General features: G+C 40.6%; 1 protein-coding gene and 2 pseudogenes across 5 annotated transcripts; 2 read left to right on the top strand and 1 right to left on the bottom strand.

Moving 5' to 3' along the window:
• Window positions 1-11,515: 11,515 nt before the first annotated feature.
• Window positions 11,516-13,057, bottom strand: LOC308653749 (histone deacetylase 1-like; annotated as a pseudogene). Its single transcript has one exon. The product of its transcript is annotated as a histone deacetylase 1-like (transcript).
• Window positions 13,058-25,867: 12,810 nt separating this feature from the next.
• ILDR1 (immunoglobulin like domain containing receptor 1) lies at window positions 25,868-58,581 on the top strand (the record flags this gene model as incomplete). Of its 3 annotated transcripts, XM_081302226.1 has the most annotated exons (8): window positions 25,868-25,922; window positions 39,643-39,813; window positions 41,042-41,191; window positions 45,228-45,347; window positions 45,799-45,945; window positions 52,459-52,590; window positions 52,804-53,621; window positions 57,878-58,581. In XM_081302226.1, the coding sequence occupies 8 exons, from the start codon at window positions 25,868-25,870 to the stop codon at window positions 57,917-57,919; spliced, it is 1,635 nt and encodes a 544-aa protein (XP_081158352.1). In that variant the 3' UTR covers window positions 57,920-58,581. The 3 variants fall into 3 exon arrangements, with proteins under 3 accessions (XP_081158352.1, XP_081158353.1, XP_081158354.1); XM_081302227.1 differs by lacking the exon at window positions 52,459-52,590; XM_081302228.1 differs by lacking the exons at window positions 45,228-45,347; window positions 45,799-45,945.
• A 4,630-nt stretch (window positions 58,582-63,211) lies between these two features.
• On the top strand, window positions 63,212-64,559 carry LOC308653373 (serum response factor-binding protein 1-like; annotated as a pseudogene). The gene is made up of 3 exons: window positions 63,212-63,337; window positions 63,478-63,606; window positions 63,667-64,559. The product of its transcript is annotated as a serum response factor-binding protein 1-like (transcript).
• Window positions 64,560-71,421: the final 6,862 nt, after the last annotated feature.

Genomic DNA, 71,421 nt, shown 5'->3' with positions numbered 1-71,421 from the left:
CCAAGAGTTAATAACAAGAATAAATAAATGGGACTTACTTAAACTAAAAAGTTTTTTCTCAGCAAGAGAAACAATAAGAGAGGTAAATAGAGAGCCTACATCCTGGGAACAGATTTTTACCCCTCACACTTCAGATAGAGCCCTAATTTCCAGAATATACAAAGAACTCAAAAATTTAAACAATAAGATAACAAATAACCCAATCAACAAATGGGCCAAGGACCTGAACAGACACTTCACAGAGGAGGACATACAATCAATCAACAAGTACATGAAAAAACGCTCAACATCTCTAGCAGTCAGAGAAATGCAAATCAAAACCACCCTAAGATACCATCTCACTCCAGTAAGATTGGCAGCCATTATGAAGTCAAACAACAATAAGTGTTGGCGAGGATGTGGGGAAAAGGGTATACTTGTACACTGCTGGGGGGACTACAAATTGGTAAGGCCAATTTGGAAAGCTGTATGGAGATTCCTGGGAAAGCTGGGAATGGATCCACCATTTGACCCAGCTATCGCGCCCTTCTCGGACTGTTCCCTGAGGATCTTAAAAGAGCGTACTATAGGGATACTGCCACATCGATGTTCATAGCAGCACAATTCACAATAGCTAGACTGTGGAACCAACCTAGATGCCCTTCAATAGATGAATGGATAAAAAAAATGTGGCATCTATACACAATGGAGTACTATGCAGCACTAAAAAATGACAAAATCATAGAATTTGCAGGGAAATGGATGGCATTAGAGCAGATTATGCTAAGCGAAGCTAGCCAATCCTTAAAAAACAAATGCCAAATGTCTTCTTTGATATAAAGAGAGCAACTAAGAACTGAGCAGGGAGGAAGAGCATGAGGAAAAGATTAACATTAAACAAAGACGAGTGGGGGGGAGAGAAAGGGAGAGAGAAGGGAAAGCATATGGAAATGGTAGGAGACCTCAATGTTACACAAAATTACATAGAAGAGGTTGTGAGGGGAAAGGGGGGGAACAAGGGATTGAATTGAACAACAGCAGATGAGGTAGAAAGGGAAGATGGGAGGGGAGGGGAGGGGGGGATAGTAGAGGATAGGAAAGGTAGCAGAATACAACAGTCACTAATATGCCATTATGTAAAAATGTGAGTGTGTAACCGATGTGATTCTAAAATTTGTATTTGGGGTAAAAATGGGAGTTCATAACCCAATTGAGTCAAATGTATGAAAGATGATATATCATGAGCTTTGTAATGTTTTGAACAACCAATAAAAAAAATGTTCTTGTCAGGTCTTTGGGTCACAGCAGAAAAAAAGCTGACTAAAACACTGGCTTATATAGTGTCTCGAGGGGGCAAAATTGCGACGTATGCATTCGAGGAGAGGAATAAAGAATGTCCATGGGCTTCTGCCCCTTTCAATGCTTTATTCACTCAAATTACTCAATACAATTTCATTCTATAGGTTCTTAATCAAGAAAACAATAATCCTTAATGCTAGGCACTGCAATTGACATAATCAATTCACAGCAAACAATTCTAGATTAATTCTAAGCACTGCAAAACACATTGAATCACTTTAGGCTAATTATAGACATTCCCTTTGCATGTTAAGTTCAAAGGTCTTAAGTCTCAGGCTTTGAGTCCAACAGATACACACTCACTCAGACCGCAGTAATCAGATCCGGAATCAAGGCAGGTTTTTTCCTGGTGTGGAGTGGACGACCCATTGAGGAGAGAGTCATAGGGAGAAGTTGTGGCTCTCACCCAGGTCCAGACCAGGTGATAGAGGATCATACAGAGGATCAGGAATGATGACAAGTGATGGGATGTCAGGTCCTTATCAGGCTCTCCAGCTGAGTGCATTTTGTTTTGGCTGGCTGATCCCTGTTTATCAGCTCTATTATTTATACTAAATTTGGGGGCTTTTGACCTCCCTTTCAATCCTTACCAGTTACCACTGGATTTCTCAGTGACATCATTTACCCTGGGGTCAGAAACATCTGGTCTGGTGGTCTCCACCCTGATCTTCTCCCCTTTCCCTCTTACCAGGCGAGGACAGCCTGCCAGGGGCTTCGCTCTGTTTATCAGGGTGAGGGGAAGTAACTTGTCTGAGGCTATACTAGAGGGCTGTGTGTGTGTACCTGGTGAGACTGCAGGTTTCAAACTGGAGTTTTTAAAATGGAGTTGCTTAGGCTCAGGCCTAAGGACATCCTCATATATGGCATCTGGAAGAATCTACCCCAAGTAATGAAATATTAGAACTGTTTTTCCATATGTCAACCTGAGTCTTGCCAGATTTTATTTAAAGTTTTGCCTTGTGACTTCAGTTCTCTTCATTAGTTTTTAGTTTGTCCATGTTTTTCTTGTTGTAAGAATATGAGCAAATCTTTCTAGCTGTCTACATCTCTGAAATGAAACCAGAATTTATATAATTTTCCATATGTAAGTCCTAAAAATCAATAAAAAATAATCAGACACAGAGGTGTCTGGATATAAGATCAATCTTCAAAATCAACTGTATATCTATATAACAAGAACAAACAATATAAAATATTAAATATTAAATGTCACTAAAATAAATAATAAAAATATCTTTTCATTAATCAACATCATTAAGAGAACAAAAAGGCAAGTTTCAAGTTGGGATAGTTTAATATCTCTAACCACAAAAAAATTACTATATCCAGGATGGATAAAAAATTCTTATAAATTTAAATAATAAAACAACAGAAAACTGAATAGACAAGTAAACAAAAGAATTCAACAAAGTCCCAAAAGGGATATCTAAAAGTTCAAAAATCTAACAACTATATGAAAAAACATTCAACTTCATTAGTCATCAGGGAAATGCAAATTAAACCACAGCGCTAAAATACACCCACCAGAAGAGCTATTATTGAAAAGACTGTTGATTCCAAATGTTATCAAGTATGTTAAACAACTAAAAATCTCAAACATAACTAGTTTGAGAAAAATGTTTGGCATTTCTAAGGCTGAACATGTGCATACTATATTGGTCATGTATTGCTGCATAATGTATTATCCTAGGACTTAGTGATTGAAAACAATAAACATTTCTTTCACCATTTATGTATGTCAGAAATGTGACAGCAGTTTAGCTGGGTGGTTTTTGTCTTATGGTCTTATGAGTTTGCAGTCAAGATGTCAGCACTTCTGAATACCTGACTACAGCTAGCAAATTGGCTCTCAAGATGGTGTACCCATGTGACGATTGGCAGGAGGGCTTAGTTTTTCACAACATGGACCTCCCCACATAACTACATGGCAACTAGCTTCCTCCAGAGCATGTAAGAGAGAAGTCATCGTGCTTTTTATGACCCAGTATTGGAAGTAACACTCTGTGACTTCTGCTATTCTATTCATTAGAAGTGAGTCACTAAGCAGTTCACACATGAGGGTCATGGATTTAGCCCCCTACCTCTCCACCCCCACTTTTGAACGGAGGAGGGTTGAAGACCACACACACCATATGACCAAACAATTTCACTCTAAGCTACAGAAGCAAAAATGGGTAGGTGTGTGGCTCCCCCAAGAAGTACAAGAATGTTTGTGGCATCATTATTCATAACAGCCAAGTAGTAGAAACAAACTGAAAGTCTATCAATAACAGTGAAATGGTGTTCCACTTTACCTTTTGAATAATGCCCTTGTTTCTTATTTTAAAAGGGACATGTTTTTCTTTTCCTCTTCTTCCTCTCCCCCTCCCTAAACTTGAATTATCTGTTCTCTATAGGAAGGAGAAGTCACCCCAAGAACTAGGAAGTGACTATCTCCCAAATTAACAAGTGGATTTCAATTCACCATCAGGATGCACCTGGAACACCCCAGCCCCAGGTCAGAGCACACCTGGAATGTAGCCTTTGAATAGCTCCTTTAAAAGCCCTATGTTTTCCCTGATGGACAGAATCACAGCCTCCAGTACTGGAGTCCCCAGTGTTTCTCCTTTGCTAGCAAGGCAAACGAAACAAAACAAAACAAAACAAAAAAGCCCAAACCAATCAACCAAACAAACAAACAAAAAACCAAACCAAACAAAAAAACTTTCCTTTTTCTTAAAACCATGTCCTCATTATTAAATTATTATGAATTCATATCAGGGACAAGGACCAAGATTTTTGTAACAATAGCATGATTAAATAAATTGTAATGTATTCTTTTATTTAAGTTGTTTTATTTGTTTTAATTAGCTATACATGACAATAGAGTGCATTTAAGTACTTGGATATATCATACATCAATGGAGTACAATTTCTTATTTTTCTGATCATATATGTTGTAGAATCACATGGATCATGCAGTCATATATGTATATAAGGTAATAATGTCTGTTTCATTCTACTATCCTTCCTATTCCCATATCCCCTGCCTTCACTCTCCTCCTACCTAATCTAAAGTAAAACTATTCTTCCCTAGCACCACCCCTATATTGTGAATTAGCATCTGCATATCAGAGAAAATATTCAGCCTTTGGTTTTTTTAGGACTCACTTATTTCATTTAGCATGATATTCTCCAACTCCATTCATTTACCAGTAAATGCCATAATTTCATTCTTTAGACCTGAGTAATACTCTATTAAATATATATACACCACATTTTCTTTATCCATTCATCTATTGAAGGGCATCTAGGTTGGTTTCATAGCTTAGCTTTTGTGATTAAGCTGCTATAAACATTGACGTGGCCGCATCACTGTAGTATGCTGATTTTAAGTCCTTTGGGTACAAATCAAGGAGTGGGATTGCTGGATTAAATGGTGGCTCCATTGTGAGTTTTCTGAGGAATCTCCATATTGCTTTTCATAGTGGTTGTACCAATTTGCAGTCCCACCAGTGATGTATGAGTGTGCCTTTTCCCCCACATCCTTGTCAACATTTATTGTTGCCTATATTCTTGATGATGATTCTTGATGAGATGAAATCTTAGGGTAGTTTTGCATTTCTTTAATTGCTAGAGATGTTGAACACTTTTTCATATATTTGTTGATTGATTGTATTTCTTCTTCTGTGATGTGTCTGTTCAGTTCCTTAGCCCATTTATGGATGGGTTATTTGTGTTTTTGTTGTTGTTAAGTTTTTGAGTTCTTTATATATCCTAGAGATTAATGCTTTATTTGAGGCGCATGTGGTAAAGATTTTCTTTCAGTCTGTAGGCTCTCGCTTCATGCTATTGATAGTTCTTTTTGCTGAGAAGAAGCTTTTTAGTTTGAAACCATCTCATTTATTGATTCTTGATTTTACTTCTTGTGCTTTAGGGATCTTATTAAGGGAGTTAGATCCTAGGCCAACATGGTAGACGATTTGGGCCTATTTTTCTTCTAGTAGGCGCAAGGTCTCTGATCTAGTGCCTAAGTCTTTGATCCACTTTGAGTTGAGTTTCATGCAGGGTGAGAGATAATTAATTTCATTTTGTTACATGTAGCTTTTCATTTTTCCCAGCACCATTTGTTGAAGAGGCTATCTTTTCTACAGTGAATGTTTTTTAGCACCTTTGTCTAACTATAAGAAAACTGTATTTGTGTAGGTTCAATACTATGCTATTTTTGTTACTATAGCTCTGTAGTATAGTTTTAGGTCTGGTATTGTGATGCCTCCTGTTTCACTTTTCTTGCTAAGGATTGCTTTGCCTATTCTGGGTCTCTTGTTTTTTCAAATGAATTTCATGACTGTTTTTCTATTTCTATGAAGACTGTCATTGGGATTTTAATAGGAATTGCATTAAATCTGTATAATGCCTTTGGTAGTATGGCCATTTTGACATATTCATTCTGCCTATCCAGGAGCATGGGAGATATTTCCATCTTCCAAGGTTTTCTTCAATTTTTTTCTTTTGTGTTCTGTAAATTTCATTGTAGAGGAATTTTGACTCTTTTATTAGATTGATTCCCAAGCATTTTACTTTTTCAAGGCTATTATGAATGGAGTAGTTTTCCTAACTTCTCTTTCAGTGGTTTCATTGCTGATGTATAGGAACAGTGATTTATGGGTATTGATGTTATATCCTGCTAATTTGCTAAATTCATTTATTAGTTCTAGAAGTTTTCTGGTGGAATTTTTTGGATCTTCTAAATATAGAATCATGTCATTGGCAAATAGTGATAGTTTGAGTTCTTTACATATTTGTATCCTTTTAATTTCTTTCTTTTGTCTAATTGCTCTGGCTATAGTTTCAAGGTTGATGTTGAATAAAAGTGGTGAAGGAGGGCATCCTTGTCTTATTCCAGGTTTTAGAGGGAATGCTTTCAATTTTTCTCTGTTTAGAATTATGCTGGCCTTGGGTTTAACATATATTGCTTTTATGATGTTGAGATACGTTCCTGCTACTCCTAGTTTTTCTAGTGTTTTGAACATGAAGGGGTGCTGTATTTTGTCAAATACTTTTTCTGCATTTATTGAGATGATCATATGATTCTTGTTTTTAAGTCTATTGATATGATGAATTATGTTTATTGATTTCCATATGTTGAACCAACCCTGTATCCCTGGGAGGAACACCACTTGATCATGATGCACTATCTTTAAGTGTAATATAGTCTAATACAGTGTAATACTATTAAGAAATGAAAATAAACTACAAAAATGTCCAAAAACATGTGAATCTCACTAACATATTATTGAGCAAAAGAGACAAATCCAAAACATATGTACTAGATAATTTCTTTTATATAACTGTTTAAAGCAGGCAAAGCCTATCTATGATGTAAGAACTCAAGATGGCAGTTACATTTGAGGAAGAGAAAGGAAGGAATGATGAAGAGGGGTGGCCAGAAGGAGCTTTTGATGTGGCAATACTGGTTTTTTTTGTTGTTGTTGTTGTTTTGTTGTTGTTTTTTGTTTTTTGTTTCGTTGTTGTTGTTGTTGTTGTTGTTGTTGTTTGTTTTTTGGTACCAGGGATTGAACACAGGGGCACTCGACCACTGAGTCACATTCACATCCCCAACTCCACCCTCCCCATTTAAAATTTTATTTAGAGACAGGGTCTCACTGAGCTGCTTAGTGCCTCACTGTTGCTAAGGCTGGCTTTGAACTCACCATCCTCCTGCTTCAACTCCTGAGCTTCTGGGATTACAGGAATGTGCCAATAGTCCCAGAAACCAGCAATATTGTTTTATATCTTGCCAAAGTTTTTGCAAAGGTGTTTGTTCATTATGGTTCATTGAGCCAGTTATCTCTGATTTTTGTGTATTTCAGAACTACCTTCTACTTCAATTTTAAACTACCTTCTGTTTCAATTTTCAAAAGTCTTTGAAAGATATCAAGGAAAGTAAAAAAGCACTTTTTGGGAAAAAGAGTGTTGGATTTGGCTTGTAGATAGTCAGCTTATAATATCTGATTTAGACCAGGGGTAGTGTCTTAGTCCATTTGGGCTGCTATAAAATAACTACAATTAGACAAGGTAGCTTATATAAACAACAAAATTTGTTTCTAAAGTTTGGAGGTTAGGAAGTCCAAGATCAAGGGGTTGGCAGATTCGACACCTGTAAGGCCCACTTCCTAGTTCACAGATGGACATCTTCTTGCTGAGTCCTCACAGGACAAAAAGGGCAAGGGAGCTCTCTCTTAAAGGGATGTCATTACTTAGTTAACATTCATTGTCATTACTTAGTTAACTCCCAAAGACCTCATCTCCAGAGATAATTGCTTTAGGAATTAGGTTTCAATGTGAATTTTTGTAGGGACATAAACATTCACTCTACAGTAGCCTGTAAATATAATCTTTGGCTGCAAAGCATATGGTTATGGTGAGACTTTGGAGGTAGCATCAATCTATTCCTGTAGAATTTAGAACTACAGAACGTTGGTAAAGACCTCTGGATCATTTGATCCAGGGATTTTTTAAACCAATGCCCTTGGCAGAATGCCAGAGCTTCTCAGAACATAGTATGAAAACTACCAATCTGTTAGCTACCTGGTGTTATGAATAAAGAAACTCAGGTTTAGAGAGGCTGTGTTACTTGTTTGGCATTACATAGCTACTTGGTGGTAATGTCCTGAGATTCACTCTTATCTGGATGTACCAGGAGAATGTTAAGATGTACTGATGGAGAAGCGAGAAAGGAAAGTTACACACCTCAGTGTCACAGGAAAGCAGGGAGCTGAAATGCCAAACCTCAGTTCTTGTGTTAATATGAAAGATAATTTAAAATTAGACACCAAAAGTTATGCAAGAGAACTTATTAAAAGTAGAAGTGAGGTGAAAGTAAAGTAAAAGCAAATTGAGGCTCAAGCAGAGAGCACGCTCGAGAGAAAGAGTGGACCGTATCTGAGAACGACAAAGGAGACAATGCTGTCCCCAAATTTATTATTGTTTTATGGTTGACTTGAAAACTGGGGTCCTCCTTCAGCAAGCTTCCCCAGTCAGGTGTTCAAGTCCTGCTTCAGGTCAGGCGGTGGAGTTTTTGACTTTAGTTGGTCCTCTCCAGAACTGTCGTGGTGGCCATCCTATTTAGGGGTGCTTCATCTAAAAGTCTGGAGTTACCTTAGTGCACCTGCACTACTAAAGGAGTCTTCCTTCCCAGACAATTGGAGACACTTAAAGCCAGAAATTCTAACTTTGCATGAACCTCAGTGGATCCTATCAAAAATTAGTCCCATTAATCCTTTTCTCTTGATGTGTTTTACAAATAGCTCCCTTGCTTTTGTTTTCTACAGATTAACTGCCACCATTTGATTTCTTAAAATAGTTTGAAGAAGGACCCTTAAGTAATTTAAAGAATACTTTGTGACATTACCATGCCTTTCACTGCTTATTGATAAGCTACTACCTAACATCAGGACCATGAACTTTAGAGTACAAAGTCTCCCATTCTGCTATAGGTGGTAGCAAATCAAAGTTACCCGAGAGAAGCTGAGATAGAAAATGTGTTGGAAAGTGTTCCATTTAGGGACTGCCCTGGGAAATGCCCTGTTTGGTCACAAATGTGTGGGGCATTCTCTCCTTCAACTCACCCTTTAACTAAATTCTCAACTCTGGGTACACATTAGAACCACCTGGGAACTTTTTAAAAAATACCGTTTCCTGGGCCTCTCCATAAACCATTTGAATCAGACTTTCTGAAATGGGATAGGAGAACTGGATATTCTCTCATCAAGCATTGCTGAAATGTGCATGTAATGAGCTCTTCTCATTAGAGAAGCTCAGAGTCTAAATAGCATACTGGGCCTTTGCTTCCTCCCTCTGGGTCTGTCTGAGCTTCCAGAGTTAATTAAAGGAAACCATTGACACCAACTTATCCATGGTTGGCTTTAGTGAGTGGTGGCATGATCCAAGAGGAGAGCTTCAGATTCACTTGGCACAGCCTCTTTTGGTCAAGAAGAATATACACAGAGATGGAGAGAGGGTGGCAATTGGCAGTGGAGGAAAGGAGAGGATGCATGACTGAATGGTATTGTTTCTGTTTCATCACTGTATTGTTCATTCTCTCTCTCTCTCTTCTTTTATGAACTTCACCTGGTCAAAGGTGGGAGTGGCAACCTCCAGGCTCTCTGCCTTTGTTGCTACAACCTGAGGACTTAGAACACTTTTCTGTGGCTCTATCCATAGTGCATTAGCCTGCGTTCCATTAGTGTAACAAATGCTAGAGAAAAATTAAAAGAGGAAAGGTCATTCTGACACACAGTTTTGGAGATTTCCGTCCATGACCATTTTGGCCTCATTGCTTTGGGCCTTTGGTGGCACAGGAGCATGACAGGAGCATGTGGTAGAGCAAATTTCTCACCTCTTGGCAGGGAAGCAAAAGAGAGAAAGAGGAAAGGGCATGGTTCCACTGTCCCCTTCAAGTGCACAACAACTCAGTGACCTCCTACCAGGACCCAGCTCTGAAAGGTTCCACCACCTCCAATTCAGCCACTCTGGGCATCAATCCTTGAGCCTAGGGATAATTTAATATCCAGACTATAGCACATAGGAATGCAGTCGCCCATTTTTCCCTGATTTCTCTCCTTATAAGAAAATGTTGAGAGAATCAGATTCTTAAGTGTTGCCTGGAAAATGCAATAGAAGTATTTGGGGTTCATGCATGGTCTTTGGCAGAGCATGTAGTCTACATCTCTGCTTAGAATGTTTGGATCCTAGCAAGTATCTCTAGGGTGACCCTTAGAAATATTCTAGTTCTTTTTGCCTTCCTTCTGTCCCACCAAGGGAGCCTTATACCTTCCTAACCTGGTTCTTCTCCTCTTTGAACTGTAGAATGCTAGAGATGAAAAGGGCCAAAGAGGTTATTTCATCTAGTTCAACATCTTATAGATAAAACCATTCTTAGACAAAAGTGACTTATTCCAAAGTCACACAGTGTCAGTGGAAATGTGAGGAGACATTCTATGCTGACTCAATACCCAGTGCTCCCTCTTTTTCACCTATAAGTATTTTTTTTTCAGAGTAGAAATTAGAAGTTTATTAAAGGACAGCAGAAAAGATTTCTGCCGGAGGAAGAAGGGGACCCAAGAGGTGGAATCCGTGGAAGTGCGGATGTTTCCCCTTCTTATAGTTTTGGGGATGGAATGTAGGTTGGAAGGCCCGAGGGGTGGGACACTTCTTAGTGATGGGCTATCTTTAAGTTTGCTGGGGGCTGTTCATTAACACTTCTTTGAGGTGGACTTTGGCCTAGGGCCTTTTCAGGACTTCATTAACATTCCATGAGTCGTCCTGTGTTTTCCCTGAGTCATTCTCAGCATGGCCTCCATTTTAGATTCCCTCGGTATTAGACCCGATTTACATAACTACACTGACTACCTAACTTTAAATCTGGCTTCATTCCCCCCTCTAATTTGGGAACTCCTTACTGCTGTAAGGAAGGGGGGCGAAGAAGATCTTTCTGGCTTCTTCAGGCTGAAAAGGGACGGTGTGTGGGGCAAGCAGTTTGGAGTCCCCCTTTAAAAATCAGGTCTATCGAGTGGTCCATGATAGAAGTCTGATTGAGAAGTAATAGACTGGAAGGCCATCTGAGTGATGGGTGGTCTATAAGAGAAACAAGAATTCATTAGTACTGGAAATATATTGATGTAGCAATAAATCCCATAGCACAAGAATATGCCAATGAGTATGTTGGCAAAGACAAAGACTAACACCAAGAACCAGGAGCTAAGATATTGTTTCCATGACAAGGTTGCTGAGGACATGGCTTCTATCTGAGCATGTAAATCTTTAAGGATATTTGTCACATTACCAGAAATGTCAGGGATGTAAACACAACATTTAACTTTTAGGGTTACAGATGTCCTTTCCTTAAGATATAGTTTAATAATTTAATGTCATCTGATCTTGCAAAATCCTTTTACTAGTATGACCTCTGTGTCTAAGAGAAATCTTTAATTCTGTTACTTAGGGCTGGATAACCATACTAGCAAACATTAAGCCTACCTGTGTTGGTTAGAAATAAAGGCCTTAAGCTAAAAACTACTCTGGCAGTTCTTTTTGATAATTATCAGGCATTCCTACCTAAGAATCTCTTTTGCAGCCTCCAGTTTACTTATTTATGGAAGTTACATTTAACTATTATTATTATTATTTTTTATAGAAATGTACCATTTTATTACAAAGTCTCACAAAAATGAAAATAGTATCTTAGAAAGGAAGCTAGACTACCAACCTTCACCTGTGGAGCTGGGGGGAAGACAGGGCAGTGTGAGTTTCTTGGCTCTATTGAGGCCAGTGGGAAGGTAAGAAAACAACCAATGGCTGATGTTAGGAGTCTGAAAAGTACAGGGGGTCCCTGAAGACCCACCCATCCCTTCTAGAACAGTTGGTAAGGGCACCTTTCCAAAGCTACTAAACAGACCCTTGTCATTTTAGGATTTTTCTTATGGTTACATCCTTTCCACCCAGATCTGCACTGTAGATGGTTCAAAAGACTTAAAGAGGGATGGGGAACAAGGCAACTACTGGAAGTTTCCTCCACACAGCTGCCTTGGGATCAGGGCCCTGGTTCCTATCTAGTCCCTGGGGACATTTATATTTAATATATTTTATATAAATACACAGAGAAATAGAAAATATAAAAATCTGAGGGATTGGAGGAAAAAGGTGGGGAACTTGGCCAGAAGCCAAAGCTGGAGAAGTCTGCTCAGGCCAACTTGACCTCCTCTTTGACCCCTTTGGCTTCTGGCTTCTCCTCCTTGGATTTCTCCTCTTCTGTGACTTCTTTCTTCTCCTCTGGGTCTTTCTCTTTTTCATCCTCTGTTTTGACTCTCTTGGCTTTTTTGAAGTTGGAAGAGTTTTTGCGGCCACCCTCTCCTTCCTCATCCGAGTCAGAGAATTCTTCCTCACAGGCAATTCGTTTGTCAGAGGAACAGATCGAGATTCGCTTGTCAGGGTCTTCTTCGTCCTCATCACCACTCTCCTCTGGGATGGCATCCTCGGGAATGGCCTGCATTTGGACCCCAGGTGCATGGGGCAGCATTCTCAGGTTCTCAAAGAGCCGCTGTTTTATCTTCTCCAGGTACTCATTCGTGTTCTGGTTAGTCATGTTGGAAGGACTGATGTGAAGCTTGAAATCAATGTCAAATCAATGTCAATATACAGCACCCTCTGGTGATACTTTAGCAGTTCCAGGATGGCCAAGACGATATCATTGACGTAACAGAAGCCTGATGCCTCGGACTTCTTTGCATGGTGCAGGCCCCCAGCCCAATTCACAGCGATGTCCATCTGCTGCTTATTAAGTTTCACGGCACTTGCGACAGAGCCACCAGTAGACAACTGACAGAACTCAAACAGGCCATCGAATACTGGACAGTCCTCACCAACATTGAATCTCTGCATCTGCTTGCTATACTCAGACATGTTATCTGGACGAATGGAGCGCAAGAATTTGATGTAGTCATCACTGTGGTACTTGGTCATCTCCTCAGCATTGGCTTTGTGAGGGCGATAAATTTCCATTTTTTGGTAGAGACCATAGTTGAGCAGCAAATTGTGAGTCATGCGGATTCAGTGAGGCTTCATTGGGTGGCCTTGTCCATAATAGTAATTTCCAACATCCCCGTTGTAGTAGTAACAGACTTTCCTCCTGGTGCCCTGAGTCTGCGCCATCTTGCTGCCTCCTGTCCCTCCTGTCAGTCAGTCCCTAACTATTATTATTAAAATGTCCAGGAATAGCTGTGTTTTGGCTTTGTCTGTCTTTGCTAAGTGTTTAAGATGAAGCAAGTCAAACTTTGTTTCTATCTATTGTTAACAGTCAGCTGAGTTACCCTGGGAATCCTCGGGAACTTCACAGCAGCTTCTCAGTTCTGCTAGTGCCATTTGCGCTAGGATGGGTCCAGGCCTTGCTTGACCATGTGGCTTCCCTCGGAAGCATCAGGGATGTCTCCCTTTTCTGATGACCCTCCTCTTCACAGCAAATGCACTGATTGGCTTTCTGTCCTCCACTAGTCTCATTAATCTCCCTGATCAGGAGGTTATGTGGCCTAGAGTTGCAGAGCCCTTTGAAGAAGCCCCCTATTCCCTGATTCAGACTGACTCAGAGGGCAAGAGTCAAATTTTTAATTTTAAAACTTAATCTTAAACATCTAGCAAATAAGTTAACAGCCTTATATTAAGAGCACTGAGCTTTAATGTCTATCTCTCTATCCTGTAGGTGATAACTTCTTGTCTTAAATTAACCCAGGTTGTGTGTTCTTAAATCAGTACCTCTGCAAAACATTAACAGGCAATCCTTAGTCCATCTAAAAGCAAACTGTTGGGAAAAGTATAAACGGCAGCCGTACCCCAGAGAAAAAACCCCAACATGGCATGCCTAAGGACTTCTCCTTCCTACCTTCTTCTTCTCTGCAGTGGCGCGAAAAGTTCCCGCCCTTGTGAACTCTCCCGCGCCAATTTCAAACCTCGATGGCGGGGAACCTTAGCCCCAATGAGAACTAATGCCTGGGCGCGGGAACTGATATCTGGAAGAACCTGCCAATAAACGGGTGGCCTGCCATTTATCTAAGCCCTACCATCTCCCCTTTAGTTCTATATAAGCACACAGCTTTTTGCAATAAAATTGGAATTCTCCCGGCGAAGTGTCTTTGCGTGGGGAATTCTTTCACAAACTACAAAACAAAACTAACTAGGGTAAAAACATATTTAGTTTATGTAATAGCTACCTTGAATTCTGGCAGAGTTATACATTATAATCCCCTGTTTGAGATCCTGGCAATCATGACAAAAACCAACTTTTGGGCACAACCTTAAATGTACTGAAATCTGGCCTACTTCTTTCATAGTCACTTTCACATGTAGTGAGATGGGACATAGAGCCTTATCTCAAGTGAGGCGGGGCTCATAAATCTTAAATACTGTAGTTCTGAAACTGATCTTTGTCTTTTTAAACATCATTTTACAAAGCCTACATAAATTGTTGCTCAAGTTCACATGAATATTAGCTAACACAACATAATATCACATTTAAAACATGAATTAAAGAAAGGCTGAAAGATTTTAACCTTTTGTAGAAAAGTAGCAAAGTACCTTTGTGTTTTGCAATAAAACCTTTACATAGATTAGGCTCTCATTAACTTAAAAATACATTTAAATTGTATCTCAGTGTAAAAAGTAACATGGAACTTTACATAACTTATTGATAACAAGTCCAGTTATAGAACACAAATGATATAAATAAATCTCCAACATGTTTTTCTTTTAAGCCTAAAATTACCATACAATTTTAGAACACCAACTTGATATAATGCTCTTTCTAAAGCTTCTACTTTACAGACTTGTATACCTGGAAGATATGAACACATTAATGGCACCAATTACATTGATGTTTTTATATTAACCAAGTTTAGCTTTTAAAGAAATAACATAGCACAATTTTCTAAAACAACAGCACTTGTTTAACCAGCTGTTTAATTTCTTTAAGATTACTTGCTCAAAAACTTACACAGACCTTCTTTATATCATTTACTTAACCCTCTTAATTACTTAATCATATAGACTCTTATCCAGAAACACATTTTCCCTCTATTAAATCCATACCTAGAACCTTCTAGTTTCTCTTTTTCATCTGTTAACCTCCTTCTGTTCACATTTTGAAACAATACTTGTAAACTTTTGAATTTAAGCAGATTATTTCATAGACATCAACATTTTATTAGGGCCTTTTTGAACACCTAGAAAAACTTAAGCTTAATTTAAGACCTCTTTTTTATATATTTACCAAATTTAAATTGAGCCATTTGAATCACGTGAATCAAAGATATTTGGGTCCATTTTTAATTTTTCATGAGCGCTCCTCATCTGTCAATTGTCATATCACTGCAGGATATATGGACATACACACACACATACCGACATACAACACGTAACACAAGTGTAACACATAACACAATAGTAAAAGCCTTGTAGCTTTCTCAGGTGAAATCTCATTGCAATGTTTAAAAAAACTCCAGATGATCAAAAATAGAACTTATCAGAAAAACATTAACTTGTCTGTAGGATAAAAATCATGAGCTCAAAAAAAAAAAAAAAAATACAGAATCTAAGAAAAGGCAAAAGTCCTAGAAAAAATTGACCGGCCAGTAATTAGTAAATGCCATACAATTTACTCTTTGGTTTAATCTAGTTTGAGTTCAGGTAAAAGACACCTTTACTTTTTTTTCCTTGGGCCTCAGATCTGTCTCCTACTGAGTGCTCCAGGCTTCTTCAATTTGCATATCAACCTAAGTCCTGGCTGAGGTCTGGAAGGAACTGGGAAAACTGGAATTCTGAGCAGAAACTTCATGTCTAAGGCATTTTAACCAAAGTTTAAGATACAATTTACAAAATTTCATCTTTATATTTTTCTACACTAGAAAAACTTGCTCACACAAAACTGAAAATAGGATCTTTCTTGATAATTTAAAAGCCACCATCAGAAGAAGTTCCTTCAGGATCATTAAGCTACTTTCTTTGTTCTGAAGTTCCTAAAGTAGTATTAAGTTACATTAAATCGCCTGAAAAATTTTAAAAGAGAACCACACACTACCATGTATATCCAAAATTAAGCTTTTAAAAATTTCCAAGACTGTTGCTATTTAATGTCATTTTAATAAGTCAGACCAACGTTTTAATTCAACACTTTTTCCTAAATCTTACACAGAGAGAAACAGATACCAAATCATAATTTACTATCCTTGCCCAAATCAATGCACTATATACCTAGTGAAATCTCCTTAGGCTACCCAGTTCAAAAATTGATGAAAAAATAAAACTGAATGATTAGGAGTTACTTGCCAACTTGGAAGTAGAGTTCTTTTAATTTTCTATCCTAAGTATTTAAGTTCTACGGCATGAATTATCTGAAATCACAAACTAAACAATTACCTAACCCCAACTTTTAACTGCAAGATTATGCAATGCTTCAAACTCATTTAGATACCAGATGTTACAATGAAACATCTTTTAGACACACATTTAGCCTAGATTATCCCCAAGAAACAATCTATAATAACCTTTAAAACAGACCAGATAAGAAAAAAATCTCTCCAGGTTTTGAACTTCCATTTAATTATGACTCCTATCAGTGGCACCTTAGATTTCCCATGAGTGGACCAGATGTTCTCACATAGGGGCAACTATAGGTGTAAAATCAAGGGTCTCAGTGTGACTGACTTTACTGCATTCAGGTGGATTAATCCTTACAGTGCAGGGAAAGAATGAGGAAATTTCCCCAAAGTGAAAATGGCTTTGGCAGCTGCTGGGAATTCCTCAGTTTCCCCTTTCACTTACAGGATTAGCTTCTTTGGATAGATCCTATCCCAGGCAATCTGGCATATCTCCTAACTTTCCAGTAGAGTCAGTTTTTATCTGCCTTAGGTCTTGAAGGGGGAAGGGAGTATGTACTTTGATCGGCCCAAATTTTTCTCTTGATTCTTTTTCCTTAGTGAGTCCAAGATTTTCTCTCTTCATGGCAGATATCATAGCTAAGTCTACTTTACACTGTTGGCATAATTTAGGACTTTCCTTTAGAGCAAAGAAAATCTGAACATACAGCACCTCACACCATTTCCTTTTTTGTAAATTTTATCAAACTGTAAAATTGTATTAAAATTGATATTTTCCTCTGGTGGCCAGTTTTCTCCAGAGAGTTTGTATTGAGGCCAGGCCAAGAAAATGAGGCGCTTTTTCTTGAGCATCTGAGGTTCAAATCTATCCCAATTTTTCAATACGCAGGCTAGTGGTCCACCTGGCGTATTGGAGAGAGAGAAGCTCCCGTCTGAGTGAGAAGAAAACAGGACTCAGGCGCCCACGCCACGCCAGAGAAAACTGTTCTCATTAGGGACGTCTCCCTAAGTTTGAGCTTCCTAAACGGTCCAGAAAACCCGTCTCTCACCTTGCTTTTGCCAAGGGGTTTCGGGTCCCCTTTAGCAAATTGCTAGGGTCTCAGTTTGCCCTGTGCCAGAGACCCTGGGAGGATTCAGACTTAAGGGCCTTACTGCTTTCCTCCCGACCACTAAAAACCCATTGCAAAAGAAAATCATGCACTTTCTGTTGCCTTTGCTCTGTAGACTAGCAGATTACTGGAGGAGTCGATTCTAAAAATGTCTCTCTTAGCAGCTTAAGGAACACAGCTCATTTTAAACATTGGGGCGGTAAAACAGACTAGTAAAAGTTACCTATGCATCTTAGGGAACCTGGGCAGATTTTACCAATTATCTCATGCCTTTCTCAGTCCTGCAACCTGAATTGCTAACATTTCTGACCTGCGAAGGAAGGGAAGCATCCAGGAGGAATGGATGCGGGGTTGGGAGTGTTGCGTAGCCCATACGGAGGCAAATGTGATTGGGGCTTTCCCTCAGTGCCATTCATCTACCGATCACCCTAGATACCCATGAGGGCTGTCGGAAGGGGGCTCAAGAGAAAGGAACCTTAAGAATCGTCTGAGAGTAGCCCAGACCAGAATTCCGCAGTTGTTCCAAACTCCTTCCTCCACCTCCACGCATCCCAGGCAGATCGGGATTAGGGACACTGTGTACTCGCGCCAATTGCTCTCCGGGCCCAGACAGAAAAGTTGGAAGCGGCTTTGGCAGAACCCAACATGCCTGCTCTGTATTGAACAGGTGATTGAGAGCTGCCTAGGCCGGGAAACCTCTCACCCGAGTCTTGAAGAGTGGCGGCTGCACTAATTGCGTTTAAGTAGCCGTCGGGTGACCACCTTATCCTCCAGAAAGAAAGAGAAAGATGCACCTCAAACAGACATGGGGTGCGTGCACTTACCTCGGTGTAGAATCTCGGTATGGGACCTCCAATATGATACCGCTGTTGACCGGTGACGAGTCCTTGCTTCCCCGATGTTGAAGAATAACACCAAAGAAGCACGCCGAGGCAAGGTCAGAGTAGAAATTAAAAGTTTATTAAAGGACAGCAGAAAAGACTTCTCCCGGAGGAAGAAGGGGACCCAAGAGGTGGAATCCACCTGTAAGTATTTTTAATGATAAAATATGCCAAATATACAGGATAGTACACAAAATATTATCATCAGTGCCATGTATTTGATACTGATTACATTTTTAGTGTATTTGTTTCATATATATATATATATATATATATATATATATATATATTCATATATGTTTCATATATGTTAAAATCTTTAACATTTTATTCATAAAAGACATTCAAAATATTCCCCAATCCATTTCCTTTACTCCCTCCTTCAGAAGTAACAACATTCTAAGATTGGTGAGTCACATTCTCCTGAATGTTCTTACACACACACACACACACACACACACACACATGCATGTATCAATACTTCATGATATTGTTTTGTGTCTTAACAGTTGTCTTTTGTAGCTTTTTAATTCATAAAAATATTTTAATATTCATCCACGTTGTCTCTCTTGATAATTCATTTTAACAACTGTGTACTATTTCATTGCATGAATGAATGACACACTATTTATTTATTATGCCTCCAGTGGAAAGTTGTTTCCAAGTTGTGCACAAATTGCTTTGCAACTAACATCGCTTGTATACGTGTCTGTGTGCACAAGAACATGAGTTTCTATGCAGTGGATGCCTAGAGGGGAAATCATGAGGTCCTAGGATATGTACGCCTTCTGATGTACAAGCTGTTGTCAAATGGTTCTTCAAAGTGGTTGAACTCATTCACCCTTTTCACACCTTTTCCAACACTTGATTGGCTCAAATTTTTACATTTTAACCATTTTGATGTGTGTGAAAATCATGGATTGTTTTAATTTTCTTTTTTTTTAGATTTTTTAAAATTTTTATTATTGGTTGTTCAAAACATTACAAAGCTCTTGATATATCATATTTCATACATTTGATTCAAGTGGGTTATGAACTTCCATTTTTACCCCGTATACAGATTGCAGAATGGTGGTCCAAGTTAGTGGTCCAAGTTGAGCATCTTTTAATGTTTCACAGTGAATCAAATTACCTCTTAGGTGAATTGCCTGTTCATCTGCCTTGCGTTTGGGCTGTTTCCTACTGAATTTTAAAGAGTTCTTATATATTCTAGGTTTTGCAGGGGTTTTTTTTAGCCTTTTAATGCACAATAGATATCTTTTCCTAGTTTGTGGTTTATTTTTTTTCATTTTGTTTTGTTGCTTTTATTTTACAGAACTTTTTAATTTAATATAGTCCCCTTATACTCTCATGCAATAATTCACTTCTGACTCCAGATATGGCTAATTTCCATCCACAACATAATTCTTTATTTCTCTGAGAACACAGACCCTACAATTTAGCTCAATTCTGACACTGTGTACCTGGTTATAGGGGACAGAGTCAGATCCCATAGGTTAAAGTCTCTGTCTTCCAAGACTGTGCTCCCCAATTTCAAATGTCAATTGCAAGTGGAAATTGTCACCTGTGATTCTGATTGTCTGGCTATGTTCCCACAACTCCAGTCCATGGTTCCCACAACTCCTTCCTTGGGTTCAATAATTTGCTGCAATGGTTTATGGAATTCAGGAAAACAGTTTATTTACTAGATTACTAGTTTATTTTAAAGGATACAACTCAGACATAGACAAGTGGAAGAGATGCACAAGGCAAGGTAAAGGAGAAAGGGTATGGAGCTTCCATGTTTTCTCTGAGCACATCACTCTCCCAGTACCTCCACCCAGAAGCTCTCCAGAGCTCATCCTTTTCAGGTTTTATGGGGGCTTCATTACATAAAGCTACTATTGATTAAATCATTGGCCACTGATGATTGAACTCAAACTCCAGTTCCTCTCCTCTCTGGAAGCTGGGAAGTGAAGCTTAAAGTTCCAACGCTCTACTCACATGGTTAGTTCCTACATGAGTCAGCTTTGCACCACTATAATGAAATACCCAAGATGGGCTACTTACATAGTAAAAAGAGGCTTGTTTTGATTCGTTGTTCTAGAGGTTAAAGTCAAAGATTGGGCAGCCCAATTGGTTTGGGCCTCTTGTGAGGGTGGCACATTCAAAGCAGGAGCCATGTGTGGAAGTGAGTTACTCACATCATGAGCCATGTGAGTACTCATATCATGAAAGATGAATGGGATGCCACAGCCCCTTTTGACCACACATCTTTAATGACCTAAGGACATCCCACTAGGTCTTACCACTCAAAAATCCAGAGAACCTATCAAATGATATCACCCTGAGGGCAAACCCACACATGGGCATTTGAGGGACACCCATCCAAACCATAGCAGTTCCCTTGGCAACCACCTCCTACCAAGGAGCCTTCTACCTTCAGTCATCTCATTAGCTTACAAGAACACTTATTACCTCAGAGATTCCAAGTCTTTAGGAGCTATATTCCAGCGGTGGGGGTTGGGGGTATGGGTGGAGAAGACCAAATAGCATTTCTTATTGTGTTGACAGTCTTACGTATGTCTTTTAAAATGAATTACGTTTTAAAATTTCTATTTAAATGTCATTCTTTTCTTCAAAGTCATATGGATATTCCACCATATTTATTCTAAAACCTTAAAATTTTTGCTTTTAACATTTGGAGTATAAGAAGTTTGAAATTTTTGCATGCAGTATGAAGAAATGATACATATTTTACCTTTTAACATACAAAAAAGACATTTGTCTCAGCTTTGCTTGTTAAATAGTTTATGGTTGTCCCACTGGAATATGCCACCTCTGTTACATATGAAGTCTCCATCACTCATAAGGGTGTGTACTTCTTGAATCTCTTTTATGTTTCACTTGTCTGTCTGTCTGTCTCCAAGGATGCAAACACCACACTGTTTTCCTTGCTCTAGCTTTCTAGTTTTGAAGTCTGTTAGAGCAAATTCCCCCACTTCCTTCTTCAAAATTGTGTTGACAACTTACCCCCCTATAATTTCTATTCAATTTTAGGAACAGTTTGTAAAAAATTCTGGGGAAACTTTTCAGATTTTTGTGAGCAATATATAGAATTTATTAATTTTGGAAGAATTATCATCCTTAAAGGTATTGAGTATTCTCTCCAAGAACATGATCTATCTTTAGATTTATTTAGGTCTTTAAAAACATGTTTTCAGTAACTATTTATGATTTTCTTAAGATATTCTATATATTTCATTAAATTTATTTTTTGTTACTTTTCAGGTTTATTGTTATTGTAAGTGTGTATTTTAAACTCATAATCTTTCAAATGTATCTTGCTGGCATATTCAAATGTCAGTGACATTAATATATTGACCTTGTTTCCAGCAACCTCATTTGCTAGTCCTCATATGCAATGCATAGATTCCCTTTGATATGCTGTGTAGATAATAGTCATAATATTGTAAATAACAACATCTTTATTCTTCAGTTCCAACCTTTTGATTCTTTTTTTTTTTCTTATTGTGCTGATTATCCAGTAAAATGTTGAAAAGGATTGGTAATTACGGAACACACTTTTTTCAAAACTTCTTTCACTAGATTTTACCACTCTCTGACTTTAGCCCAACTTCAAAATGAACTGTTTCCTTATATCCTACTAAGCAAAAATAGGTCTCCCAGCCCCTACTGACCCAGACTTCCCCACACAGTGATGAACTCATTCACCCAAACTCATTCAGCCACTTCCACTTAAGAAAATTGTCCCAGCCATCCATAGGACTTTTATTTGGATGATTCACTATTCTCTCTGGTGTAATGTGTCTGAAGTGATTCAAAAACCTGCTCTTCTCTCTGTGTATCTATATTCTTTACATGCAGGACCATTCATCCAAGGTCAACAGACAGAAACTTATATTCTTCCCCCAATCACCACTAATGATTGGTTTGGGCCCCCAGTATCTTCCACATTAATTATAGTTACAATTCCTTCATTAGTCTCCCACTTTTGATTTCATTTCCCACCTACCATTTTTCTCACTGCTGCCAAGTTTATCTTTCTACAGTGCACTTCTGCCTCACCCAACTTAAAAATGCTTCGTTGGCTCCTCATTGTCTATTGTATGAAGCCTTAGTTCTCCAGCTGGTCAGACAGGCCTTTTATTCACCTTAGCTAGATCTCTATCATACTAGTCTAGCAAAACTGAAGCACTTATAGTTCAGCTGTGCTGTTCCTTGGTGCCGTGATTTTTTTTTTTTTTTTTTGCATGCTGATCTCTCTCTTCTTGGATTGCTTACAAAATAAGACTCATTTTCAAACCCAGATCAGATGCTACTTCCTCTAGGAACTATTAATAAAGAGCTAAACAAATATTTATTGAGTGTTATTTATTATGTCAGGTACTATACAAATGCAGGGCATATAAAAATACATAAGACATAGTCCAAGTCTGCTAGCATTAGTTAACTATTCTCATTTCTTGCCTTCCATTAGTCTTAAGTGCCTGGTGCATGATTTTAACTTACATGATTCTTCACTTTCTTGTGGGTCTAACAAATAATTTCCATTTTTGCTCAATACACTCAGAAATGAGTGAATATTACATTCTTTAAATACAGAGGCATATGCCCAGTACTCAGAAAAAAACACACAGTATTCAGCAACATTCATGGATTAAGTTTCCACTAAGAAGTATAATAATAAATAATGAGATCACAGCACAGTACTGGTAGTCAGTCCCTGACTCAGTCAAAATACAGAAGCATGGTATAGACAGGGTGGTGATTAAGGGTACCTCAGCCCACAGACTGCCTAAGTTTGTATCTCAGCTCTGCTGCCAATAAACTTAGGAAATTTGGATAAGTTACTAAAACTTTGTGCCTAAGTTTCTCCTTTTTAAAATAAGGACAATGATACCTCACTGCCTAACAGTGTTGTTGAGAGGATTCATACCAAAAAATGGTTGTTATTATTACTAATTTGTATATGAGAATAGTTATCTCTCTGATAGTGAGCTGATAGTGCTGGTCAAGCAATTTTTTTTTTTTTACTTCTATGTCTAGCAATGAGACAACTGTCTGTTGTTCTGAGCCAAATAAATACTCTTACTTAATGTTGATTGAACTAATAGCAATGTTGGAAGAATAACTGGCTCAATAGAGTTTAAGGCTTGGAATTGAGATTTCCTTTATGTAGAGCTGAATGATACAAGTGGAAAAACCTATATTAACATACACTGATAGAGTTGGCCAGCTATGAACACAGATTGAGACACACAGAGGTAAGGGTTGATGGTATGATAGCTAAGCTGGAATCAGACTGTCTCACCTAGACTCAGTACTCCACCTCTGACTAGCTTTGTGATCTTGGGCAAGTTACCTCTTTGTCATCTCCGTTTTCACATCTATAATAACAGCCCTTTCAGCATACAGTTCTATTGTGGGAATTTGATGAGCTAATGCATGCAAAGCTCTAAGCATACTGCATGGCACATGGTATGTGAAGAACAAAGATGCACATAGTAGACAGAGAACAGATTGAAATAAAATTAACCTAAGTGTTCACCAAGAAAAGCCACAGAGGTATTAATTCAACTGAGTAATTCCTAAGAGAAAAATAAGGCAATTCTAGTTCTTTATTAAAGTCATTTTGTTTGTTTCTACCTAATTTTCCAACTTATCTCAATTATGTTTGGTTTAGAACACCAGGATTTCACAAAATGTGTTCTATAGAACATCTGCCCTAAAATATCTGTAAGAAAAGGGTTTTGAGTGATGCTGCATGCCATATTCCCTTGGAGATTCAAACATTCAGTAACACTCCAAGGGTTTAGTAAGTCCTGAAATTTTGATTCATTTAGTTTAATCCAGCTTTTCTCAAATTGATTTGATCTTAAAACACTTTTTAAAGTAAACTCTTAAAAATTCCATGAAATTACCATTCCATGGAACAAACATGGAGAAATAATTGCTTGATGGGTATCATAGTGGCATTTATATCAAAGCAGGGACTGAAGGGTATGGGAAGTAAGTGGGAGAAGGAGAAGGCTCAACATCACAGACACCCAAACATATACAATGTTCCTGGGTTTATGTGCAGAATCCCCCCCAAGGGGTTAAACCAGCCCTCCCCCCCACTGCCCTCCTCCTGCTGCTGCTGTGCTGGGATCCTATCCTGGCAGATCTAAAGTCTCTTACACATACTTGACCATCTGCTTTTGGCCACACACTTCCTGAATTTACTTCCTATTTTCTGGGAGAGACTACAAGAAAAACATTTAAAGTGAAGAGGCCTATTGTGGGAACCAGAGGCCAGACCCAGGAGTGGGGGTGGGGGAGGAGGGGTGAGTTGAGACTTTCAATCAGATCCAGGACAAGCATGTCCCTCTGAATGGAGCTGAGATGAAAGACACCAGCAGCACCAGTAAAGAGGACCCTTCACAGCAGAGCAGGGCAGGAAATGTGCTTAGGAGAAGTAATAGTGATTTCTAAAATAGTGACCAGAGAGGAGCCTCCTGAAACTCTGTTTAACATATTTTTATAATTCTATTCTTAAAAAAAAAAAAGGTTATGGGAGTGGTTGTGTTTGTTACAAAGGGGGAGCAGAGTCAATGAGAAAGCACTGATAAGAGATAGGTATTTAAAATGCTTGCTCTCTACTTACATCAACCAGAGTTATCTGTGATTTTGCAAGTTAATGTTGTTTGGTTGGTTCCCAAAGGCAAGTGTGCCTTTCTCCCCTTTGCCCTTCCTATGGGTCCCTACTAGGAAGAGAGACTGAGATTCCATCCAAGGTGGCCTGCGGTAAAGAGACCTAGTTGTCTTTGTTAAGTTCAACAGTCAAAACCTTGACCTTGGGAGAGCAGCCAGAGCAAGGAAGGATGCGGGCGGGGGCGGGGCGGGGGCACCTTAGTGATGTCTACCTATGGATGGTGGGAGAGGGCTGTTTTATTAAACTTTCATTACATTTTTTTTCTACTTTTTCTATAATGAGCTTCTGTTAATTTTACAATCGTGGAAAATTGTTTATGTCTGTGGTTCACACCTCACTTTCTAAGATCTTTAGTTTCCAGAAAACTTGAATATACATCTCACAAAAATTTCATTAGTGTTTGTGTCGCGGGGAGAAAGTTTTCTAAGCTTAGAGGAGGGGACGGAAATATAACACAGGAAACACACCCTAGAAAGTTTTATCCACATAATTCTAGAAATCGACAGGGGAGAAATTTGCAAGATGTGAGATTGCCCATGAACGTATGGAGGAAAATGGCAACGTTCTGCAAGGCGGGCGGGGCGAGTGGCAGGAGAAGTGTTTCGGTGGGAAGGACGGTCACCATGCAGCCTGCGCCGCCGGAGGTGTGTGGGTGGGGGCGCCAGGTAGGGCAGGTGCCCGAGGTCCTCCGGGAGCCGGGGGCGGAGCAGGAAACCGCTGCCTGGCCAGGTGCAGGGCGGAGCCTCCGGGAACGCCGCAGGTGCGGATGAGCGGGTGTCACCTGCCGGGTGACCAGAGCCTGCCCTCCCACCGAGCCGCGCCGGGTGAGGGGAAACCCGAGGGGATTCTTTGGAGATGAGCGTCCTGGGCGGCGGCTGATGAAGAAAGACCCAGGAGTCCTGAAACCCCTGAGCTGAAAGGGGCCAGAAAGGGGTCAGCATGGGCTCAGAGCTGCCTCCGTCTTGGCTGCTACTCTTCACCTGGCTCCCAGCAGGTGAGCCGTGGAAAAATGGGACCCACTCTGGGCCCAGGGAGACAGGAAGCCATTGCTTGGCCTTGCAGAGCTGGCCGCCGGCAAGGCAGTGGAGGCCTGGGCTGCACTCTGGCGGAGCTCGGACTGGATCGAGTTTCTGCCTGTAGCAACCTGTTGTTTTCCTCTTTTATTAGCCCAGGTCCTTCGAAATCCGGAGCATTTGGACTTTCCCTCCAGATCTATTCTTGATCTTTAAAGCTGAAGCGATAGAAGGAAAAAAAAAAAAAAAAAAGCACCATTCCTAATTACTTTCCCCGTTCATCGGATACTTGCTTTTTGGTTATAGATATACTAGCGACCATATTGGCCCAGAAGTGCATTTCTTTCATTTCTGAGAAGTTATAGTGTATCATCAGCATATGAAGGAATGTTTGACAGAATCCTGAGTCTATTTTATAGACCCCAACATGTGCCTTTTTGCTAACAGTGTTCAGTGCCACTTTCCTACTTTGTAACCACTCACTTCCTTAACTTTACCCCTGCTTGTTAACTCTCCTTCAGGTACCCAGCCACCTACTGTCTCAGCTTCAGCCTCCACACTAACTCCCTCTCTACTTTGGAAAGCATGATTTTGAGTGTCTGGGTATGGCTCTGGAAATAGAATTGAAGCATGCACCAGGTAGGAAAGGGTAGCTGGGTGACAGAATGTGCAGGCTTTTCTCGTCTTTTTCAAATTTAGGTGTAGGTGTGACTTTGCAAACAAGAATTATAAGTTCCCTTGGAAGTTCCACCCTGTTTTATATCATTTTACCTTTTTCCCCTACCAGTAGCTACCCACTTATCTTTAAGTTGTCAGTGGAAGTTTAGCTCAGAATTTGCTCACAGACCAATATGAGTATGGTATGTTTTTTGAGGGGAAAGAAAGACGTAATATGGCCATGTAGGCAGAATTTCCTTTTTATAGGATTGATAGGACAGAAGCTGTTCTCAGGAGTAACCAAATCTCACCCAGACAGGATTCTACAATAACTTAAGCTTAATGCTAAGAATAAAAGCAAGGGAGGATTGCGAGAGGGTAAGAAAAACAGATAGTTAGTATTGCCAAGGCCCTCTGGCTTACAAGATTTTCTGGAGAATATAGTTCTTATAAATTGTCTGATACTCCCTAGACAAGATATTGGACACCCACAGTGCATAAGAAAATGGGCTAAACCTCACCTAAATTTAAGTACCCCAAATTCCACTAGAGCAGTCACCAGCTTAGACTGTGAATGCAAATTCAGAAAAATCCACAGTTCACAGTCTTTTCTCAGTGCTCTGCATGTTCATCTCAAACTCCACAAATCTGGGGTCTTCAGAAGTTATCTGGGCTCTCTTTTCAGAGAAATAGAGGTCTGCTCTCACCTTCCACTGGGAATCTCATTCTCACAGTTAGGATTTTAGAAACAGCAGTTACCTGGGTCAATAAAACAAGAAAAGAAGTCTTACAGATGAAAATCCCTGTAGGGTATTAACCCAGTCCTTAAATCATCAGCATAATGTTTTAAAAAGCTATCTAACTCTAATGAACAATATTGAACACTGAACATTTTTCAAATACAGTGAATATAACCAAAGAGTATATTCTTAGAGTAAGCAGCTTGCTAAATGGTCAGGGACTTAAAATCTCTGTGCACCTGCCACAAGGTATTAGTAGCTCAGACACTGAAGTAGTACAATTACACAGACTGCTTATTTGCCTGATGTGCCTTAAAAGGAAGCCTGTCTGCATGATATGTTTTAGAAAAAGAGAGTGCCAAAAGAAAGAAAGTCCTAAAATGAACATCTAAGTCCACTTTCATTTCATACGTGAGAATTTAAGATTTCAACTTTAACTCCAACACTTTGAAGGGAAATAGCTATTTTAGCAGATATTTTCCCTGAAAAAAAAATATATATGAATGTAAATAAAATTGCACTCATCTATTTAATGTGGTTTTCCATCAGTAATGTTTATGTGACTCTCTAGGCAATTTATGAAATTGTTCAAGGTTCCAGTAAATAGTGATGACAATAGTACATGAAAGGTTTTTGAGATGTGTAATTAAAATGAAATTTTAAGGCACTTTGTTCAGTTCCTACACAAAGCAAGAATAATAAATATCAGCCTGGTGATAATAGTAGACTCGATTTAGGACCAAGTAGGATTGTTTAAATATAATGTTAAAGAAATTAACTCCCCCTTCCCCTGTGGCTAAGAAACTGAACAGAGAGATGACTGTTTTTCAGCTTTTCATCACTGTTACAAAATAACTGAGATTATCAACTTAAAAAATAGGAAAGACTAAGCACAGTGGTGCATGCCTGCCTGTAATCCCAGTGGCTTGGGAGGCTGAGGCAGGAGGATTGCAAGTTCAAAGCCAGCCTCAGCCACTTAGTGAGATCCTAAAGCAAGTGAGACCCTGTTTCTAAATAAAATACAAAAAAAAAAAAAAAAGGCTGGGAATATGGCTCAGTAGTTAAACACCACTGGGTTCAATCCCTGGTACCAAAAAAAAAAAAAAAAAAAAAAAAGGAAAGTTTCATTTTGGTTCATAGTTTTGTAGGTTTCAGTCATGGTTGGCCCCATTGCTTTGGAGCCTGTGATGAGGCAACACACCATGGTAGGAATGCTTGGTGAAAGAAGCTGCTCACCACATGCAGTCAGGAGCAAAGAGAGAAAGAGAAAGAGATCTGGGTCCCAATAACCCCTTCAGGGGCATGCCCCAAGTGACCTAAGACCTCCCACTAGGCCCTACCTCTTAAAAGTTCCATCACCTCCCAATGGCACCAAGCTGGGACAAAGCCTTTAATATCTAGGCCTTTGGTGACACTGCAGATCCAAATTGTAGCAATGATTATCAGGTTAGAACTCAGAATCTACCTCATGTTAACTGCGACTTAGGTAAATTAATTAAACTCCCTTTATCTGGAAAACAGATAAATCTCTACTAAGTAGTCCCCTGCAAACCCAATAAGGCCACCTCTTATCAGGTGGATTAAGATCAAGCACAGCATCTATAGCATGGTCATCACTCAAGAAATATTAGGAATGAGTCCATTCCTTCTGTTCTCATCTCTTTCTTTACTTTTAAAGCAAACCTCCCCAAATGTCTCTTGAGATCAAACTGAAAATCAAGCTTCCTTTCTTTCTTTTCATATGTTTTTCACTATTCCCAGCTAAATACAGTTTACAACGGACATATATGCTCATAGGCAAGGTTTATAAAAAAGAAACAAAAGGGTCACAAAAGTCTTGTTACCGTGTCAGATAAAATCATAATATCAAATATTTAAATTCATATAAATTAATCCTGACATTAAAACTATTAAATAGAAAAATCCAGTAAGTTCATTTCCAGTAAATATGTATTTTGGAAAATCCTATACTAGAGTGTGTTCATTGTGGTCCATCACCTGTTCTCTTCTGTTTTCAAAGAAGAGTCATCCCAGCTCTCTGATTAGCATTCAGATTCCCACAACTGCAAAGTATAGGCCACTAGTATAATGGTGTCTGGTTTAGGTACTCATTGGTTAGTGTGGCTTGGGGCCCTGATGGAGGTTCTGAGGTCAGGGAGTCTTGTGAAGTTACCACAGTCCTCATACTCTGAGCTACGGAAAAATTAGCTGACAGAGGTGGGTGGGTTTTGTTTTATTTTTTTTAATTCTTTGAATTTTTTTTCTTTAGAAATACATTTTTATCACTCAAATGATGCCTGGATACCTGCTCGTTAGTGCAAAATATTAAGATAAGGTGAAAGTACCTGTAGCTCTTTTGCATTATTTGCTAATATCTCTGGTTGCCTTCACCCAACCTCAAAGTTTATTCTTGGAATGAAAGTTTATTCCTGTCCCCTACCTCCAAATTCTAAAAGGGTGTGCGTCATTTGTGCTTTTGTGAAAACTTTTTAACATTGTAGAGTGGTGTTACCTTACAGAACCACCAGTTATCAACTTGTAATGTTTTGGGAAATCAGAAAATGTATCCCTAAGGTATCTTTAGATGCCTTGGAAAGAGAATATCCAGACTAGTACTCTCTCCTGAATGGTGGGGAAGAGGAGTGGATTATTCCACAGACTTCATGAAATCTGATGTGATAGATAGCAGAGCTTCTCTGTGATAGACAAAGAGACTGCCCACTCAGCTTCTCCTTGCCCCCTTGGAGGCTCCTGAAGTACCTCCCCAGAATCCCAGTGCTCTGTGGACACAGGCAGAACTCTCATCCTCTGTCTTCCCCTCTCAGCCAGTTGTACAGATAGGGAAATCTTGTGTCTTGGACTGGGACAGGGGAATGTTTGAGAGCTGGGACAAGAGCTCTGGCACTCTCTAATCCTTTGCTCTTTGCCCTATCTCATACGGTGGAGCAGGTTTGTTTTGTTTGGTTGAATCCTGGTATACAGAAATAGAACCAAGTTTGTCTGACTAAATGCCAATTATTAAACCCCTGGCCCCACCCACAGTACAGTGGAGAGAGATGTTGGGTAATTAATGGACTGTCGACCTGGGTTTCTTTTAGCATAATAATTTGTTTCATTATTTGAAGTCCTAGGGAGAAAATAAAATTGCATGTTTTAAGAACTGGGAAGATTCTCACATCTTATCTTTCTGTAGTTCTTATTTCTAGATCTCCTGGTTTGCACATGTTAGAGGATACCAGTGTGATACTTTTCTTCATTTCCCATCTTCAATTAATCCCCCAATTGGGTTGCTCAGTCCCACGATCTGATGCTGCTTTACTGTTGTAGGCGGCAGTACTCTCAGTAGCCTCCGTTGAGCACTTTAACTCTGTCCTCCCCTCTAGGTCTGCTGCCTCTCTATCCACTTCCAACTGTCCTCTACTCAGATGATAGGTTAACCTACCTGGATTAATTTTTCCCATCTTCACTTGAATCGTGAACCTCCCTATAGCTTATAAGCTTTTTGTTTGGAATTCAAGGCTCACTATCTTGGGCAGCCTTGTTCCCACTGATATGGGCATGGTTTAGTGTACCCCATGTCCCTCTAAAACACACAGTTCTTCCTTGCTTTTAGTCTGGCTATTCTAAAAATAGTTAAGTTTAACCATTTGTTCTATGAACTTTTAGAGCACTTAAAATTTGTTTCAAACCTATCTTGCATACATTCATTCTTTCATTCAGCCAGTGCTTAACGCAAGCTATGTGCAAGGCATTGTGCTGGCAAACAAAAGCAGTCATGGCCCTCACTGCCATGATACTCACTGTCAAGAAGGGATACAAAGAAATGTACAAAGGCAACTGTGAAAGAGGCATATGGTACTACAAGAACGCGTAATGGATGGATTTTGTTCAATCAGGAGGCCCTCCCTGAAGACACAATGCTTGAATTGATAGCTGAGGAATGATCATTCTAAGCCAAAGGAATAGCATGTGCAAGATCACTGGATGGGAGCTCAGTGAGTATGAGAGATGGGAAGAATGCCAGTGTGACTATGGGGAGGCAGCTCCTGGGAGTGTGGTAGAGACAAAGCCAGAACCGCGGGTAGGACCAGGTATGCTTGTTTTCATGGGCCATAGTAAGAGGTTTAGTGTTTGTCTTAAGAGCAATGGACAAGCTATTGGAGGTAAGAGTTAGGGGATGAACAGCACTATGGAATCCATATAGAGAGAATTGGAGGGTGTGCATGAATGAGGGCAGATAAGGCAGAGTGCAGACTGGAGGTTATGGCAGGTTGTACTAGGATGGTTGTGAAGGTGGAAAGAGATTCCAGAAATATTTAGAAGATAAATAAACCCAACGTGTTTACAGATTGCATATGAAGAGTGGGGGAGACAGAGAGATCAAGGATGATTTCTAGTTTTTGATCTTGTCCATTCACTAATAAACATGTAAGAGACCCAGGTTTGTATGGAAGGATGGTGATTTATGCTTGATTCAGAATATGAAACAATCAAGAAGAAGCATCAGGAGCATTGGATTCATGTATCTGTGTAGTGCCTTTTTGTACAGAGATAGGATTTAATATTCAAAGCTCTAGTAGTTTCTGAGCCATACTGTAAGACTTATCCATAACAAAGTATTTTGTTTATGTGTTTATACTTGTTTATTGTTGACTCTCTCAGTGAATATAATTCATAAGAGTAGACCAACCTTGTCTCTTTTATTTGCTGTTGTATCCCTATCATCTAGAATAGTGCTTGGCTCAGAATAGGTACTCAAAAATTGATGAATATGTGCATTCTCATGGGGCCCAAATTTGCATGTGCTCTGAGATTAGTATGTGGGGACATGAGTCACTAATCTGGGTGAATGGCTTTGGGAAACCCCGAGTGTCTGCCCTTCAGCCAGATCTTATTCTTTACCCCTAGTAACCAAAGGAATGTCAAATTCAAATCACCTGAGTGGATTTTTTTTAACCTAATAGTTTATCAAAATTTTTTTGAAGATTGAAATTTTCCCCTTTTGGAAAGATTGTGGTGAAGCATGGATCTCTTATTCATTGTTCACAACATTTTTTCCCTAAAATATCTATTAAAATTTAGAAGACTTTGACCCAGCAAGCTCACACTGAGATACATATTCTACTGAAATAAAAGTATGCATGTAAAGATATACTTATATAAAAATATTCATTTCAGCCCAGCATGGTAGCATACCTTGTAATCCCAGTGACTGGGGAGGCTGAGGCAGGAGGATTAGAAATTCAAAGCCAGCCCCAGCAATTTGGTGAGGCTTTAAGCAACTTAGCAAGACCCTGTCTCTGGATAAAAAAATTAAAAAGGGACTGGGGATGTGATTCAGTGGTTAAGTACTCCTGTATTCAATCCCCAAGACCAAAAAAAAAAAAATTTATTTCAGCAATTCTTGTCAACATTGTTCGTAATAGTGAAAAATCAGAAGCAACTTAGATTCCCACTATTAGAAAAATGTGTAAATGAATTACACTTCATCCATGGAGTAAATTTTCATATAGTCACTAATAAAAATGAGATCTGAATGTACTAATATAGAATATGCTATTCATTTGAGGAAAAAGTTGCAAACCAATGTGTATAATATGATTAATAGTTTTTAAAAATAATATAGGAAAAAGTATAGAGGGTTATACACCAAATTATCAACAATAGTACTTCTAGAGAGTAAAATTCATGGCAAGCAAGGAGGAACTTTCTATTTTACCCTTCTCTATTGTTTATTTTATATTAATCAACAGAAAGAAAGATGTGATTCTTTTCTTCCCCCCGCCCCTTCGGTATTAGGGATTGAATCCAGGGGCACTTTACCACTAAGCAATATCCTTAGTTTTTAAAAATTTTTATTTTAAGACAGGGTTTTTCTAAGTTGTTAAGGCTAGCCTTGAACTTGTGATCCTCCTGTCTCAGCATTCCAAGTCACTAGAATTACAGGTATGCACCACTGCATCCAGCTGAAATAGTGTTTCTGTACAAAATGATGGAAGTACATTTGCGAACATCCCTTACATTTATGAAGTCTCCTCAAAGGGTCAAATCTTATTTAGAAAACTTATCTAAAAGACAGGTGGCACATTAGAAACAGCATAGGCTCTGTGGCCTTAAGTAAGTTAATGTATCATGGGTGATTTTCTTCACCCATGATATTGAGGGGGGGAAAAAGCCCACATATCTCCTGTTTTGTTGGAGTTTTTCTTTTGTAAATATTAAATGAGATAAGATAATGTATAACTAAGAACTCAATATCACGTCTACCAAGAAAGTAAGTGCTCAGTGTCCATCACTGTCCTCCTCGGCATAGCCACATGCTTAGCTCCCTGCCCCTCTAGCCTAGCACTGTTCAACTAGACCTTGTCAAACGCACGATACCTGGACAAAATTCCTCCCTCCTATCTCACTGTCCTCACCCCATTTCTCCTGTCTCAATACTCTCTCCCTTCTTGTCCATTATTCATTGCCAATCTCTTTCCTCCTTGATTCTTCTGGTATTTACACTGTTATCTAAGGAAATGTAATAAGTATTGATGGTAAATATACTTGGGGAGATAGCTTGCTCAGACGTAAACTCTGATAGGATTGAACGTGTGTACTTTTTGTTAACCTGCTGAATAGAGCTGAGGAACCTGTGTTTTTGAGAAACACACAGAACCCAGAACCCCCATCTGTGTCTGCATCAGGCTGCAACCATTACCAGGCATGACTATACTCTGTGGCCTTGCCTACTACCCTGTATTAGTTAGCTTTACAAAACTATAACAAAATACCTGAGACATCAACTTGGAAGAAAGGATGATTTTGATTCACAGTTTTAGAGGTTTCTGTCCATGGTTCATGGCCCAGTTGCTGTTGAGCCTAAGATGAGGCAATGCATCATGGCAGAAGCACATGTAGAGTAGAGCAGCTCATTTCATGGAAGCCGGAAAGCAAAGAAAGAGCTGAAGAGACCAGCATTCCACAATTCCCTTTGAGGCCCGATGACTAAAAACTTCCCATTAGGCTCCACCTCTTAAAGGCTCCACCTCCTTCCGAGAGTGTCTAGCTGGGTTGTAAGCCTTTAGCACATGGGCCTTTGGAAGACATTCCAGATATAAACTATAGCACTCCTTCTACCAAGCCAGACCCCTTTGTATAGAACAGAGGAGGAAACACCATGTAGTCCCCTCAAAGCACTCTTTAATTTAAAATATTTTATTTTGCACCTATATTCCTATACTATGTAGATGATATCATCTATAAACTGGAACATCTTCTTCAATTTGATACAACATAAGAGAGACAGACTGAATTAAAAGATGTACACAGATAAACCTGTGTTTGGGAATATAGGTATTTAGCTGCCAAATACTTGGCTTTTATAGGTCTATTTTGCTTTTACTTTACCCTAGGATGGTAGTGTCCCCTTGGCATAGCACCATGGTCTTGGAAAGTACCTTGTGACGGGAAACAGAGAATCCCCTTTCCCATCCGTCCTTCCCATAACTCTAACATCTTATTCTAAAGTTTCCTTTTCTACCCTTCAATGACAGGTCTCCCTCTCTTCCTCTTTCACAGATGAGGCAAACCAAATGGGCTCACTGGTATACAGAGCTACAGAGTTTTTAATATATTAATTCATTTACTGCAAAGAAAAGACTATAATGATAGTTTTCATTTGTATAATTTTAATTCTTTCAAAATTATTTTTTTTTTACATGCTGGCCTCTAATTTAGTCTCCTAAATTAGACAAGATCAGTACAAATGGTACAAATGAGGTCTGACGTGTATTGAATGTCTACCATGTGCCCGGCTCTTTGCTAAGCGGGGAACATTTATTATCCTTTAACCCTAGGAGGCATGTATTGACATCACATATAATTTTGCATATAACGAGAAGGTGTTGTTTGGAAATAACTTACCAGGCCTTTAGGGTGAGGAGTGAAGGCAGGGTCTGAACAGAGGGAGTCAGGCTCCAAACTTAAAATTTTCAAGAGCAAATGATAACAGACAGTTAGGTGGTGATGGATCTGGAAGAAGGAAATGCCCTTAAATCAAGGGAATTTAAGAATTTGGAAACTTTGGGTGCTAAGTTTGAAAGAACAGGATGCCACCAAGATGTTTATTTTGAAATACCCAAGGGGCTATTTCTCTTTTTGAAGCTGCACATATTTTCAACACAGATTCTGCTTGTTTTTGGTCTCTTCTTCGAAACCCTACCTACTTACTGCTTAGTGTGGATGCCCAGTGTGGTTCTTTGTACAGAAAAGCAAGAGACTAAGGGTAAAGAGAGATGGGAGATTTTGGCCTTTGACATAGGCTTTTGCTACTTACTTTTTTTCCTTCCCAATCTGGAAAATTGATATTTTTAACAGTCCAGTGTCTGACTTCCACCTTGGAAGATTACACTTGCCTACTTCGGAAAAAATTGAGTTTTATGTGTCATTAGGACTTAAATTAAAATCTTGGTGCTGATATGTATTAGGTTAGGTGTGTGTTGGTGTGTACATGGGGGCTTGGCTAATATCCTCTGACTTTTGTCCACATAGGTGAGCAGAGCTGATCCTGCTCTAAGGGGGTTTTGAGAGGATTAGAGACAAAGAACATATATTATCTGGTGGACAATAGATGCTGAGGGCCAGCAGTAGCCACTGAGAAGGAAGAAGTTTGCTGGGTTGTTAAGACCTCTTCTCTGGGGACTCTTCCATGTGTGTGGGCGTGGGTGTGGCAGGGCAGAGGGTGAAGGTGTGAGATCTGTGCAAGATGATGTGAGGCTGGCATTCCCCTGGAGGGAGGGTGAGTGAGCTCAATATGCTCAGAACATGTGGGGACCTCACATATGTTAAGCCTCAAAATTCATGTGTGTGGGGGGGTGAAGTTGTAGAGAGAATAAAGAGCACCAGGCAGTAGGGCCAGCACTGACTCTGGCAAAGGTGAGCTGCGTTCCCCAGACGTGCCTTGCCCATAATAAGGGCATTCACATAAGGAGATCTAGTGTGTATTTGGTGATCAAGGTGATCGCCCTTGTCCTCATTTCCCTCCCTCAAAGGGATCAGATTCACCAATCTTCAAAGCTTCTGGAGCTAGCCAAATTTTTTTTTTTTCTGACCCTCAGCAAGCCTGCCCTCTCCTCTCCCAAATGCTCCATCTCTGTACAAGTAATGTTGACTAGAGTCTTTGAATAGACTATATCAAATTACCCTTCCACCAAATAAAGAACGGGTAGGTTATTAATCGCCATGCTAGAGTGGCAATTAATAACCTGGCCCCAACTGCCAATTTGCAAACTTTGAATACTAATTATTCTTCTTTTTGTAAGAAATAGCCAGGCAGAGGGGCAAGAACACTGCTCTGGGACAGAATGTTGCCTCTGACTCCCTTAGAAAAACATAGATGGAGACAATTCACTTAACTTTTCCAAGCCTCAGATGTGTTGCATATGAAGTGAGCACAGCTTGTCTCCTTCCAGGATCATGTTAATGTGTAAATATATATATATATATATATATATATATATTTTTTTTTTTTTTGGAAGGTGCTATGTGAATCTAAGGTTTTGTTTTTCTTCAGTCAGTATGTTTTACTGAATAAAACATGCCCTTGTTGACAGTGGCAGTCTCCACTCATTACCAGAATCTTATCTGTAGTGCTTCTATTGTTCAGTGAAATCTGTGATGGCTGAAAGCTGCAAGGTCTATTTCAGGACAATTCTGGAAGAACGAACAAACAGCAAAGGGGTTGGTGAGGGAGGAGCAAGAATAAAAGAATCAGACTGTGAAATAATCCATGACAGACTTAAGGTACGCACAGGGGCCTTCCATTCTGATTGGCCTGAGTTCTAAGAATCCTATGGTTGGTAGAAGTAGCAGCTATTTTCCCCCAAACTCCTGAAGGTTTATTCTGAAAACAATGCTCTTTTCCATTCGTAGCTGAATAAGGAAGTCATCTTTCTTCTACTTTGATGCTTTAGAAAAACATACAGAAATCACCTGTGAATTGGAAATAGGCAGTGGATTGTGATTTAGACTCCCCACCATACCCCAGCCTCCCCCCCCCCTCCCAAGGCTGCCATCAGTCCCCCTTGTTTATTCCCCCACCTCCCTGGCAGCCAGAGGCACCAGCTTGAGTGGATTCCTCTAGGCTCCCTAAGTAACTGCCCCTTCCTGATGAAAGTCTTTGCTTACTCTTTTTCTTCTTTCCTCAGTGAGTTTCCCTGCCCTTTCCCTATTTGCCTGCATAATCCTAATCCCACCTGAGCCTTAGGGTCCAGTTTAAATCCCTTTATTCTGTGCAGTCTTCCTGCCCACGTCTCCCCTGCCGCGCAGCAGAGCCCTCTTCCTCACATCTGTCATGGGAGCAGGGTGGTGGGGAGGAGCATCTTCAGCACAGCCTAGTCTAGGGGACCTGACAGGTCATTTCTGAGGGCCAGAGCCTGCCCTGAGCCGCATTCCACTGTCCCTTCTAGACATGAGAAAATCAGGTGACAGTCCTTCAGAGGATGGTCTCATGAGGGCTGTGGCCAGAGATGAAGCAGGACCCAGAATCACAAGGCTTTCGCTATCAAGACAGGCCCACGACAGGCCCACTGAGCTGCTTTGCAAATGGGGACACTCCACCAAAATGAAGGTGGCTCCCCCTGAAAACTCTCTGGAAGAAAATGCTAGAATCCCCTTCTCCTTGGCTCTCATAAGGGAAAAGAGGGAAGACACTCAGACACAAACACAGCAGTGTACATGTAGGTTCTGATCCAGGCATAAAAGTGAATTAGTTCATTCATTCTTGCCAGGACCTGATGAGGTTAATGCAGGTTAATGATAATCTCTTTCTGGAGATGCTTGGACCCAGAAGTGTTTTAGATTTTTGAGTTTTTCAAATTTTGGAATATTTGCATAGATTTTACCTGTTGAGCATCCCTAATCTGAAAATATGAAGTCTGATATGGTCTAATCAGAAACTTTTGGGGTATCATATTAGCATTCAAAAAAGTTTTGGATTTTGGAACATTTCAGATTTTTGGATTTTCAGATTAGGGGTGCTCAACCTATAGTATTATCACTATTTCCACTTGGAGCTGAGTAAATAGATGCTTAGACAATAAATAGCTTGTCCCATGTCAATGAAAAAAAATTGATTTGAACCAAGTTATAACTGAATCCAAAGCCTGTGGGTTGATTTTTTTTTTTTTATCTACTCTAGACCAGTGGTTCTCAAGTATGGTCCCTAGAGTAGTAGTATCAACATCTCCTGAAAGTTTATTAGAAATATAAGTCCTTGGGCCTCACCCAAGTTCTATTGAATCAGAAATTCCTGGCACAGGGTCCAGCAATCTGGGATGTCTCCAGTCCTGCTGGTGATGCACACTCAAGTTTGAGTGCTGCTAATCTATACTAACTCTCCCCCAACTAGAGGTCCCCTGGTAACTCGGCCTAGAAACCATGCTAACATAGGAACATGCCAAGACATGGTTACTGATTGACCCCTGACTGTGCCAAGCCCCACCTGGTACTTCTGTGCCACCTGGCTCCTCCTCAAGTTACGCTTGGAACTTTAAGGATGCCTACAGGTTTGGAGGGTTGTGTGAAGGAATTTTTTTAAAGAAACAATTTCTCCCAAGTCTTTCTTAATATGGTTTGTCACCATCTGACCATTTATGTTTGATTTGCTCTGTGATTATGTTGACTGGCTGTCAGATTTTCACTGGTTACTGTGTCCTTGGTCATTTATTCCATCATATATTCAACAAATATTTATGGAGTGCCCTGTAAATGACAGGCATGGTATGAAGTGTTTGTGTTTGAGGAACGAGCTAGAGACAAACCTGCCAGCTGTCCCAGAACCTCCAGGGAGCAGACCACCACCAAGAAGTGGGAAAGGTGCTGCCTGATGTAGGCAAGGTTCTCTAGAGTTCTTAGGAGTTAGACTTCTTTTTTCCTGTCCCTGCCCAGGGTGCTGAGGGCATTCTCCAGCCTCTGTTCTGCCCAGTAAGAAGCCAGGCTCTGCCTATGAGCTCCCAGCCAGCCAGGCAAGAGAACAGGCAGTGAATTTTGCTCATTTGCATTGCTTTTATTACTTCAAGAATAAAAGTATACCGATTGCTGTATCACATCAGTTACACTTCCGTTGATTTACATATTGCAAATATGATATATTAAGAACTTTGTAATGTTTTGAACGACCAACAATAAATTAAAAAAAAAGAACATACATAGAATGTATCAGAACTTGAATAATTTAATAAAGTCAAAATTAGACTACTCTGGAAAAAAAAAAGAATAAAAGTAGATCACCTCCCACATTGTCCCCTGCTCTTGCCTTCAGGGTGCCTGTCCTTGCTGGTGACGGTCCAACACACAGAGCGTTATGTCACTCTGTTTGCCTCTGTCGTCCTCAAATGTGACTATACGACCTCTGCCCAGCTCCAGGATGTGGTGGTGACATGGCGCTTCAAGTCCTTCTGCAAGGACCCCATCTTTGACTACTTCTCTGCTTGTAAGTGTCCTCCCCCTTCTTATTCTCTCCACGTCCCCAGCACCTCTGTGATGTTCTGTGTCTGGGATCTAGAAATTATTTAGGATCACAAATCCTCATAGTAAGAAGAAGCCACAAAGATGCAGTCCCTTCATTTCATAGATAAACTGTGCATAGGCTGACAAAATAACTTGTTCTAGGTCACATATAAGTTTATTTAAAATTTTTGTTTCACCTTGTTCTGAAAAGATTTAGGACGGCTCAGACATTAAGCAAAAGCAGAGCTAGTCCTGCTTCCTGGTCCACTCTTGGGTCAAGCCAGCCTACTAAGCTGATGATGCCGACCTGTCTCCCATCACCCCAGGGCCTTAGAATGCAGATGAGAAAATTCCAACACCACTCAGGATGCAGGGCCTTAATGGTCATTTGTGAAGCCTCCTGCCCTTCCTCAGCCAGCCCTCCTGGCGAATGGCCATTCCTCAATGGTCTACACACTTGCAGTGGTGAACAGCTTGCTTCCCCTGGCTGCCCCTTTGCAGTTGCCCCTCTTGGTACGACACAGCCCCTCCTTATGTTCAGCCAAATCCTACCTCTCAGTAACAGTGGCCTCACTCATCAGCTCTGCTGCCTGGAATCAGAATCCAGAGCCCCATAATCAACCTGAGACAATGAATCTTTTGGAAATGTTGAGAATAGAAGTAGATGCCCTGTTTGGAGGAAGGAAATGCACTTTCTGAGATGAGGCAGAAGGAGCAGGAGGCATCAGCTTGCCATTTTTAGCCCTGGGGTATTTGAGTAGAACCACAAAATCTGACTGTTTGAGCCACTTACCAAACCAAAGCCACTTATCACCCCCAAAGACTCCTCTCTAAATTGAGGCTATTTCCTGGGGTTACTTTTAAAATGCTTGGGTTAAGTGGGGAGGAAGGGGACTAGCATAGCTAGCAGATTTAATAGCTCTCAAAGCTCCTAATGGAAGGGCAGGTGGAGGAACACCAGGATCAGAGACTGGGGAAACTCTGTAAATGAGACAAGGGAAGTTGGGCTGGGAGATGAAGGATACAGCCAGGACTTGGAAATAATGACCTGTAAGGGGGCTGGAGGCTCCTTGCTGAAAGTGGGGTTCTGCTATCACCTGTGGTTGAGTAATATCACCTGAGAATTTACTGGGTATCAAAAGCTCAGATCCTATTCCAGACCTGCAGAATCAGAACTTTCTGTGTGACTTGAGTGTGTCTTCTCTCCTCAGCATACCAAGCAGCTTTATCCCTGGGCCAGGACCCCTCCAATGACTGCAACGATAATCAGAGGGAAGTTCGCATCGTGGCCCAGAGACGGGGACAGAATGAGCCAGTGCTGGGGGTGGATTATCGGCAGCGCAAGATTACCATCCAAAACCGTGAGTGTGGGGGAGGTGCAAAGAAACTGGGGGTGGCGGGAGGAGCAGACTTGGGTCTGGCAGGCTGAGTCAGCGTGGGATTTCCCAGTTACTTCTGCTCCTGGGCTCCTTGTTCACTCTCATTGAGGAAAATGTCAGATTCTTAGAATGTGCTGCATGGACGAAGGTTTCTTTCCTGGAACGTGTGGACTAGATGTTCAACAGTCTTGGCTAAAGGTTTGGATGGAATGAGTTTCCTTGCTTTCCTGAGATTCAGGGCTAAAGTGTGGATCCAGTTCTTTTGATCCTTTCCACAAATTATTCTCAGGGTCTACACAAACCCCAGATCCTTGAGTTCCTCTCGGGTCATTCTTGTTGCCCATCCAAAGAAAACAGGGACTTGCAAGTAGGTGGCCACTTCGAGACCACTGTCCTCCAGTGAGAGAGGAAAGAGCACGGGACTCAGATACAAACCCCTGGTGAGAATCTCACTGCTTCTGCTCATTAGCTCAGTGACCAGCGACAGGTCAGTTATTTTCCCTGGCTTCTTCCTTCATCAGAGAGTTGGGCATAATGTAATGGCTTTGTCTCCCCACATGTGATGTATAGGAGCTGGGTCTACAGCAGTTTTATTCTCAAAGCCCGGTGCGGGGAGCACAGCCAGATACAGCCATGGCTGCCAATTCCGCACTTGGAAGGCACGTGAACTTGGGCAAGCCCCTCTAAAATTTTAACCTCAATTTCTATATAATGGGACTTGCCATAGTACCTATCTCAGAGATTTCTGAGGACTACGTGAGATTTTGTGTAAGCATCACTTAATATACACTGATTGTACAGTGAACATCAGTTATTCATCAGTACATTTTGTATGAATGGGTGCGTTAGCTCCCCATGCTCCTAACCTATGATCCAGAATTGCTGCAATGAGTTATCAGCACGGTATTCAGAGCCAATTTCAATGAGTGTTATGTGCTGTAGTAATTTTTTTCCTGGTTAACAAAAGGGAAAATATACCCCGCAGGCCGCTCGAGATGCCCATAGTTATATCCTGAGGAATCAGTGAATATTCAATGACCACTCAAAGGTAGATCATTTAAAGGTCAGTTTGACCATTGCTTCCAATTTTCTCTATAATTCTGAAATCTTATCCTTTTACATTCAACCTCTGATTTGCTCAAACCAGCCCTTGAGTTCTTAGCTTTAGGGAACCTTTGTCCTTCTTCCAGTCTCCAAGTGCATCCTCAAAGATTCAAGGTGGCTTTACTTTCTCCAGAGTCCCAGCAGAATTAGTTCTGATCCAACCCCAAGTTTAAATCCTCTTTCATTAGCAACCCCCCTTTATAGTTTCCAAAGGACACAAGTCCCCTTGGATGATCATCCTTACTCTTTTGTCATGTTCTAAGTCAGAGCAGTACCTTCTGCACCTCCACTTCCTCACACTGCCTCTTCCTCATTCCTACAGGAAAGCAGTCTTTCCCCTGGGTTTTATTTCTGCATCTGGGCTCATTGAGACTTCCTGGAGCCTTTGCTTTCTGATACTTTCATGGCTGTGTTTGTATCATTTGAGATGCCCTTGTCAAATCAGTTCTTGGGTCATCTAAAATATTAACCTATCTGAATGCCCTTATTATACTGACATCCCTTAAAAAAATCTCTTTCTCACTCCAATAAAAAGATGGAGCAGATTTACAATACTTATCAAGCTTAAGGGGGGCTTTCTCTTAAAGCACTTTCACTGTTCTTCCAAGTCTAGGGTGAGCTTGTTTATGGGAAAGGCAGTGGGTTTGGAAAATTGTGGGTAGGAAAAATATCACACGCACTGACGTAAAAGAGAAGGAAACAGAAGTCAAAGTTTGCTCCAGTGTTGCATGACCTTGTGTTTTTGTTTCATTTCCTCAATAAATATCTCTTGACAAACAGACAATAAAGAATTGCAGATGTGACCACCAACTAGGCAAGAGCAAATCTACAATGCTAAGTTCTTTGAGACTAGCCAATGTCCTTTTGACGGAGGGGGTAACAGCAGGTACTGCCATCATTCAGGGATGTGGAGGCTGCCCTGCTACCTCTGACTGGCTTTTAAACCCTTCCAGGACAGAGAAGTCCTTGTTCCTCTTCAGATCTCCCACAGTGCCTGACGTGGTGTTGGGCCCAGGAAAGGTCTTTAGTGAATATTTGTCCAATTTGCTGAACTTCAACGTGTATGTTAATATTTATTGTCACGGGGGGGGGGGGGCAGAGTATTCAGTGCTCATGAGAACTTCAATTCTTTTCTTGGGTAACAAACTCTTAAAATATTGGCATTTCATTCATACTACTTCAAGTTCATCTCATAATCAGTCCCTTCAAGATCCAGAGATACTTGCTCATCTCTAATGAGGAGTCCAGGCCGGAGAGTTTTTTATCTGATTTGGAGAGGCCAGTAGAACTGTGTTTGGGAGCACTAGATTTGAGGGCGGAGAGACATGGGTTTGAACCCATCTCTGCTAAGCACCTTCTGCACATTATTTGGCCAACTCCCTGACCTATTTATGTTTCATTTTCTCATCTTAAAATGCAGTGAAATTCCTACACATCAGGTAGGATTAGATTGAAAGTAAGCAAAAGCCCAAAATATTAGTGACTTAAGGAATGAAGAAGTTTGTTTCTCTCTGATGTACAAAATCAGAAGTATATAGCCCAGGCCTAATGTGGCCTTGTTCCATTAAGTCCTCAGGGACACAAGTTCCTTCCAGCTCAGCAAGAAGGTCATCTTCTTCCTCCTAGCCCAAGATGGAGCTGTAAACACTTGTTCTTCAGATGTATTAGTCTATTTATCTATTGCTATAACAAAATGCTAAAGCTGGGTAATTTGTAAAGAAAATAGTTTTATTTATTTAACTCCTCATTTTGGAGGCTGAAAGTTCAGGATCAAGATCGATGGTTCTGTCAGTTTGGCCTTGGCAAGGGCCGCCTTGGCTGGATGGAGGATGACCTCATGGTAGGAGTGTGTGTGTTAGAGGCAGAGATCACGTGGTGAAATAGGAAACCAGAAAGCCAAGGGAGCCAGGCTTGCTCTTTTATAACAGTCCACTGTCTTGGGAACTAACTGAGGTCCTACAAAAATGACTTTAATCTCCTCCCAGATTAACATTGCAATAAGCTCACCTCTTATAGGTTCCACTATCTTCCAACATCGCTATACAGAGGACCATGCTTCCAACACAAGAAACTTGGGGGACACCCTCAAACCCTATCCAAACCATAGCACCAGATAACAGAGTAGAGAGGAAAAGATAAATGGGAAAAGGGGGAAAAAAGTGTTCTCAAGCTGTTTGAAGCCATTATGTGACACTTCTGATTGCATTTTATTGGCCATAACTGAATCACTTCTGCACGTCCATCTGTAAGAAAGAATGGAAAACACTTACCTTATTTTGGATACCCCCTGTTTTGTGCTGCTATATCAGAACACCTGAAACTGATTAATCTATAATAAGTAGAAATGTATTGGTTTACAGTTCTGAAGGCTGAGAAATCTGGTGATGGTCTTTTTGCTGTATCATCACATAGCAGAAGGTGAGAGTGTGAGAGGGTCCCAGACTTACCCCTTTGTAATCCCACCCATGAGGGTGGAGCCCTCGTGGCTCAGTCACTTTTTAAAGGCCCTACCTCTTACTACTGTTTTACAAGGCAATTGAGTTGTGGCATGAGTTCTGAAGGGCCAGACACTCAAATCACATGGCAAAAATTCAATTCTATGAAGGGAAGCATATATGCTGGGAGTCAAGGGGTAATTTCTGCCTCACCCACTTACAGGGTCTCAGTGGGAATTGAGTGAGGCCATGTATGCAGAATCCTTGTGACGTGCCTCGTGGTAGGCTCAGTGGTAATAAACTCCATTATTATTATACTGTTTGGAGAAGGAGGAAGGAGGAAGGTCTCAGAGGAAGGAACTGATACCTATTTACCAGGGCTCCTGAGGATGTGGAAGGATACTGCTGGGGTCTTGAAGCTACCGTGGGTCTGAAACCAGTGCCTGTCTACTGGCACTTTCTCCTTCTTTCCCATGTAGGAGCTGATCTTGTGATTAACGAAGTGATGTGGTGGGATCATGGAGTGTATTATTGCACCATTGAGGCCCCAGGGGACACATCAGGAGATCCTGATAAGGAGGTGAAGCTCATCGTCCTTCGTAAGTACTGCTAGAATTTTCTGCTTGACTAACCCACCAACTGTGACACTTTTACACAGGGGAAAACAAAAACAACAACAAAAACAGAAACGAACCTGTTATTGTCATTGGATTATGAACCTCTGAAGTTCCCTTATCAAAGCTAAACCTAGGGGCTGGGGCTGTAGCTCAGTGGCAAAGCACTTGCCTAGCATATGTGAGGCACTGGTTCAATCCTCAGCACCATATAAAGAATAAATTAATAAGCAAAGATATTGTGTGTCCATCTACAACTAAAAAATAGTTTTAAAAATTAATTAAAAAAAAAACCCAGCTAAACCTATGTTTCCAGCATAGTGCTCTACTTTACCATGTGGGTCAAGAGCTGTGTTTGCTTAGACCTCTAGAGTGTTAGAACAGGTGGCATTCTGCTGAATATCCAGTACACTGCTGCTCGTCTTCTCCCCTGCAGACTGGCTGACAGTGATCTTCATCATTCTGGGAGCACTGGTCCTCTTCATGCTGATTGGAGTGTGCTGGTGCCAGTGCTGTCCTCAGTATTGCTGCTGCTACATCCGTTGTCCCTGCTGTCCTACCCATTGCTGCTGTCCTGAGGAAGGTGAGAGGGGAAAGACCAGCAGTGAGATGGGGGTGGGATGCTCAGCACTCCAAGTAGATGGGCTTCCCATGCCAAGGTCAAGGCCCTGGGATCTTCCTGTTCCCCTCTCTGCATTCTCCCTCACAGGCCCAGAGGACATGAGCCTCAGCCTTGTAAATGATGCTTAGGGAAGCTGTAGAGCCCTTGCAGAAGGTGGCTGATAAGAGGATTTCTGCCTGTCCACCTCTTACTCTGCCTAAAGCCCCTTTCATATATCTCTGCGTACCGGTGGCATTTCCTTAGTGTCCCTGACTATCCTGTGCTACAGGCTTTGCTCTCAGCACTGACCTTGCTTGGGCACGAGGCATCTAGAGCCAGCGGTGTGAGAGAAGGCTACCTGTAAAGGAAAAAACAAAAACCACTTAGCACACTTCTGATGCCAGATGTGGAACGTGGTTCCTTCCCCCCATACCACGCAGTTCTCCAGCAGACACCAATTTAACTCCCTTCTGACTCTGTCTCCCTGGAGGTAGCAAATATCCCCAGGTTAAGAGTTCAGTCCTACAACTGCTCCCCAGGTCTGATGGCAGTTGCAAGTAATAGGATGTCACCTATTCTTCTGACCAGCTGACTATAAATTGGGATTTCCCCCACCCACCTCCTTGGGTTCTATTCATTTGCTAGAGTGGCTTGCATAACCCAGGGAAACACTTCATTTACATTTACCCATTTATTACAAAGCATATTTAATGAACAGCCAAAGAAAATGAACAACGAAAGAAAGAGACACATAGCGCAAGGATTGTGGAAGGGGACATAGAGCTTCCACACTGTTTCCAGGTGCACCAAGTATATTCTAAACAATTCAGTTTACCCAGCAGCTTCCTGGACCCAGTCCTTGGGGGTTTTTAATGGAGGCTTTATTATAGATGCTTGATTGGTTAAATCACTGGCCACTGGTGATCAACTCAACATTCAGCTCTTCTCCCCTCCCAGGAGGTTGGAGTTGGGTAGAGCTGAAAGTTCAACCCTCTGATCATGCATTGGTCTAAAGCTATCAAGAGGCCCCTGGCCACCAGTCATCTCACTGACATACAGAACCTCACTACTCTGGAAGTTCCAAGGATTTTAGGAGCTTATGTCAGAAACCAGAGGCAGAGTTCAAATATATATTTCTTATTCTATTATAGTCTCATGGTGCTCCTTCAAGATGATTGAAAAAACAGGAGAAAGGTCTTAAGAGCAGTGATTCTCAAACAAGCTCACATTAGAATGGAGTGGAGGTTTCTTCACAGTGAACTGCTGGCCCCACCCCCAGAGTTTCTGACCCAGTGGATCTGGAGTAAGGCTCAAGAATTTGTATTTCTCAAAAGTTCCTGGGTGATATAAGGCTGCTGATCTGGGAATCATATCTTTCCCTCCATGTGTTAGGGGCAGGGAAGAGGGAGCAAAATATCTTGTTCTTACTTTGGTCTTTCTTAGGACTAAAATTTGATTCTTTAAAACAACTACAACATGCCCTCAAAAATTTGGCTGCAGAATACTTGGTAAAGGTGAAAGAATAAAAAGTTATAATGTGAAGATCTTTTCTTAGTGAATGAAAGGAGTAGAATCAACTGCTTTAAATGAAAAGAATTATTTGAAAATGATATTTCCTGTTCCTGATCATGTAAATAAAGTACCACATTGTGGAGTATTTGGGAAATTCAGGAAAATATAGACTAATCTGAGCACCCAGAGATAGCCACTTTTATCATTTTAGTTCATTTGAAAGTAAAGGTTTTAAAGGCAAATACAGAATTGCCCAGTAAGATAGAAACAAAACCTAACCTGCAAGGTCAAAAAGGTCGTTGGTCATTGTTTCAGGCCTGTGCTCCAAAGTTACTGTCTTACAGGAAAAGAGAACTAACTTTTGTTGGGCGACTATAATGCATATGTCCTTTGTATATATTTCCTCCCAACAACCCTAGAATTCAGATGTCATCACTGTTTAACAGATGAGGGGACTGAAAGTCAGAGAATTCTCACAGCTAGCAAGTGGCAGTGGCAGTGCAGTGTTCAATCCATGTGCATCTGACCGTGAGTGTCTGTGTGTCCCACAACAGGGGCTGCCTCTGCCTCTGTGGGTATGTCACCCTGGGACGGGCTGAGACAACATGAACTCCTTAAAGGGGAGCTTCAGGGAGAGAGCCCATGGAGAAGTCACAGTTGCTGCATAGCATTATGTGAGATGGGAGGAGAAAAGCTCTCTCAGGTTGCCTTCCTAGAATCCCTAAGCCTGTGGGGCATTAAAAACAGGCAGAACTGGGGACAAAGCGAGCACAGATGATAAATGCATCCAACCAGTGAACTGATTAAACAGAGGTTCCGGCAGAGAATAGTTTCTCTAAGTGGTTGGAGTTCATTGAAAAGGACTGGTAAAAGGAAGAAATGCAGGCCACAAATAAAGATCCCTGGGCTTGAGCAGATGAGGTCACTTCCAGAGTACGTCACTAGGGCACACTGTCCTGAGAACTTTGATGACAAGAGTAGAATTGCGTGGAGGGGAAGGAATTGTTCACGAAGGCTCTCTGATGGGGGAAGTGGGTATAGACTAAGGTCACTCTAAGCATGTTTGTAAGTAAAGAACCAAGACCAACAGCAAGGAAGGGAGAGATCACTGAGGGTGATGGCGCTAGGGTAGCAGGGGTGGGGGCGGGGAGTGGTGGCAGGCCTATAGGGAAAGAACTCGCCTTAGAAAGGGAAGGAGGGAGGCATCCTGACCTCTGAAGAGCAGAGGAAGTCATTAAATGTCGAGGCTGACTCGGTATGAGGGAGGAAGCTGACCCAGCTCGTGTCAGCCTGTCTTGATTTCCCCAAGTCAAAGCACTACACACAGAAGGGACTTCGGGAAGGATGCCCGTGTCCTGGAACTTCTCTAACCACAGTCTGGCTTCCCAAAATGTGAACCACCTTCCTGTGAGAGGTAAAAGTAGAGAGGAGAACAATGAAAGCGACATCCAATTTTAATAGCCTATGATAATCTACTGAGGGTTGTTTACCGTGCTCAGTGGATGAAAGTTCTTGAAATTGAGTCATTTATTTATTTATTTATTTATTTTCCCATGAGAACTGGAGAAACAGCTTCTCAGTCCCTAGGACGGTTACTAGCCCTGTTGCACAGAGAACCTCCAGGCACACCCCAGTGCAGGGCTAGTTCCTTGTCCTCAACAGCCATGATGTCACCAGCTGAAAGTTCATGGGGGAGGGGAAGCCCTGAGCAGTGGGGGATGTTGAGGGTGCTGCTGGAGAGGAGGGAATGCTTGCGTGGTAGACAGATAACCTAGGAAAACCCAGTTGGGAGGAGGGCCATCTGAGGCAGTGGCCCGATTGGGTACAAGGAGCATGGCTGGTGGTTCCCCAAGGCTAAAATGACAAGAGTTCAGGGGGCCTAGGGATTCCAGGAAGCTCTTGAGAATGTCGCTGAGAAGACTGGCTGGTCAAAGTAGGGGAGACTGGTAGTTTGGAAAAAAAAAAGGACTGAGTCCCCATGATTAAAAGGAAGACAAAGAAAGGGGATGGTAAGGACTGGTAACCAGTTTACGGGGAAAGTGAAGTTAGGGGTCTCAAGGGCACGAGTTTACATGGTGATGCATACTGAGGACACCTGCTGGAGGGGAGGGAACGTGCTGGTCTCTGTAGGAGGGTGAGGTGTTGAGTGTCACTTCTGCTACATAGGGGATGTCTTAAAGAATGTGCCCTGAGCCTGGTGTGGTGGTTCAGGCTGTCATTCCAGCTACATGGGAGACTGAGGCAGGAGGATTGCAAGTTCAAGGCCAGCCTTGGCAATTTAGCAACAAGACTCTGTCTTAAAATGAAAAAAGGACTGGGGATGTAGCTCAATGGCAGAATGCCCTGGGTTTAATCCCCAGTACTGAGAACTGAGATTTTTAAAAGAAAGAAAAATAGAAAGGAAGAGGGAAAAAAAGGGAAAAGAGTACAACTTAGCTTTTCCTCAGAGATAAAGATTAATATGCCTTTGGTGGTTTAGTCTCCTGTGAGTTCTATGGCAAAAGAAGCAGTTTATTGCCAGATGTGGAGGCGCACACCTGTAATCCCAGCAGCTCAGGAGGCTGAGGCAGGAGGATCATGAGTCCAAAGCCAGCCTCAGAAAAAGCAAGGTGCTAAGCAACTCAGAGAGACCCTGTCTCTAAATAAAATACAAAACAGGGCTGGGGATGTGGTTCAGGGATCGAGTGCTCCTGAGTTCAATCCCCAGCACCTCCCCCTCAAAAGAAGCAGTTTATTATAACAATTTATTATAACAATGAGAGCCCCTGTCTATTGACCATCTGTCTTCTGTGTTATGCATTTGATGTGTATTGCCTCATTTAACCTCAACAACCTTGTGAACGATTATCACCTCCAGCTCACAGATGAAGAGAGTGAGCACACAGACTGGAAACTCACTCAAAGTCCCACAGTTAGTACATGCTCAGAGGCAAATTGAAGTCCATGAGACCCTCAAAGCCTATATTTAAGGAAACCTATCCCTGAGGGTCCTTCTCTCCAAGTGTAGTTGAGGCTCCTCAGCAGTCACCTCTAAGGTGACTCCCAGCGTTTGTTTGTTGAAAACACATGCTTTCTTGCCTTCTGTTAGACTAACTGAAGGAGTGGGACCCAAGGAAGTTGCCAAATTCGGGAACATCTGAAAGAAGCCAAGATTCAGTTAAAGCAGTGGCAGTAGGCAGGGCTGTTCCCAAGGGAATCAATCAGATGTCCCCAGGCCTTAGGGGCAGAAGCTAGTTGAACTACGTCTTTAAAGTTGTGGAGTTGAGTTAGAGAGTTGTAAACTGAAGAGGTTCTCCTGGGGAAGGTTTATTGGTTTCATCATAGAAAATAAAAGAGCCTAGGGACACTGTGGTGCAGCAATAAATAGGCTTGAGCATCTGAGAGTCACAGGTTCACACCCTGATTCTGCTGGTCACTGTGGGACCTTGGACTGGGAAGGCCTCCTCTCCCAGCCCAACTTCCTTGTCTGAGTCCCACATTAAGAGATTTCTCAGAGGATTAGCTAGTTTATGTAAAATGGCCAGGTGCGGTGAGCAAAAAGCATTGTGCTTGTCCATGGTGGCCAGTAGAGGGAGCCAGGGGGAAGGCACCTGTTAGCAAGAGACAAAGTGCTTACTTTGTGGACTTCTCCTCTGCCAGGGTGGAGGGCTGTCAGTTGGCATAAAGGCGTGGCAGCTGAATGAGCTACTTTAAGTTTGCATCCTATTTCCTTCAGGCTGGGCCGTAACTCACCATCAGGGCTGGAGCTGCAGACACTTGTGGGGGCTCTGCTGCCACCACTTCCTGTTGTGTTGGAAGTTTGCTTCTCACTGGAGCCTCCAGGTGGCCCTCCAGATGGCCCCTTGGCCACTGGCCTCAGCAGACCTCCTACTCTGTGTAGCGTGGTCTAGAGTGCCTGCCTTCTGCTCCCTCCTGCTGTTCTGTGAGGAAGGCTCAGGCAGAGCCGTGCTATTCTCAGGGTGGTCCCAAGGTCTGGTGAATTGAGCAGGCGTTGAGAGTACCAGGCTACGGGATCTGTCATGGTTCATAGGCCAAGTGTAACATGCAAGTATGTGTTCATGCGTGAATAGGCAGAGACTTTAGGAGTCATGCAGTGCTCAGCTACACTACCTCAAAATAGAAATTTGTGAACAAAACAAACAAATACTTTTATTTTTAACTTGTACTCATTGTAGGTTGTGTGCTTCAGACCAGCTGCATGTGGAGGACTTTTCTATGGACCCCTTGGGCTGCTTTTTTACACTCTTTTCTTTGCCCTGAAAAGGAGTGGTATTTCCCTTCCCCCTTCCTAGCCCCACTCTATCCCTTAGAGATTTCCCCTAATTAGGGGAAACCCCAATACTTCATAAAGTGAGGAGAAGAGTAGAAAAGAATTGCTGGAATCTACTTCAGTTTTTGCATGCTAGGGCCTTTCTCCCATGGCGCTCACCCATGGCACTCTCTCACCCAGAGCTGGTGTTCCTGCAAGAAACACCTCTGGGCGTCATGCCCTTCCCTTTGCTCCCATCAATGGACAGCCCTAAGCTTGCCTAGCTGGCAGACCTAAGGAGCCCCCAAGCCCTGACTTACAGCTTCCTCTAAGACCTTTGCATCTGTACCTTTTATTTCTGGCCTGTGGCTTCTGGTTTTGCTGCCTGTGATCTGAGATGTGATTGTGAGCTAGTATCTGTGTATATATCTATGCACTTCAGGTGGTCTGGGAGTGGGCAGGATGAGGAAGTATTTTTGAGGCTAGGAAGTTGAGTTTGAAGAGTACACTTTCCTGGGGTGCAGAGATTATAGTCTTGTCTACAGGAAATTTATTCCCAGCTCCTTGCCAGAAACATGGGTGACTTGCCCTTAACTCCCATGCAAGATGGTGAGAATGGACATTGGAGGAGAGAAGCTGGCCTCGTGGCAAGACTATTAGGTGGACAGAAGTGAAGTGGTAGGTGTGGGGCCTTCCCTGGCTGAGGGTCTGCATTTCTCCTTCTTCCCCTGCAGCCCTGGCCCGCCACCGCTACATGAAGCAGGCTCAGGTCCTAGGTCCTCAGATGTTGGAAAAACCCCTGTACTGGGGGGCGGACAGGAGCTCCCAGGTTTCATCTTATGCAGTGAACCCGCTGCTGCAGAGAGGTAAACCTTGCCAGAGTCTTGGGAGGGGGAGGACAGAGGGTAAGGGTAGGACCATGGGTGCATCTGGGCCTCCATGACCAACATGGGTGGTGTGTATGATTGAGGATGGGAAGGAGTGGAATCAAGCTAAATAATGTGACTTTTGATATCCTGGTTTCAAGGTGTTTATTTTGAGCCAGTAGTTCTGCATGTTCTGTCCTTGTTTCCATTCAGATTTGTCCTTACCGTCCAGCCTCCCACAGATGCCAATGACCCAGACCACCACTCACCCTCCTATCACCAATGGTGTCCTGGAATATTTGGAAAAAGAGCTACGGAACCTCAACCCAGCCCAACCTCTGCCTACTAACCTCAAAGCCAGGTCTGGCCATCCCTGCAGCATGCTGTCCTCCCTGGGTTCCGAGGTTGTGGAACGCAGGATCATTCACCTGCCCCCACTGATCAGAGACCCATCCTCCATGGGGAGGACCAGCGACTCCTCACACCAGCTGTGGCACACCCCAATTTCCTCCAGACCCTGGGATCTGAGGGAGGGGAGAAGGCAGCACCATTACTCTGATTTCCACCAGGAGCTCCAGGACTGGGGTCCAAAACCCTGGGCCCTGGGGAGAAGAGAGCTGGACCACCCAGGGAGTGGAAGGCGCCACCATTCCAGGCGGAATGGGTCACCCACGCCGCCCTGGTCAGACAGGGACAGCCTGAGCGATGGCTTCTCGTCCAGTGAAGCCCGCTGGCAGCCCAGCCACCCGCCTCCCAGGAGCCACTGGGAGAGGCCAAGCAGGCGCAGGCCCCGGGAGAGTGTCCCTAGACGCGGGAGACGCAGGGCCAGCAGCTGCTCCCCGCCACCGCCCTCTGGACTCAGCTCTTGGAGCTCGGAGGAGGAGAAGGAGAGGCCACCCCGCAGCTGGGGAACCCGCCGCCACCGCTCGCAGTCCCCGAATTGGCCAGAGGAGAAGCCGCCCAGCTACCGCTCGCTGGATGTCACTCCAGGCAAGAATGGCAGGAAAAAAGGGAGTGTGGAGAGGCGCTCGGTGAGCCTGGGGCATCCTGCTGAGGGTTGGGCGTGGGCAGAGGACCCCTCCAGCTAGGACTGGCTGAGGCTGGCACGGGCGCCTCCTGCTGGTGAGCCGCCTGTCAGTGCGGGGTGCAGGGGAGGCTCCCAGCTTGCAAGGGCTTCTGGGCCCCATCACTCCCGCTCACCTGGTCCTGTGAGGCAGGTACAGTAGGGTCCTCCTGTTTCTCAGGTGAGGAAATGAGGCTGAAATGATTTGCAGCTTGCGGGTGGGGATGCAGGCCTAGGCCTTCGCCCTAAGCCTTTACCTTCTTTTTTTTTTTTTTTCTTCAAGGTTTTGCCTCCTGTCACAGCTGCCTGGCTTTGCTTAGAACCCTTATTTTCATACCCCAAATTAGAACATGCAGGGGGCTTGAGGATGTTTGTCGATTCAGCATGCAAAGCCCATGTATATGTGAGGATGAGGCCTCTCATATACCCCTGGAAGGTGTCGTTAAACTGATACACAAATCCTGGTGTCCCAAATATGGCTCAAAACTTTAGGGTATGTGAACAGACAAGGTGTCAGATGGTCTTCACCCTAAAAAGGGAACATAGGAAGACACAGGCTTTTGGGGTCTCCAAATATAGATCTTCTTTTTAAAAAGATCATTATATGATTAATACACGAAAATGACAGTCTCCCTTTAACGCTGCTAATTGTCGCCATCACTCAAAACAATTAATGAACTTCTGAGAAACAACTTTCAGGCTACCATGAAAATCTTTTTTTTTCTATTCAACAAGATCATTTTCTCTTTTGCTTCTGTTGAGCTAGTCAAAGGGAACTGTAGACAGCTCTAAGGAAGTTCCCAAAGAGTAGAGGGATATTATCAGAAAAGTATTGTCTCTTGTGGGCTTTGAAGGATACGTCTTTCATTTGGAAATGTTTTTGTTTTTGTTTTTTTAAATCCATCATACATAGTGTGTGCCAAGGAGCAGGCCCACTTTCTAGAGCAAATCTTGGTTAGAGAGCAATTTTTGAGGCAAGAATAAAGACCAATAGGCATTTCTGAAATAATAGAAGTTGTGACATATTCTCCCCAAGTAGCCCATGAGAGACAAAGATCAGCAAGCGTGGAAATAGCTGGGGTACGCAACTGTGAACATCTTATGCAACACTTCCTTGCATCCACACAGCAATCTGAGTTCAAGCAAGACTACGATTTTCTGATAATTACTCTGCTCTGGGAACTTCTCTCATAATCCTTTGGCTAGCATAACAGAAGCAAAAGAGAGTAGTGTTTGCACAGTGATCCTCACTTGCAGGTGGCACAACTATTCTTCCATGTTAGCATTAAGAAAATTAAATCCTGAAAGAAAGTACAGAATTAGTCAAAGCTGGGACAACTATAGTTACTTTCTTCATACAGTAACTAAATATGTCTTTTCATTTTAACAGAAAAAAATGTAACTTTTTAAAAGTTTTGGCCCAAGATCGGAACTCTACTTTCTCCTAAGTTAAATCTTTAAGTTAAATTATGTGACTTGTAAGTGAGAGAAGTGTTCCAAACACTGGAGTAAATCCTTTCCAAGTCCTATTTCATTTAATCCTCACAACAACCATGTGGGGCTCAGAGAAGTCGAGTAACATGCCCAAAGCCAAAGAGCCAATAAGAGTGAAGCCAAAGTTTAACACCCCTCTGACTCTCAAGCCTGTGCCTTTTTCAGTAACTCATACTGCCTCCTTAGAAAAAGGATCACTTAGAACAGTATGTTATAGGACAGATCCCTCCCCCAAGAGGATTGCTCCTTTGCACACCATGTATGATGGATCGTTTTTTTTTTGTTTGTTTGTTTGGTTTTTTTTAGTCACAATAGAACACACACTTCCAAATGAAAGGCATACCCTTCAGAGCGCACAAGAGGCTAACTTTCTTAAAATATCCCTCTACTCTGGGAACTTCCCTAAAAGCCGTTCACAGTTCCCTTTGACTATCTCAATAAAAGTCAATGAGAAAAAAGGTTTTGGTCAAATAGAAAAAAAGATTGGGAAAGGTTGGGAAGAATGACATTTTCTAGTGACGTTATTTCTTCCTAATTTTCTGGAAGTATCACAGCTTCCTTTATCCTCAAGACATATACAGCAATAATTTTACCACGAGTCAACCAAATTTTCAACCATAAAGTCATTTTTGAGAGGCAAAGTGTTTTTTCCAAGGTCATTTTAAAAGTTCCATTGTTTGGGGTGTCTTTGAATTTGTTTCCCAAAGAGTTACCACTTGACCACATTCAACATATTCTGACAGTCCCCAGAGGCGGAGAGACAAAGCTGGATTGGTGGATTGATTATTTTGAAGGGCCCAGTGTTTGTGTTATTTATAGCTTGAATTTAGAATGCCTTTAGTGGGGCCAAAAGTCTTCAGGTCAAAGTCTTTCTCTCCCCCTCTTTCCTTGGTGGGTCTGGGTGCTCCCCACAAAGGTTATCTTCCCAGCTTAGCAGCTTGCAGCTAAATTCAGACATGATAGTACTGTTAGGCCACTAGATGGTGATCTTTGATCATGTGTCACCTGAAATTTGCTTATTTATAGAATTAATAGTATGTATCACTATTTTCTTAAGTCAGACTTTAGCTCTTACAGCATTACCATAACTTCAACAAAACATTGATTAAAAATTCTTTAAGTCTTCATAGAAATAGCAATTAAACTAAATATTTTTGGCTTACATGGAACTTTCTCTTTCAAGAGTAATGTTTAAGAAACAGAAACCTGGCTATTGGACATGTAATCTCATTGTACCTGAAATACATGAGAACTGTTCTCTGCACAGTACCCAGGAGAAGATGGATCTCCTACCCCACTACAGTTAAGATATCACGTCCACCAAAACTACACTCTCTGAAGTAGAAAAAGCAGAAACTTTAAGCTTTTTACTCTAGAGATTACAGACTGAATGGTCCCTGTGTTCTGGCCTCCTTAAAATTGATGATATTTCTCTTCACTCTTACCCTAATAGAAAGGGTTTCCAAAGGAATTTTGGGGTTGTTCCAAACTTGACTCACACACATCTGTTCTAATACCAAGAGAAAACTACCATGTTTTTCTCTCTGGGTTAACCTCATATTTTCTGTAAACAATCCCAGCTTTTTTTCTTTTTGTCTTTGACTTTTTGATTTAATAAAATATTACATTAGAATTTTTATAGCTTAAATCTACTTTAAATAAAATATCTACTCCTTCAACTTTCTAGGTCTTCCTTTAACAGGTTCCTTTTGCCCCATTTCATTGTTTTCCTCTCAGAGAATATTTATCCCAGAAGATTTTGATTTAAAAGCATGTCCCCTAAAATTCACTTTCCTAATAAATTGGAAACAGGCTTTTTACAGCAACACGAATGTCATACATATATGATACCTTTACAATAGTGTATTACAGGACAGATCCCTTATCTCCCTATTTCAAATAAGATCAAGACTTACATGCTCACGGATTATAACTATAGATGTTTGAAAATGATCTCTACAATACATAATTAGAGAAATATATTAGAGAAATTTGAGGAACATAAACCATAGTTCCTCCTCTCATTCAACACGTAGAAAAAGCTCCAAGACCAAGTGGAATAACTTTTGAAGAAAAGACACTGAGAGCTGGGGTTGTGGCTCAGTGGCAGAGCGCTGGCCTAGCATGTGTGAGGCACTGGGTTCGATTTTCAGCACCACATATAAAGAAATAAAATAAAGGTCCATTGACAACTAAAAATATATTTAAAAAAAAAAGAAAAGAAAAGCCACAGAGTTTGGTCAGGAAGAGGTAGTGATTTTTGAAAAATAACTCCAGAAAAATACTAAGGTATGAAGCTAAACATTTTAGAAAAGGGTGGAAGAAATGATTCAGGAGATACACATAGGAAGAGGAGACTACCTCCAGAATGAGTGGGAGAGAGATATTGATGAATGGAACAGGGTATCTTTTTCTTTTTTTTTTTTTTAAGTCTATAAGAGACTTGAAAATGTTTGAAAAACAGTAAGCAGGAGGCAGAGTGAATAAGACTCAGAACTTTTCAGAAATAAACATTGTTTGAGGGAGACTATAATGAAGGAGGAAAACAGAGAAGGTTAAGCCTGGGGAAGGAGACTGACTCCATGAAGAGTCAACAGTTTTCTTCAGGTTCAGATCTGCAGTACCAGCAGCCAACACTCACTCGGGTGTGAACCAGCGCACCGTGTATGTTGTTTGCACAGATAGTGGATTACAGCTGACTGGATTGCTTTGTGTTCTTCTCTTCCTCAGGAGAAAGACAGCTCCCATAGTGGAAGGAGTGTGATCATTTAATCCCCAGGCACGGCACCACTTCTGTGGCTCCATCTCTGCTCCTGTGTATCATCAGTATCACCCAGGTTCCCAGCTGAATTGGGGGCAGGGGACACTGCAAGTCTGCCACCAACAGCTTTGGCTTAGATTCTGAGAATCAAATAGAGGAATTTTAAAAACAAGAATTTGAGGAATCAATAACTAGTTTTAGCCTTGGTCTATGCTCTCTGCATAATTTGTACCGTCTTTGATCCGTAGCGGACCCTAGCTGGGATGTGAACCCTCAGGAACATAGTAGCCTGAGTCTTCAAGTAGGTTACAGTGCTAAGGACTGGGGCCCTTCTCAAACTGAGATCTCAGGAATCTTTAAGAAGAGATTAAAAGTGCTTTAGGAACAGGAAATCCAGAGTATTGGGGGGAAATTCCCATGGGAACTTGTCTCCCTCTATTGTAGATCTTGGATATCTTGGATATTGTAGACCTTCCATGTTTGGAGTCTGGCCTCCTGCTCCCATCTCCACTCCTGAGGACTCCTGAATTTTCACTCCAAAATAGTCCAGAGATTCTATAGTTGTGAGTCCTTTCTCAGCCTGTTTATTGACACGTAGAAAAATCACAAGGAGCAGTTTTGCACAAACCTTATTCCTGTCTCCTTTTCTTGCTCATTCCCCCTCTACATCTAATTTATATTTTCTTATATATTATGTATCCATTAAAATCACTTTAAGTGTTTCTTTGTAACCACACAGTCTAAATAAATAAGTAAAGTGTACCGGGCTGAGGATTTTGCCTCTTATAAATATCTGCTTTTATACTTTGGTATCCTTAATTACAGTAGCTCATTCTTTTCCCTGAATCTAATGGAGTCATTGATAACCTCAGGCAAGGGGACCCTTTGGGAGTCCTTCCAAACAACCATGGGATGCCCTCTCCTTCCCTCCTGGACCTGAGACTCCTTTTCTCCTGAGGTGAGATTCTAAAGTGAGTCTGAGGAGCCAATAAGAGAGGCCCAGGTAAAGAAGGTGACTCAATCAGGGAAGCTGAACTGTTTCCTGAGGCCCAAGGCTCTTCTTCCTTGCCCAGAGACAGTAGGGCTGACTGGTAGAACCAGGAAAAGAAACCTGTCACAGCTAGCAACCTAGTCCTAGAAGCTGTTTTGTGGAACCAAGACTCTCCTCCCTGGCCCAGAGAAAGCCAGGTAGCAAGACCCTCCCACATTCCTACCTCACCAACAGATATCTGAGACCCTGTCAGGGGGTATTCCTCCTTTCACAGAGCACCAGCAGAGACTAGTGGGGCCCACGCAGCACCAAATGAACCAACCAAGCCAAAATAACACTACAAGGGCTTTGGAAATTGAACTTCCATTGGACAGTAGGCAAAGACCTGGATGCAAACAAAAACAGAGTGATTCCCTATAAAACAAAATAATAAATAGGACCCAGAGTCACCTAACATAACAGACAAAATGTTCAGAATATACATCAAGAACCAAGAAATCAACTTCATTGAAAATGGAAATCAACTGATGCTGCCACTTGATCAATCAGATGTTAGAATTATCTGATGAGAATTTTAAAAGAAACATAATTACTGTGCAGATTGACTACAAATTCTCTTGAAACAAATGAAAAAAAATTAAAAATCTCAAAAAAATTAATAAAAAGTGGAAATTATAGAACTGAAGAATACAACAACAAATTCAAAACTTGCAAGGTGGGCTCATCAGCAGAGATGACGGAGGATAGAATTCATGAGCTTGTGGGCTGAGCAAGAGAGACAAAATAGACTGGGTTCTGTGGACAATAACAAATACACAACATTCATGTCACTAGAGTCCCAGAAAGTAAAGAGAAAGAGGGTGGGGGTGATTGAATATTTGAAGAAATAATAGCTGAAAACTTCCCAAATTTAATGGAAGTCTCCAACATAGGGATCCAAAAAGCCAAGTCAATCCCAAACAAGACACACCCAAAGAAATCCATGCCAACACATGTCATAATTAAACTTTGAAAAATAAAGTCAAAACTTCATTTAAGCAGCCAAAAAGAAATAGTGTACTACATGCAGAGGAATAGTAGAGGATTTTTCAACTGAACCACAAAAAAGGAAATGTTCAAATACTTCTTAAGTGCTGGATGAAAAAAACGTCCGTCAACCTACAATTCTATTTCTGATGAAACTACCTTTCATGGGTGAAGGAAAGATAAAAACATTCACAGATGAGTGAAAAACAAAAGATTTTGTGACTAGGAGACCTATCCTTAAAATGCTGTTGAATAGGAGTTCTTCCAACAGGAAATGGTAAAAGAAGAAAACTTGGAAGAAGAAACAACAAAAAGAGCAGAAATATGGGTTCATACAATCTCTTTTAGGAGTTTGATGATTGAAACAAACTTCAATGTTGTCTGATATTCAAAACAATGATATTTAAGGATGAGAAAGTCAAAGGGTCTTAAATGGACTTGAGCTTCCATATGTCATTTAAAATAGCAAATGTTGATACTTATACAATTTTAAAAATAACGTGTAACACCCAGGGCAACCAGTGTGACTTTTTGTGTGAAGAAGCAAACCCAAAACTACTATAAATAAATCAAAATGGAATCTTAAAGAATATTTTCAAATAAACTGCAAAAAGATAAGAAACAGAAAAAGATTAATGAGAACCAGTGAAAACATAAAATAAATAATAGAATAGCAGATTAAAATGCTAGCATAACAATGATTACCTTGGATGCAAATGTTCTAAATATACCAATCAAAAGATGAAGATAGGGAGAGTGAATTAAAAATAACCTACATGTATTAATCTCCTACTACATATGAGAAACTCCAAATTCAAACACAGGTAAACTGAAAATAAAAAGTAAAAAAAGATATACCATGTACACATTAATCAGAAAAAGAAAGAGAACAGTAGTAGCAATAACAAAGATTTCAAAGCAAAGAAAATTACCAGAGACAAAATGGGATATTATATAACAATAAAAGGATCAATCCACCCAGGAAGCACAACATACTAAAAGCTAAGCCACAGATAAAGCTAAAACTGATAAAACTGAAGTGAAAATTAGAATAACCTACAAATACCATTCAAAACTTCAACACCACCCCCACTCCAGTAACTGATAGAGTAACTGATAGAGTTATGAGGCAGAAAATCACAAAAACATGGGAAATCTAAACAGTGCAGTCAATCAAGAGGATCTAATTAACATATCAAATATACGAGCCACATCAACAGAATACATTTTTCTCATTTGCCCATTGAACACTGACAAAATATACATAAACAAACAAGGTATACTCTAAAACAAAACTTGATGGCCAGGCATGGTGGCATATGCCTGTAATCCCAGTGACTAGTGAGGCTGAGGCAGGAGAATCAGAAGTTCCTGGCCAGCCTGGGCACTAAAAGGGTTGGGGTTACAGCTCAGTGATAGAGGACTTGGATTACAGGTGTGTGCCACCTTCTCCAGCTTAGTAAACTTCTAAAGGGGAATTAACACCTACTTTACACACTGTCCTCCAAGAAATGGAAGAGGAGGTAAAATTTCTCCTCATTCAGTACAAAACCAAAGAAGGACATTACATGAAAAGAAAACCACAAACATCTATCCTAAATTTAGAAACAAATTCTTAAATAGAATATTAGCAAACCTTTTGGCACATAAGAATGATTATATGCCAAGAACAATTGGGATTTATTCCAGGTTAGTGAGGTTTAAGGATTTGCATCTAAATCTTGGAGAGATGTTTGTTTATAGTTATCTGCTTTTGAGAAATAGGGATCTAATTTCATTCTTCTTTTCACCAATGTATGTTCCTGGCACCCTTGTCAAGAATCAGATGACTGTTGCTGTGTGGGTTTGTCTCTGTGTCCTTTGGCTATTTCATTGGTCTACATATCTGTTTTAATGCCAGTACTATTATTTTGTTTTGTTTTTTACTATGGATCTGTAATATAATTTGTGTCTCCAGCTTTGCTCTTTTTGCTCAGGATCACTTTGGCTATTCTAAGTCTTATTGTTCGATACCAATTTTAGGATGCCAATGTCTTTTTCTAGTTCTGTGAAGTATGTCATTGCTATTTTGATGTCTCTTGCATTGACTTTGTAGACTGCTTTCAGTAATATGCTCATTCTAATTATATTAATTCTGCCTATCCATGAACATGGTATGTCTTTTCATCTGCTAGCATCTTTTTCAATTTCTTTTTTAAATGTCTTATAATTTCCTTGTAAAAGTCTTTCTCTTCCTTAGTTAGATTTTTTTCCCTAAGTGTTTTTTTGACTATTGTGATTGTTTTCCTAATTTCTTTCTGAGCAGAAAAATCAAATTTTTTTAAGATGGAAAGATTTGAATAAAAATTTCACCAAAGAATATATGAAAGTTCCTAATTAGCACATAAAAAAATGATCCATGTCATTAGTCATTAGGAAAATGCAAATTAAAACCAGAATTAAATGCCATTGCACTGCCACTAGAATTGTGTGCTAGTTTTCTATGTGTTAGTTTGCCTCTAGACTGGTGTTTTCCATGACAAAATGCCATAGATGGGTGTCTTAAACAAAAGTAATTTATTTCTCACAGTTCTGAAGACTGTAAATCCAAGATCAAAATTACAGCAGGTTTAGGTTTTTCTGAGGTTTTTCTCCTTGGCACATAGATGGCTGCCTTCTCTACATGTCCTAATCTCTTTATATAAGGACATCAATTGGATTGGATTAGGACACCCCATAAACAGACTGATTTTAAGTTAATTGCCTCTTTAAAGCTTTATCTCCAAAAACAGTCACATTCTGTTGTACTGGTGGTAGGACTTCAACATATGAATGGGGGTAGAGCACAACTCAGTCATCCCGTGGATACTCATACATAGGATTCTGTCTACAATAGAAAGGAACACTTTACCAACACATACTATGAAATGGATGAGTTTCAAAAACATTATGCTAAAGGAAAAGAAACCAGATGCAAAGACCTCATATTGCATGATTCAATATATATGAAATATCCAGAAAAGACAAACCTATAGAGACAGAAAGTATATTAGTGGTTGCTTGGAACTGGGTTGAGCAAGAGATGATGGCTGGATAAAAATGCTCTTACTGGGATGATGTGAATGTTCTGAAGTTGGGTTGTGGTGGTAAGACAGAGTTCACACACAGGGAGCTGGGGATTCTCCACCTGGACCTACCACATTACAGCCAGGATCTCTGAACCTCACAATGAGACCTTTTGGAAGTCAATGGTACCCTACAGATATCAGAGAACAGATAGCAGACTGGAATTGTGTGGCATGCAGACATGGAGATGGTTGTGAAGATGAGAAAAGAAGTGAAGAGAAACCAAGTTTTGGTCATTATGAAAACTTGTCAGACTGAAGTCCAAAAAGGGCACTAAAAATATGCTATTAAAAAACCAAAGATGGATGTGCTGGAGATGTGGCTCAAGCGGTGGCGCACTCGCCTGGCATGCACGGGGCACTAGGTTCAATCCTCAACACCACATAAAAATAAAATAGAGATATTATGACCACCTAAAACTAAAAAATAAATATTAAAAAAACAAAGATGGATACAGTGGTTACTTGAAGAAATTGCCATGAAGGAATTAAAACTTAATACAGTAACTAAATCTACTCTTGATGATGATATTGACTTTGAAAAAATCTGAAAAAAGAAGACTTATCAACTATTAGTGTAGGATGACTTTTCCTCACTGAGTTTCAGTAGCATCACTGAAAAGGATTTTGAAGCCAGATTCTACTCCACTGATAGAGCAATTGCCAGGTTAGCAGTACACTCTCTTTTGAAGAAAAAAAAATAGATGGCTAAAAGCTTCTGCCCAAGCCTTTAAAGATGCAAGACAAAATGCTACTAAAGTTGACTTTTCAAAAAATACTTCAGAAGAAAGTCATTTTAAAGATACCCTTATGTTCAAATGATGATACAAGGAAATCACAGCATGAAGAAACTATCACCAGTGATCAAAAAGTGAAAGAAGCCAAAATACTGGCCAAGAAACCAATAAATAATTCAGAAGAAAAAAACAACCAAGGCGGAACATGGATCCACTACAGATTCTCTGTCAAAGCCTTTGGGAAAGGATTCTGTAGTTCTTTGAGAACCTGAGCGGACACCTGCTGAAACAAATATAAAAACACTAAGTCAAACAAAAAAAAAAAAGAAGAAGAAGAAGAAGAAGAAGAAAGAAAAGAAAGGGTCTGGTAGCTCAGTTAGCAGTAACAGTGATAATTAAGAACAATTATATGAAGAGAAAAAGGAGTATTTTGATGCAGCACAGAAGAAAGCTTCTACAAACAGTCTTCCAGTCCGAGGATAGTGACAGTGGTGATGACTTCCTCATTGGGAAAGCCAGGTGGACACCAAGGAAGGAAAGTACTTTCCATTCTTCAGCTAAGGAACAAAAGCCCCTCCAACAAGTGTTACCCAAGGATGATACACATGAAGCCCATTGGAATATAAGAAGTGACAAAAAAATACCGAGTACAGAAGCCAGAAAGTTAGAATCAGTGTTTCTCCACTCTTTATCTGGATCTAAAATCTCTAGAAGGGATTATAGACAACAAGCTCCAAAGAACAAAACCCCAGATTTTCTGGAAAACAAACCTCAGATTGAGATTCAGTTTTAAAAGAGGTGTAAAGAACAGCCATCCAAGAGGATATACAATCAATCAACAAACACACGAAAAAATGCTCACCATCTCTAGCAATCTGAGAAATGCAAATTAAAACTACTCTAAGATACCATCTCACTCCAGTAAGAATGGCAGCCATTATGAAGTCAAACAACAACAAGTGCTGGTGAGGATGCTGTTGAAAAAGGTACACTCATACATTGCTGGTGGGACTGCAAATTGGTGCAGCCAATTTGGAAAGCAGTATGGAGATTCCTTGGAAAACTGGGAATGGAACAACCATTTGACCCAGCTATTCCTCTTCTCGGACTATACTCAAAAGACCTAAAAACAGCATACTACAGGGACACCGCCTCATCAATGTTTATAGCAGCACAATTCACAATAGCTAGACTGTGGAGCCAACCTAGAAGTCCTTCAAAGGATGAATGGATAAAAAAATGTGGCATTTATACACAATGGAATATTACTCAGCACTAAAAAATAACAAGATCATGGCATTTGCAGGGAAATGGATGACGTTAGAGCAGATTATGCTAAGTGAAGTTAGCCAATCCCCAAAAAACAAATGCCAAATGTCTTCTCTGATATAAGGGAGGTGACTCAAAATGGGGTAGGGAGGAAGAGCATGAGAAGAAAATTACCTCTAGATAGGAAGTGAGGTGGGAGGGAAAAGGAGGGAGAAGGGGAATTGCATGGAAGAGGGAAGGAGACCCCCTTCATTATACAGAATTCAGGTATGAAGATGTGAGGGGAAGAAAAAGAATTGTGTCACATTAGATTGGGTAGACAGAAGTGATGGGAGGGGAGGGGAGGGGAAGGGGGGAATGGAAGGACAGCAGAATAAAATAGACATTATTATTGCTGTGGGTGTATACGTGACTGCATGACCATGTGATTCTGCAGCCTGTACACTCAGAAAAATGAGAAATTATATCCCATCTGATTCAAATGTATGATATGTCAAGATCATTGTACTGGCATGTGTAACTAAGTAAAACAAAAAAGAACAGCCATCTAAAATTGCTGTGTTTCAGGGGGGGGATTACATTTGATAAATTAGTGCTTCCTTTTGGACAAGGATTTCCATCTAAAGTTATTTTCCTGTTCCCCCAGTCCCTGCGGGATATTCTTTTTTAACTAGATTTTTATTGTACCTAATATCTGAATGTTATTGATATAAATTATAGAAGGTTAAGTGAGAGTTTAAGTTGTGTTTATAAGTGTCTTTCAGAATCAAGTACATACTTACACTCATTTTTTATAGTCCTCCTTGGATTATTTCTTCCATAAAAATTTGGGAATTATAGCAATCTTAGGATTTCTCATTTGTTCATATCATTTCACTGGTTCAACTTTTTTTATTTGTTATGAAAATAAATGTCCAGGTGTATTTAAAATATCAATAGAAAAATTTGAGGAACTCATTTAAAAATAGATTACCTTTGTTAGAAGTTATTCTTTTTTTCTTGTCTCTCTTTTTTTTTAATTTGCTCTAATTAGTTATACATAACAATAGAATACACTTTGACATCTGATATAAATGGAGTATAATTTCTTATCCTTCTGGTTGTACATGATGTAGAATCACACCAGTCACGTAGCCATATATGTACATAGGGTAATAATGTCTGATTCATTCTACTATCCTTCCTCCCCCCATAAGAAGTTATTCTTTTGAGCAAAACAAAAACAGTTGCTTTAATATGGTTGTACAGAAAATAAATTACATAAATAAATATTGATTTTTATTATAGTCCTAAAAGAGTTTGACTGTGGTGATGGTGAATAGCTTTGTAAATTTATAAAGTTATTAATCCATACATTCATAACAGATGAATATCCTGTATATTATACCTCAATAAAAACTTTAAATATAGTTAGATGAACATCATTCCAAGAATGTTTTCCTCTGCATGTATAAAATGTAAACAATAGATATCCTTTTAAAGTGTACTTACATGAATGCTGTTTTTAGATTTAAAAAAAAAACTGGCTTGACTTTAACAGAAGAAAAGGAAACTGAAGTGAAACTGGAGGAATTTTTAAACTTCAATCTTTCATTTTGAGGTATATTACTTCTTACAGGAACTCTCCCAGATTATGAAATAAAAACAAAGGAAAAATTTGAGCAACCCTAGTCATTGTGCTTTAAAACCTCAGGGTTCAAATGGACTTCCTGGTATAAAATCATAAATGTTACCACTCATACTTCCTTTAATATTACAATCCCTTGCCTCCCAGCTTAGCTTTATTTGTAAAATTAAACAAAACTCCTAGTTTATGTTTATTTTAGAAAATCTTAAAAATATCATTTTTATTCAAGGTTTTTTTCCAACTTCTGCCGGAAAAAAAAAAAAAAAAGAATTCTGCTAGTCATCTTTTAAAAAATCAAAAGCTTGGAAATGAAGGGAGACCCTCATTGCTATACAAAATTACATATAAGAGGTTGTGAGGGGAATGGGAAAATAAACAAGGAGAGAAATGAATTACAGTAGATGGGGTAGAGAGAGAAAATGGAAGGGGAGGGGAGGGGGGATAGTAGGGGATAGGAAAGGTAGCAGAATACAACAATTACTAATAGGGCATTATGTAAAATTGTGGATGTGTAACCGACGTGATTCTGCAATCTGCATTTGGGGTAAAATTGGGGGTTCATAACCCACTTCAATCTAATGTATGAAATATGATATGTCAAGAGCTTTGTAATGTTGTGAACAACCAATAATAAAATAAAATGTAATTATGATACGAAAAAAAAAATAAATAAATAAAAAGAAAAAAAATCAAAAGCTTTTCTGGTCTTTTACAAGTCTGTAGAAACAAAGTTACACTTTTTGGGGGGAGGAATTTCCCGGAGAACAGAGGTCATAGGCCTCCTTACAAGTTTAGGTACATCAAAATATGAACTGGCCAACCCTTTGGACTTTTGAAATGAGCTCAAATATTGCACAATTCTTAACAAACAAAATGGCTTACATTTCAGATAAGTCTTTAGATAGCATGGGGTATGTGAATCTTAATTTCTTTACCATGAATGAAAGGAAAGCAAATAGAGAAATAATGGGTAAAGACAGAGGATAGTCAAGTTTTATATTACTGGAAACCTTATCATGCCTGAATGAGTTTGTAAATCCAACCTTTCTTTAAACAGCCAGTCATAAATACACTGAGCTTCCTAGATCCTGTTATCAGACAAAAACATGGTTTACAAGATAGTGTCTGAATTTTTTAAAAGTATTTTTAGTAACTGTTTTTGATTTTGTTCAGTTGCCTTTTACATTGATACTCTTCTTGGAAGCTTAAATTTTGGTTTATATATCTTATTCCTTATTAAATGAGAACTATTAATCCATTTACATATGTAAGTATTATTTCATCAAAGTTTATAATGTTATCTGTTTAACAATCACAATTCTCATAATTATTTAGTATCAGTTTTACATTAACTCAGCTTCTCCATTCCTGAGGTCTTTATTTTTATTCATCTTTTCTTATCTGGACTTTGGTCATCAAAGAGCTTTTGCCAAAAATTCTTATATAGGCAAAGTTCCTTGAGTTTGTTCATGCTTATGGAAGTTGTCAGTAGCCTTAAAATGTCAACCACATCTTGGAATATTTTTTCTTTTGAATATTGTAGCAATTGCTTAATTATCCTTTCTTTGATATTAAATGTTGCTATGGGAAAAAAATGAGGACAGTCTGTGGGGCTTGTTTTAATCTCTATTTCATTTTCTCTCTTTCCCTGCTTCAATAGATCAATATTTCTTAAAGTCTGGTACCTGGGTGATCTGCATCAATTGAATTCCATTTCTGAGGCCCTTTATATCTATTGAATTAGGAATTCAAAGTACAGAGTTCAGTACTTCATTTTAACAAACTCACCCAGGTGCTTTTCATGCACACTGAAATTTGATAACTGATTAAATATTTACTTTGTCTGCCTGAATACTTGAGAATGTCTTGCTTGAAATTCAGGACAGAATCGAAATTCGCTGGATTCCTTTTTCAACTCTGGCTAATTGGCTCTTCAGCTTGATGACCATCCATCCTGGGATGATTTTAATTTATGGCTATTTTCCCAGACTAGTGCCTCCTTTCACTTTCTAAACTTCTCTAGTTTAGGTGATAGGGTACCTGGTCACTCTACTTATTACCATTGAGCCCAGTTGTTTTCAAAATATCTATGGCTTGGGGCAGGGGGTGTAGCTCAGTGGTAGACAGTTTGCCTAGTATGTGTGAGGCTCTGGTCCAATTTCCAGCATTGAAAAAAAAATGTGACTGAACAAAATGTGAAGCCATGACAGGAGAATTCAGCTAGCATCCCATAAGGGTTTGTAGCAAAATCATGCCTGTTTTGAATTATCTTCATTTTGAGAGAGAGCTCTTGGCTATGTATGAGGCCTTCATAGAGACTGGACACCTACTTGTCTGTTGGACACCAGCTGCTTCATTGATCCACCCAACCATAGAGTCTAGCATACCATTAATACTCCTTCATCATTTGCTGTACTGTATTTGGGATTGGTCCAAAAGGTAAGCTGGACGAGCAGGTGGCTGTCACTCCTGGTGTGGTATTCCCATCCTACTGTTATCCTGCCCTCATCTGTGTTTAAGCCACATACAGTGTTCCCTATGACCAGTTAAATAGAAAAAAAAGAGTCTAATTTGCACTTTTTTTTTTAGAGAGAGAGTGAAAGAGGAGAGAGAGAGAGAGAGAGAGAGAGAGAGAGAGAGAGAGAATTTTTTTTCAATATTTATTTTTTAGTTCTCGGCGGACACAACATCCTTGTTGGTATGTGGTGCTGAGGATCGAACCCGGGCCGCACGCATGCGAGGCGAGCGCGCTACCACTTGAGCCACATCCCCAGCCCTCTAATTTGCACTTTTGCATGAAAGCTGGAGATGAATTTTTGTAATGCTGCAGCCCCATTAAGGGATGACCCTTCAGTAAAAGAGTAGAGATTTCCTTTGAATGGGAGGAATTTTAAGTGAGATATCTCATTGGGCATCTTGACAAAAGGAAAGATGGTCTGAGGAACAGTTTCAGAGTAATGAATAGTTAGGAAATAATGATTTGGCATGTCAGTCAAGGAAAGGAATAAGATATAATAACTTGGAAAAACTTGTCCTCTCTGGAGAAAGGTATGTGAAGGGATCTCCCAAGTCTAAGAACATTTGTATCCTATGGCTCTTTCTTTCTGCAGAGAAAGCTTTCTTTACCCAGCTAAACATGATAGCCCTCCTATTGGAACCTGATGATTTATTCAATGCCAATCATTCCTGTGTCAAGCCACCATGGTTACTGCATCAGCTCTTCTACCTATTAAAATAATCAATCCAAGCTGTCTCTGATAACAGGATGCTTCTCATTAGTTTCATTCTGGGGTGACATCATCCTTATTTAAATCATAGAAGTTCTTTCAACATCAGTATTTTCCATCTTAACCTCTGGGGTATAGAGAACAGACAATATAGTGCTTTTCAAATATTTTGGCACTACCTTCATTAATGCATCTCTCAGAGCTCTTATGACAAGCTGTAGGGCTCAGAGGTAACAGAATAAATCCATTCTTACATTCTCATCTGCCTAAATCTTTCTACTACTTTATCTACAAGGGATTTCTAGAATTTCAACTCAGCACTGGCCATAGATGAATCCAATTTTCCATCTATCAACAATATCAAAAGGAAATAATTGCATGTATTAGCATATTGGATGCAGAATCTCTGTTAAATACGCCTGTATAATAATGTAAGCTTAAATTTATTTGCATCCATCCCTGGTGCGGTACCCTTATAATTCTATACTTGGACGATAGAAATTGGTGCAATTCTATAACTCCTGCACCAGGCAGGCCTCTTGCTCCCAAGTTTGACTTTTCCCATGGGTATTGTAGGATCTGCTTCTAGTTATAGGTTTGGAGGCAATGAGGGAGAGTAGAGGATGGCAGGAGGAGAATTGGCATTCACTGGACAATTAATCACCCAAGTGGAACCACTAGAAGGTCTCCAAGCAAAGCAAGGTCACCATCAGGCAAGGGTTAAATGGGGCTGCTTCTGATGGTAACAGAAGCCCGTTGGGGTTTACAGTTAATAGATATTGGAGCCATCTGGATCCTTTTGGAGTAATCATTCCAGTTCATGGTTTCTTTATTTTCCTAATTGATAGCCTATCTAGTTAACTCCCTCATCCAGAAGGTCTCAGAACAATGCAGAAATCAGGTCTGTTAGAAGTAGATTGGGCTGGCTGGGTTTGTTGGTTATGGCCAGCCTAGGAAGCAGGCCTCATGCCATGCCTCAGGCTGCACATTTCAACACAGCCAAGCCCCACTGTACAGGCCTCCTAATTTCTCAGGAACCACAAAAGATCTCATAAACTCTCCCTTGCTGCTGTACCAAACATTAATCTCACCCTTGAGGAGGTTGCCACTTAAGTCTGTTGGGGCGGTGGGGTGGGGGGAGATCAACAAGACAAAATAAAAATCATGTGTGTTTGAGTTTTTCAAAATTATGTTGGAAAAACTGTTCTTCTTCTACACAGTATAATCAACACAGAAGACTTCTGGGTCCCCAAAAGTATAGAGGTCCTCACCAGCAAGCAAGCAATGAATTCTGCTGTGGCAAACCCCAGCTGGTGTCCTATAATCCAAGTCCGCTCTAACGCTGTCAATATGGAGGAACCCTGGCCTTCTGGTTTTATGGAAACTTCATTGCATATCGAAGGCTAGTAGATTGAGGGGGGAAACCCAGGAGGTCTCTCTGTTCAGATTCCTCCTTTTCTCTCTACTTGACATTTCTTCCCGCAAGGCATGGGACAGAACTTTCTGAATGGTAGTCTTGTCATCTACTATCA

Source organism: Spermophilus citellus, assembly GCF_964194105.1.
Source record: "Spermophilus citellus genome assembly, chromosome: 7".
Classification (NCBI taxonomy): Eukaryota; Metazoa; Chordata; class Mammalia; order Rodentia; family Sciuridae; genus Spermophilus; species Spermophilus citellus.
Note: the sequence above shows the minus strand (reverse complement) of the source record. Positions and strands in the feature narration are given on the sequence as shown.